The sequence below is a fragment of the Chinchilla lanigera genome, unplaced genomic scaffold, assembly GCF_000276665.1.
Source record: "Chinchilla lanigera isolate Chin_1 unplaced genomic scaffold, ChiLan1.0 scaffold00037, whole genome shotgun sequence".
Taxonomy (NCBI): Eukaryota; Metazoa; Chordata; class Mammalia; order Rodentia; family Chinchillidae; genus Chinchilla; species Chinchilla lanigera.
This window is the reverse complement of record NW_004955438.1, coordinates 13,988,663-14,060,751: the sequence shown is the minus strand read 5'-3', so window position 1 is coordinate 14,060,751 and position 72,089 is coordinate 13,988,663. Positions and strand designations below refer to the sequence as shown.

Below are 72,089 nucleotides of genomic sequence, written 5' to 3'. Positions count from 1 at the left end.
TACTGAGAATTTGAGAGTAGGGGGTGGGATAGAGAGAAATCTACATTTCAGTTCTTCATTCCATAGTTCTACTGGCTGCCTCTTTCACCACTTACCATTACTATTCTCTGTTTACCTTCTCTTCCTTCCTTCTTCCTTTAACTTCCCAAAGTCCAAGTGCATCTGACTCCACTATATACAATTACTCCTCCCAAACTCAGCTCCCAACCCACATTGATGCGAGACCTCCTCCAGAAGCTCAGAGGTCCTTTGCAAGGAGGAGCAACCCCTTCTTGGAAGGGAGATGAGGACTTACAAATCTGTCCCTGTCTCCCTTTGGGGAGGACAAATTCCTTCTCTACTTCCTGTCCTTCTAGAGACAATGAGGTAGTTGTGCCCTCCCCTTAGGATCCTCTCCTTCTGGATGATAGAAGTTGAGGGGAACTTGTCTGTCTGTCCATCGGTCTAGAATGATTGGACTGTTTCTTGTGTCTGGATGCTGCCTTGGGCACAGAGGGGAAATACCAAAGGCATGCAAAGGGTTGTCCTTTGGGGACCACTCTAGAAGACCACTCTTAGCTTTTCTCCTTTAAAAGCTGTGTTGAGTTGGTTTGGTCTTTTCCATCTTTGAATAACAATGTTTCCCCCCACTCCTCTGTGTCTATACACTTAGAACTTTCAAAGTTCTATCATATTTATTCGTCCCCTTTCTAATGCATATATGTTTCTCAGACTGGTGGGACAGTATTTTTCTCTCTAATTTTTGAAAGAAATAAAAAAAATCAAACCTAGAGATAAATAAACCCCAGAACAGTTCCCTTCCTGCAGGCTCCATGGCTTTCTTAAAGTGAAACTGTAGCCTGTAGCCTGGAAAATCCATTTAATGTAAGCTGGCCATCTCTTTGTTTGAGGAAGGGCTCTGGATACGTAAGTTTGACTCCAGTCCGAAACCATGCTGTGCTTTAAGAATAGATTTCTAGCCTTCTTTTAATTAAGGTTATTCGTCAGTTTGAAGAACTCTGTATTTTGACTCTGGCTTCAGAGAAATAGTCTTACTAGGTTACACGAATATTTTGAAACTCAGTCCTTATTTTTTTTTAATTCAATAAAAGTTTGCACAAACAATGCATCCCACAGGAGAAACTTATGCCAGATCCCAGATGTTTAACACGTTTGCTTGAGATATTAGAGTTCATGGCCTCTTGTGCTTATTAAACCAAAAAATATAAGCCCATAGAAATGATTTTTAATAAGTAGGAGTGCCGCAAGGTCAAGCTGAATTCTGGGCAACTACAGTACTTCAATAACCTTTTTGATAACAGATTGTGTGTGTGCATGTGTGTGTGTAATATTTTTAAACAATTCAGTCTGAGAGTTCAACATGAACTCTCCATTTCAATTCAGTTTATCTCCACAGAAAGATAAAAAATTTCATTTTCTAATCCTGACCATTATCTCTCTAGTTTGTAATCATTCACTTGGGTCTACCATTCAATGAGCCAGCTATGTACTAATGAGTCTTCTGACTCAGAATGCCATAATAATAGTAACCATCTACAGGGGCTGATGGTGCTAATCATATGCTGATCTCCTTGTATACATTTTATCATTTAATCCTTATATTTGATTACTACCACCTTCATCTCAGGCCACTTCCTCTCTCATCTTGATTCTAATCTAACCAGCTGATGTCGCCCTCTGCTTCCACCTTACCCTCTGCCCCTTGCAGTCTAGTCTTAGCCCAAAAACTACAGTGATCTACACAAAGGTCATATCTGTTTATGTCATTCTTCCACTTCAATTTTGCAATGGCTTCTCAGCCTATTCAGAGTTTTTACTTTAGTTTTGTTGACAGTGCCAGAACTGAGGGGCTCACATATGTTAGGCAAGGGCACTACCACTGAACTATTCTTCCAGCCTGAAACTGTTTTTGCAATGGCCCAGGCTATCTCCTATACCTCAAACTCTATCCCATGATCCTCTGCCCTCCGTTTCTATCCTTTTCTCTCTTCTCCTGCTTCTGTTACTCTGGCCCACTCTCTCACTCTTCCTCAAACATGCCTAGCCAGTTACTTTTCTATGGTTCACTGGTCGAGCAAAAGTTGAAGCATACATATTATGTCTATGAAGGTGGGAAAGTAAGAGAGAATTTATTTTACATGATTAACAAGTTAGTGATCTTTTGGTGGAAAAGGGAGAAGCCAAAGTCAATAAAAGCCATTTTTCTCCCAACAATCTTTGCTGTAGGAAATTCAGCCAAAGACAAATTTCCCTTGTAAGCTAAAAAGGTTAGGTTATAGTGAAGCAAAATGTTTTTATCCCAGTAGAATACACCTATTGTTAGTAGATTGTTCATTTTCACCTACTGTTATGGTCTTTACATCATGGGCATAATGCCTATAATTGACATGAGCAATGATATCTGAAAACTAGGCTATCTTGAATAATCAGAAAAACATGTTTCAGATAATTCAAAACATACTTTTTGAAGCACCAAACTTTTAAAATAACTTCAACCATTCTGATGGACATTAAAAACAAAAAGCATTGACAACATTTTGTCTTAACTAGACTCTACCATGCATAAAATTTTACTTGATGATGATTCAGGATTATCATCATGAATGTCAGTAGGTACACACTCTACCATGTTATAATACCTGTGTAGGACTGTTCGCCCCTACACTGAATGGCTACTGTGCCTCTCAAGGTCTCTTGTCTCTTTTGTATAATTTTTACATATTCATTTGGAAAGGGAAAGAGGAACCAAAAATGGGCAATTTGCATTCTTAGAGTTTTATAGAAGACTTAGTATGGTGATACTACAAAGGGAAAGGTAAGATTATGTGCTAATTACAAGTGAGTTGTTTTTAAAACCTCCTCCATTCTGATGCTGCTACAACAGCATCCACCAACTCTGGAGTGTTGATCACTTAGAGTACTTGGAACCAGAGAAGATTTGACACATTGTTTTGACCAAACAGGGAAAGAACAACCAAAGAGAAAGTGGAAAGATACTGGAGGGGAAAATTCTATTTATTTTATAGCTTGTTTATAAGAAGTTCTGCTCATCACACTGAAATTGCCATCCAGACCAAGACAAACTTGACTTGCCAATGTAAATCTTTCTACCAGTATAAAGTGGATTTCATCATACTATTCACATTTGGATGGTGATTTAAAGTGTACAAAATGTTTCTCTGTGTTTTCTTTTCTTACATTCATCATATATTTGTTCAGTATCTACACACTTAGCTCAGGCCTTATGATAGACATTAGGAATGCAAAGATGAATATGCCCCCCATTTTCTTGATTCAAAATGCCCCTAAGCAGTTGCTAAAGCAAAGATTATTTCCTCAGTTTTAGAGAAAAGACATTAAAGTTTGGAAAACTCTTAACACAAAAAAAAATTAAAGACAGAAGTTACCTCAGTTTCTCTGCTGCTAAATCACATTTTCTCATTCCTCAGAGTTCCATGCCATAAAAAAAATACAAGAGGCAAGAATTTAAAGCAAATTAAAAAGTATAGAAATCATAATCAAATGAAAATATCAAAATCTCCAATCCAGAGAATCATATAAACTACACAAGTAGATGAACAGAATAAAACAGAGGATACAGAAACAACCCAGGCACGTTTAGCTACCTCATCTTTGACAAAGTGACCAAAAGCACACACTGGAAGAAAGATATCTTCTTTAACAAATGATACCAGGAAAACTGGCTAACAATATGCAGAAGATTGAATCCAGGCTCTTATCTCTTACCATGTACTAAACTAAAAAATAAAAAAATTAAAGATCTAAATGTTAAAGCAGAAACAATCTGTTGGAAGATAAAATACATAAAACTATTGAAGACATAGGCATAGGACCTTCTGAACAGAGCCCCAGTTACACAAGAAATAACATGGAGAATCAACAAATGGGATCATATTAAATTAAAAGGGTTTTGCAAAGCAGAGGAAACAGCCAGCCAAGTGAACAGATAACCTACAAAATAAGAAAAAAAATTTGACAACTATTCCTCAGATCCAACTAATATCTAGAATATATAAAGAACTCAAAAAAATTAGACCTCCTAAAATAAAAGACCCAATCAAAATACAGGCAACTGAAATGAGTAAACACTTCTCAGAAGAAGAAGCACAAATGGCCAATAAATGCATGAAAAAAATGTTAAACATCTCTGGCCATTAGAGAAATGCAAATTAAAACAACCCTGAAATTCCATCTTACTCCAGAAAGAATGGCTATCATTAATAAATCAAATAATGACAAATGCTAACAAGGATGTGGGAGAAAAGGAACACTTCTACATTGTAAACTAGTACAACCATTAAGGAAATCAGTATTTTTTGACATTCCTAAAAAAACTAAAATTAGAGTTCCACTTGACCCAGCTATTCCCTTTCTAGATCTCTTTCCAAAAGAGTTAAAGACCTCCTATTACAGTGATACATGTATACCCATGATTATAACAGCACAATTCATAATAGATAAACTTTGGAAGTAGCCTATATGTCTGTGAACAGATGAATGGATAAAGAAAATGTGGTATTTATACACAATGGCATACTACTCTGTTATAAATAAGAATAAATTTGAGTCACCTGTAGGGAGACAGGTAAACCTTGAGACTACAATGTTAAGTAAAATAAATCAGACACACAAGGTTAAATATCACACAGTTTCTCTTATATGAGAAATTCAAAATATAAATAAAGGACAAAATAAAAGATAGATAATAAGAAAATAGCTCTTTTGCAAGTGGACAAGGCATAAGAAATTGAGGGAAGTAGGTGGGAGGGTATTGGAAAGTGATGAAAACAGCATTAACAAGGAATATAATCATTTACTATAATAATAATCATTACTATAACTATAATCATAAGTATAAATAATCATTACTATAAATATAATCATTACTATATTTAATATAATCATTTACTATAAACGTACTAATTAAAATTTTTTTTAAAATAAAGATTGACAAAACAACAGCGACACAAAATTATCTTATAGGGACACAATACTTTCAGTACTCATGCTGGGACTCTTGTGGCTAAACATAAAAAACTAAGTATGGATTAACTTGAGCAAAATATGTCATTTATGGACATAACTAGCATGGTTTATGTATTAGTACTGTGGAAAACATAGGGGTGCAGGTTATCTCAAGACTGAATGCAACCAAGAAATTTAATTGCTTTGAAATCTATTTTATCTTATTTTATTTTATTTTGCTGTGCTGTGGAAGCAAACCCCAGGCCTAATGTGTGTGTTCCAGGCAAGGACTCTACCACTGAACTACACCTCTAGCTTCTTGAACTAGTTCTTAACTTTTTTCCCTCAGCACAACAACTTCCTTCTCATTTGTTGTGGATTTACTTCTACCTAGAAGATATGACCACCAAAATATCTTCTATCACTGGATGATAGGTCCTAGTTACAGTTGAAAAAAATTCTAGGGAAAGATTCTGATTGACCCATCTTGGGCCAGATGACTTCGCATGAGCTAATCAACTAGACTAGGTGAGTGAACAATGGGAAAATACAGTAGTCACATATATTTGGTGCAGAGGAAGCGTAGTTCTCAGAATCAGACTGAAACTACATGTCTACTCTGAGCACCTTAAACTTAATTCATGAAATTATTTTATCCCAACAAAATTATTTTCCAAGAAAATATCTTTTTCCAAATGAATTCACCTTTTGGAAATGAAATATTTGCTGAATCCCATTACAGTGTTATCCATGTTTAAAAGAAACAACCCAACTCCAAAAGGGATAAACAGGAAGGAGCCATGTAGAAGAGTTAAAGGATACTCATTACTTTTGTAGTCACCAGCCCAGGAAGTGAGAGGAAGGCAGAATTTGAACATGGCTGGCAAACTGGTGAAGGGTACAGATATGGTGATTATGTAGAAGAGCTAAGCACACAATGTGACTGCAACAAAACTGCACATATTTTCAGTGTTGGCTGTAGGCACCTTGGAGACACTCAAAGGAAGAGTACAGAAAGTCCTGGAGCAGGAAAGTTACTAATCTGCTCTACTCCTTTCATTTTTCTTATTTCATTTCATTTCATTTCATTTCATTTCATTTCTACACGTTTGTAGTACACAATGTTTACATTCCTTGTGGGGATTGGTACATGTACATAATATCTCATAATTTCTTGTAGTCATCCCTCTTCCCTTCCCTCTCTCTCTACTCCTTTCATTTTTCATGAGTGGACAGATCCAGAGAGGAATAATCTTCCTGACAGTATCGTGAAGCCTTAGCTTTTTCTTTGGCAAAAGTGACAAAAATAATGACACCAACCTTTGTATGTCAGGAAGTTGTGTTTTTGGTTTTGGGGGGGTTTGTTTGTTTTTGTTTGTTTGTTTGAGACAGGGTTTCACTATGTCATTTACACTGACCTTGAACTCACTATGTAGCCCAGACTGGCCTTGAACTTGTGGTGATCCTCCTGCCTCAGCCTCCAGAGTGTGGGAATTACAAGTGTGTACCACCACAGCAGGAAGCTTAAAGAAGATCAGAATAAAGTTACTAAAAGTTAAATAATGCATTTCCCCCCACTAGGCTGACCATTGTGAGACAGCAGGTATAAACATGCAGATGGCTGATAAGGTGAGACAGATGATAAATATAAGACACATCAGAAAAGGGGATAAAGAAAAGGTCAGTGGATTTTGAAAGCAAACTTTTGAACCCTTTGAAAGTAGACAATCTATATAAAGCTAGAGCCCTTCTACTAGTTTAATCAGGACAATCAGAATTCTGTGGATTTTCTCCAGATTATCACATACCTGGGCTGGTAAAAACCTGAGGGTTTCCCATCTACCCAAGCCTTTTTTCAAAGTTCTTTGATCGGTGAAATGACTTTCCCAGCATCCATTCTATCCCATATGTAGCAGCAAGGTGGTTTGGGGAATTTTATCTCAACACAAGTAGTAGGCCTGACTAACCAATGTTTTATCTCATCCTCTTTACCAGACTGGCACAAAAATGAGCATGTAACCCAGTTCTCTGACCCAGAGCTTGACTTCAAATTGAGAGCTATTTGCCTAGTGTAGTCCTCTTTTGGTAAGAGAATTGGAAGGAATTTTAGACTTTTGCTCAGGCTCAAATTCTTTTCCTTCTCTACATGTGCTCCAGTTAAGCTAGTGAGGCTGAAGACCTGTCATCAGACATTTGATATTCTCTTTCTAGTTCTAATGATCCTTCTAGCTATGTACATAAGGGAGGGAATAAAGTTAATACTTGAACTTCTGTAGTGTTCTGCTCCATGATAAACTCTATCTAATTAAACAAATAAGTGACTATTGTGCTCCTAGGATTTTACTAGGCATTGCAGATGCAACAGCAAAGTATATGATTTTCCAAGAACCTAACATATAAGCAGGAGGCAATGAAAAAGCAACAGAAAGCTACTTAAAATTAAATTCTAAACAAAGTAATATAGCTTGATAAAGGAAAGGAGAACAAAGAAAAGCTGAGCATCTCCTGAATTTCAGGGTGCTTTCTTATCTAGAAGTTATAGTCATAGATCCCTTTATGACTATACCAGGGCAAGCATCTGACCCAGGGATGCCCAGCCATAGACCAGACAGCAACCTGTGCTTGAATGCAGTCTGGTTGGAAAGTAGGAAAGACACAATCAGATTCCTCCTCCAGTAATCTGGACCAGGAGTAGCAGTTAGTTCTTAAGTGGCAAGTCTTGACCTCAAGGTCTAGTGGGCTTATCATCATGGAACTCATTCGGGAAACAGTTGTGAACAGCACCTTTGAGGTGCAGAGATTCAGAGAAGCTGGTTTGCGTGAGCAAGTGTTCGAAAAGAAACAGTCCTCATGGGATGAGAAGCAGGGGGTGTCTGGGATACTTCGAGTTTTGCCCTTTCTGATTCCTGAATGTGCTCCTGTTGCTTCCTTCCCCAGTTAGGAATAGGCCTTTTACTTCAGCTAATTTGAATGGGTTCCTTGTAACCCTCAGAACCCTGTCTAAAGCAAGTCAAGAATCCATAGAGAGATGGTGACTCCAACAGGCTTTGAGTAATGAATTGGGTTTATGTAAAGAAAACCCCTATGGCCTTAACAGTTTACCAACCAAATCTGAGGGTTAGTAACAGGAGCTTGAGTGATAGCGGTACATACAGTTGTGGGTTAAAATTTTGTTTCCTTGACCACTTCTTGATGATCTCAGACAAGTTATCCATAAAGCCTAAATAATAATGCTGATTCTTGCAAGGTAGCTACAAAAATTAAAATAAATAAAATATGAATGATTAGCACACTCTTTGGCCTGAAGTATGTCAATGGAGAATGCCAACTATGAGCATTATAAAGTATATTCATATACAAATTTGTTTTTTGTTTTTTGTTTTTTGTGTTTTTTTTTGTTTTTTTCTCCGGTACCGGCAACCGAACTCACGACCTTGCCAGGCAGGCGCTTTTGCCGCTGAGCTAAATCCCCATCCCCTTCATATACAAATTTGGACGGGTGAAGGGAAGTACTTTTCAACGCTGTTTTCAGTTACGTAAGGTGGCTTTGACTGAAGTATTTTGTATTTCCCAATATTTTAAGACTTATGTGTGGGCGTGTGCACATGCGTATTAGCTTGGCAGGGGTGTTGTTTGGCTTCTCTTACCCCCTTTGCTATCAAACTTGTATTCACTATGCTCTCAGGAGAGTTATTGTTATTAATCAGGCATGCAGTATGAGAGAAACAGGGGTGATGAGTTGGTCAAGCTGCCAAGCAAGTTCATGTTTTGCAGGAAATGCCAAATTATTTCCTGAGGGGATGTTTTTCAGGAATGGAAGGGTATACTTCACTGGTCCTCAAAGACCCTGTCTTGTCCCAGGAGTGCTGTCACCTCTCAGGGTAATGTGCTTGCTCTGTAACAGCCACTTTATGGGGTTGCTGCCTAGCTGTTTTAAAAATGTATTTACATTGTTTATTTCTTCTGGTATATGTAACTGACATCAAGTAGGAAATGAATTACAGACCTCCTACATTTCCTCAAAACTGTCCCAAAAGTGCCTTCATAAGCTGGAAGGGTGGAGGAGGCTAGTGAAAGGCTGAGAGTGGTAGAGAAAGAAGGAATGTCTAAAAAAAATAGGATTATAAAGCATTTGGAGGTCCCTCCTCCACAAAACTTCTAATTCAAATAGAGACCAATGTATACTTTAATCTAACAAACTGAAAATGCAAGTGTCTTTAAAAAATTTGTCTTTGGATCTTTTGTTCATCTGTTAACCACATTTATTCATGAATTCTCCTTATGGACTTGGAACAGATTTAAAGTACAAGGAAGAAAGCCTTGGCATCCTTAGCTGCCTGGAGATCTTACTGGGTGTGTGAATTTTCCTAAAACTGCTGAAAGCAAAAATTACAAATGGTAAGCTTCACATTTTATTTCAAATAGTGATTTTTAAAGATACAATCAATATTCAGAAGCAGCCTTTTGAACTGTTTTTAAATCTTTCCTCTACTATGACAAATATTTATATTTTTATATTTAACCTAAAGGACAGAAAATATTAGTTTTACTGAGGGTAAGAAGCAGAATTCTCTAACTTACCATTGGCTTAGTTGATACATCCTAGTGTCTTGGGAGACCAGGACACACTGGAAATGCTGAATGAACAGTGGAGTAGGAGTACCTCTTCTATGACATCCCAGAAAATCATGGTTAGAGGATATATCAGGGAGCATTGCTGTGTAACAAATAATCCTCAAATTCCACATGTTGTGGTTTATATCTAGATGTCCCTCCAAAGCCTCATGCAGTCATAGGTGGAAGTTTTAAAGGTAGATGGATTAGAGTGTGTGAATGTGGATTAAGGGTGTGATACTGGGATTGAGGATATAGATAATGGAAACTCCACCTTGAGAGTGACAGGCATCAATCAATAAGCTTGTAGCCTGCATGGAATATAAAGGGACAGAAAGAAGGCAGGCTTGCTACTGTTGCTCTTTATTGCTGCTCCTTACTGCCTTCAGCCTGCCATGCTATGAACTGTCTCTCCTGAGTGATGCCTGTCTGCCATGCCACCCTGCTTTGGAATTAGCCAACTATAGATGAAACCTCTACAAATTGCGCTGAACTAAACATTTCCTCCTTTGACTCTGAGTTTTGAATAATGAGAAACGTAATTAAGATACCCTAGCATGAAATAACAATCATTCATTATTTCTCAAGTATCTTCTGGTCAGCTGGAGATTACCTGATCTAGGCTGGGTTATCTGGCATGGTGCTGCTTCATGGGTCTCTTGCTCTCCTTGGACTCAGGCAAATCTAGCATTGGTAGAAGAGAAGATGGCAAGCTGAGAAACATGAAGTCTCTTGGGCCCAAGCTCAGAACTTGAGCATTGTTACTTCTACCTCATTATATTGACCAAAGAAAGATATATGGCTAACCCAAAATCAAAGGGTAGGGAAACACCCTCTATTCTTTAAGTATAATGAGCTACAGAGTCATAGCAAAGCACATAAATATTGTGTGGTACAAAATCATTAGGTCAATACTGTCATCTACTACAGAGAAGAAGGGTTATGATTAGGATTATGTCTCCAGTGAGTAGAACCACTTAGCTTGTCCATATCTGTGATAGGTCAGCATCTTCTTTGGTATTGATCAGCTCTTATAAATTTGATGCTGAATGTTTCTCTTAGTTCTCCTTGAATGGATTCTATATCTCTCCCTAGGCAACTTTTTAATTACCATTTAGCTTCTTGTTCCTAGAGGCATAGTGTTTTGGCCATAAGATGCAAATGTCTAGGCATCATCACAGTTCTATTTCTCATTCTGCAGCAATACACAGGCATCTTATTGTCTACCTTTAGTGAGCCTGACAGAGCCTTCTTCACAAGAGATATTTACATAGTATGCAGTAGTGAGAAGAAGCAAGTTTCTCAGCTTGCAAAGCTGAAAATGAGTTCTCCCATTATGATAAGTTCTATCCTGGTAAGGCAATAGCCAATCATCTACCTTTCTTGGAGAAATCTCCACCATGATGTAATTTTTTACCCAAACTTCTGTAGTTCCTACATAGAACTCCAGCGTTTTCCTTTTAACAGTGGAAGAGAAGATGGGACAAGCCACATAATCTTCCAGTTGGGCAGCTAAGCCCATGGATAGTGTTGCAGTTAGGGAAGTAAGACCACCAGAATAGTATTAATATAGGAATGATATCTTATATAATTGTGGTGTAGAAATCTGAAAGTGGTATTCAAGGACTAGAAGTCATCCTGGTGCTTTGGAACAGATTGACTTATGAGGTCTGAACTTGCGGTGAATCTAGAAAGCCAAGCACGTCTAACTGCTGGAGCAGTACCCAAAGGGAAGCTGTGGAAATATCTGTGGATAGCCATCGCTTCTAAGAAAGGCTCCCAGCAAACTCTGGATGTCTTTGACCAAGCTCTGGAGCAGGCCTAGGGTCCCTGGTGATCAGCAGGGCCAGCAGCTGGATAGAAGAGCAAGATGGGGATGGTGTCAAGGACTTTAAACACCACTGGATCTTCTGAAGCCTATTCAGGGAAATACCTTACTATTCAGGATAATTTAAGAAGGGCTAATAAAAATGATATGATGGTGAGTCTATGTTTTATTTTAGGTGAAGATATCAGCAGTCAGATCAGGTAGGCATCTGAGAGAGAACAAAGACCTGTGTACATATAAAGATTTTTTTTATCCACTTGTGACAACAAAATTTTTATGATCTTACTATTTTCTTTGATAAATTTTTGTATTCCGTGTTTCCCATACAAAGCCTAGAGCAAGAGACAACATTTTCTGTATGTTTTATGTAATCTATATGTCATCCTTTATGATAAAGCTAATCAGAGTAAATGAAGGTAGTTTGCTACTAGAAAAAAAATTCCCCACATACTAGTGATTTATTACAGTAAGGTTTGTTTTCTTTACTTCACCACCCAGTTGAAGTTGGTGGACAGTGGAAAAAACTATTTCATGAAGTCACTCCAGAAGAAAGACTTCTCCCATATTGTCACACTGATAGGTGAAGCAATGGCCAGCATGGTCCAGGAATGTTCCAAGATTTTCAAGAAATGAGAAGAGCAAGAGAGTGAACTCCCCATGTTCTAGATCCACAAGTGAAAATCTACTTCTGCTCAAATTCTGCTAGTCATATGGCCTTACCTGGATGCAAAGTAAATGGGCAAAGGAATTCAGTGTAGTGCCCAGAAAGAGAACTTAATGTTTGGCATGCAACTGTGACACTGTTGGAACGCTACTTTCTCTTCAAAGCAAGTATCTGAAATAGCACTTGTTATACTACAGCTCTCAAAATTGTTTGCCGAGCAAGTGAGTGAATAAATGAATGGGTGTGCATAGGGTTCTACTATTATGATTTTCTAAGGCATAAAATGGAAAGAAAATAACTGGGATTGGGGAGCACACTTCTATCTGCCACTCCCATTGTATTCATATGCACGTTTATATTTTGAAATCATTCCACAAACACTCTAGGAATTCATGTTCTATTGAACACTGTTTTTATTCATTCAATAAATGTTTGAGTGCACACACATACACACACCACATAGCATAGTACCCGACACACAGAAGGCTCTCAGAAGGCTTGAGGTCCAAAGTCCAGATTCACATCTTGCTTCTACACTTGGGGACTACTTGGTGTTTGATCCTTTTCTTTTTTAACTATAAAATGAGGATGATGGTAACAGGCATTTCTCAAAAAGAGAGTTCTGTGGTCAAATATGGGAAATGGAGGATTAGGCAAAGTGAAACGTGGTTCTTGGGCCTGAAAGATGCTAATGTGCATCATAAACCTTAAGGAAAGCAAGTAAGTACACTGTGTCGTTTTTCCTGAATTAATGAGGTTGTGAGTCCTACCCCTTCTCCTACCCCAGCATCTCTGGGGCCTTGAGATGATCAGAACTCCCTTATCAACCCCCTCAAAAACAGAGTCATTCTTCATGAGATAATGTAGAAATTCATTCTACAATTGTCCGAGAACAGAGTTGAGATATCTGCCGTAGGAGGTATGAAAAAATAGAGCCAGCCAACCTGCCGCCAGAGTTAGAGAAGATTCCAGCACAGACAGAAGGTGCTGGGTGTTGTTGTGGACACGCTTAATTTTCCTGCCCACTGGTGGCAAGGCAGTAGCAGACATAAAGCAACAGAAGTGAAGAAAAACGGGCTGACTCTCAAAAACTGTATTAGACCTTTAATAAAACCTCTAAAAGTGACAACACAAGACAACTTCTCTGCTTCTAAGAAAAAAATTGCGGGACCCTCTCTTACAGGAAAGGCTTATTGATCATCTTAAAGTTCAGACAAGTTCATCAAGCCGGTCACTTTCCCTCTGTACTTTTTACCATAGGGCCCAGCTCAAAACGAGCAAGTAACCCAGGAGTCGGGGGCGGGGCAAACCTGGTGAAGACGCGGCTGACCTTGGAAGGGGCGTGGCATTTGGAGGCGGGACAGACCTAGGAAGGGGCGTGGCGGACCGTCTGTGGGCGGGGCGGGCTGGGAAGGGGCGGGGCGCTCGGGGCGGGCCGGACCTTGTGAGGGCGGGAAAACCTGAGGGCCGCGGGAGGAGGGTACCTGAGGGGAGCGGGGCGTTGCTGAGGGGCGGGGCCTCCGGGCTCGGCCGCCGTAGGTGCGGGCTGGCCCGGGTTTCCTCCCGCAGAGAAGGCGCAGCGCCCAGAGCCTGGGGCAGGTGAGCGGTCTCTGGGCCACCTCAGCGCAGCGTAGGAGGCGGCGGCGCTCGGCGGGGAGAGCAGGCGGCGCGGCTCAGGTGCGCTTCTCCCGGCGAGCGCCCGGCCCCGCCCGCGGCCGCCCCCGGCCTCCGGGACGGGCTCGCGGGGTGGGCGCGTGAGAGCCGGCGCTGTGAGAGCGGCGGTCTCCTTTAACTCTGCCGTGTGCTTGTCGCGGTGGCTGGGCTCCGGGGCCTGACTCGGGGTCTCCTCTCGACGCCGGCCTCGCCGAGGCCAGAGGGGGTTTGGGGGCCCAGCCTCGCCCGCTGAGCGGGAGCGGGCCGTGCGCGTCGGCGATCGGCTCGGTGGGACTCCGGCCCCACAGGGGGCACCCCCGCCCCGAGAAGGGTCCCCAGCCGGCGGGGACGCCCGCCCCTGCTCGCTGCCCCGGCGCGCGCCTCGGACGACGCCGGCAGATGGGCGCTGCTGGTTCTGGGGAGAGCAGCTTAGCTGGGGATTCATCTGCGATGTTTCAGAGACTTCAGCGACCTAGGGGGATTAAATATCACTTCCTTCGGCTTTTGCAAACTGCAGTCTACCTAAATTTTTTTTTTTTAACTAAATCACCTTTATTTTTTAATTAGTACAGTACATATTTGCAGCACAGAATGGTGACATTTATCATAAGGACCAACTGGGTTTTAGATTTGACTTCTACCTCTTCCATTTTCTTCTTTTCTCTGCAATGGTTTCTTAAAGTATAAAGTATATTACGCTCTGTAACATCTGGATATAGTAGACGTAAGATGCCAGGCCATTGACTCTTTTAGAATGTTTTCAGTAAGCCATGGATTGTTTTTGTAATTAAAATACTCTGATTCTCACTGCAGGTAGGCAACGAAGAGTTGTGTTCTCTCAATAATGTTAAAAAAAAAAAAGCCTAGAAAATATTGATAATTAACAAAATGCTATTTACTGGTTTAATATTTTATAAGTTCTTGGTTCTTTTTCTAGAAGGAAATGTTAACAGCGCTTGCCTTTGAGAGCTGAGATCAGAGAGGATTTGCTGTATATCATCTCTTGTATTTTTGTAGTTTTTGCCAATGACAAAGAGTTACCTTCATAACGGGGGAGAAAGCTGTAATAATATTTCATTTCTTTTTTAACCTTCCAAGAAAAATGTTTTTAAAATGTCTTAAAATGTACTTGCTTCACTTGAATTATAATTGTGTACTTCTGAACAAAACTAGTAAATTGAAAGATTAATTCAGGTTGAGAGAAATCAGTTTGAGACTTGTAGGATATCTGGCAGAGCTATCTAGTTCACAGATTATTGGTATCAGGTTTTTTCTGAGGTCAACTTCAGAGTTACTGAGGTTGGAGACAGCAGTGAATTTGTGACAGTTAATGCTGCAACGGTGTAAAAAGTCTTTAAAACAAACGTAGAATAAGAAAAAAGGAAGACCAAAGATGGAAAACTAATGTTTAAGTGATGGGTAGGGACTGTCAAGGAGACTGAGGAGGAACATTCAGGAAAGAGGGAAGGCCGAGAAGTCAGGAGAGGACAGAAGTCTGTCTGGGAGTCACATGAGTCGGAAGGGTTAGGAAGTTAGGAACAGATCAAGGGTCTGTTGGCTTTGATAATTAGGAGGCCGGCATTGACCTCAGCAAACATAATTTAAGTGGAATGATAAAGGTGGAAGCCAGTGATTTTAAGGTATTAGTAGAGGATAAAGAAGTAAAGTAGTGAGTAGAAAATCCGTATTTCAAGAAGTAAAGGATAGAAGGAGAGACAACAGCATGGTTATTAGAGTGGAGTTTATAGTCCGATTGGAAAGAATATAGACTGTAGACTAGCCATACGTTAAAGTATATCATTTCACAGCATTATTCCTCTCTTATAATTAAGTAGAAAGCACTGAGAAACAAGTAGGTGAGCATATTGAATAGCACTATATTATAATAAAGTATTTCATCTCCCCCCCATCCAAATTATGAATACTATTTTCATAGTATTTTGATATATTGGGTTTAGGTGTTCTTATCAGTGTTTAAATCATAAGTAAAAACTGTGTTGGACTGTATTTTACCCTACTTCCAGTTTTTTGATACTCCTAACTTGCTTTTAAATCATTTGATGCATCTAATTCAATGATTCTTTTAAAACTGTTATGTAGAAATCAGATATTTTGACCAAAGCAGAATTGAGGCTTATATCAATTTAGGTCTTTGTATCAATTATTATCCATTCAAAGGAAAATGCTCTTAGATTAAAATTTCTGTATGAGTTGTATTTCAGTCTTTATTAAAGGCTTGATTTTGTTGTTGTTCTGGAGCTCAGACAAGTAGTTAATGAATACATTTCTTAAGAATATAAAAAGGATGGTTAAAATGGAAAAGTTTTACTACCAAGTGTTGATGAGCCTATGGAGCAACTAGAACTCATACTTCGCCTTTGGAAGTATAAATAGCCATGTTGAAATGACTGCCTCTGGCAGTCATTTTGAAAACGTTTTGGCAGTATCTAAAGTGAACCATGTACTTAAACTGTATCCAAACATATACTCAACAAAAATCTACAAAATGCAAATTAATCTAATCTAATATAAAGCACATTAGTAATTAGTTGGAGATAAAAGCAAGGAAAGATAAGAAAAGATTGATTAAAAGAGAAAATGAAACAACTTTGGGGGATGATGGATATATTCATTTGCTTGATTGCAGTGCTGCTTTCTCTAATATATACATATATGACTCATTTAATTTTATATTTTAAATACATGTATAAGTTGGAGGTCATTTATATCACAATGACGGTGAAAAATTTAAATACAAATAGAGTGGAAGAAATCACATAATTTAAGTATACTTACCTTTAAATGCTATAGTTATTTCAGGATGATGAGATTAAGAATAATCTTTATTTTTTTCATACTTTAACAACTGTGTTTACTTTTCAATTGAAAAGTTATTTCATATGTAGAAAACAGTCCTTTCAACATGGCTATAGATTAAAGAATATAAATAATTGTCCTGTATTCACATCATGCTTAAATAATATACTGTATATCAATATTTTGAAGTTGCCTTGTGTATTCTCCCTGCTAATATCTTTGTTTCCACTTTCCTTGATTTTCTATAGTTTTACCACATATATATATATACACACACACACATATATACACATATTCCTAAACAATCTATTGTTTAGTTTTGTCTATTTTGAAGTGCTTTATAAATAAAAGTATACCATATGATTTCTACGACTTTTTTATACACTATCATCATTCTATCATTTGACTTTTACTACAGTTTATCTATCATTCTGTTAATGGATGTTTAAGGTATTTTCAAGCTTCTTTTTTCTTGTTTTAAGAATTTTTACTTTTTGCCATTAAAAGCTATCTTGTTATGACCACGCCAATCCATGTTTCTTTGTATCTATGTGCAAGAATTTCCTAGGCTCTTTAAATCTAGGAGCGGAATTATGGATCTTCAGTTTTGCTAGGTAACGCTGAATTGTTTTATAAAGTGGTTGTACCAGTTTATACCTTTACAAGCAATGACTGTTCATTCTGTCCTTGTCAACATTTGTACATCTGTGGTTACCTGATTTTTGATTTTTGATAAATGGACTAGTAGCCTGATGAAGATTTAATTTGGATTTCTTTAATTACTGATGATGTCAAACCTTTCATAGTTGCTGTTCTGATGGATGCCTGTTTTTATGTTTTTTTCTGTTTTTTAATTTGTTTTTCGTCTTTAAAAATTGATTTCTGGAAGTTTTTTACATACTGTAGAATCAAATCCCTTATAAGTTATGCACACGGCAAATATCTTCTCAGTAGTCAGCTTGTCTTTTTTACTTTCTTTATATTGTCTTAATGAATACATTCTATCCTATAAATATAGCTATGTCAACTTCTTTATGACTTGTACTTTGCTTTTTTCTTTTTTTAATATTTAGTTTTATTAGTACCTGTTTGCAGTACATAATGATTACATCTATCAGGCATGACTTGTACTTTTGGCATCTTGTTTAACAAATCTTTCCTTTCCCTGAGATCACAGAAATACAGGCTGATATTTTCTGCTAAAAGCTTTAAAATGGAAAAAAAAATGCTTTACAATGTTGTTTTCCCTAGAGATATATAGTAAATCCCTGTAGCTTTTCAACTTTGCTGTGAGCCTAAAACTGCTCTAAAAAGAGCCTATTAAAATATCTTTCATATTTATGTCCTTAATCCATACGGAATTGGTTTTTATGTGTTGTGAAGTAGGAATTTGGTTTCTTTTCTCTATGTGAGTAATCAATTTTTCCCAGTATCATTTATTGAGTATTCTGTTTTTCTATCTTTATCTATATGTATCATATGTCAAGTTTCTATATAACTGTGGATGTTTCAGAGTTGTTCTTTCTCTAACCCCTTTATGTATGCTTAATCCCTTGACTTATTTACTTTAGTTATATAATGAATCTGATACCCATTCATGCATTCTCAACTGAATGTGGTGGTGTACACATGTACTCCCAGCACTCAGGAAGCTGAGGCAGGAGATTCATTGCAAATTCGAGGCCAGTTTGGACTACATAGTGAGTTCCAGGCCAGCCTGAACTACTTAGTGAGACCCTGTCTCAAAAAAAAAAAAAAAAAAAAAAAAAAAAAAAAAAAAAAGCCACACAAACAAAAAACTAGACTTCTCAGGTTGTTTAATTTTTTATTTGCTTTTATTTTTAAAAGTTTATTAGTATATGTTTGCAGTACATAATGATTACATTCATTGTGGGAATTGGTACATGTACATAACACATCTCAATTTGCTTTTATTCCCTTCCTCTCCACCTCCCCATCTTTTTAGCACTTTTCCAGCATCAGATATATTTATTTATTTTATAAGTCATTATAAATTTAACTATCATTCATACAAATTAACAGCCAGACTAACAGGCCAAAAAACATACAAAGCACATAAGATAATTATACTAAATCAAGGTATGTTTTTAGATACATTTGTCCATGCTGGATTATAATAACTTTTCTCTCTATTTTTCATATTGTTTGTCTTTTATTTTGTACTTTATTTATATATTGGGTTTCTCATATAAAAGAAACAATGCAATATTTAAGCTTGTATGTGATTTATTTCACTTAATGGTCTCAAGATACATCCATTTTCCTATAACTAAAGTTAATCCTTCCTTATGGCAGAGTAGCACCCACTGTGTATAAATATCACATTTTCTTTATCAGTTCATATGTTGGTGGACATGTAGGTTGCTTCCAAGGTTTAGCTGTTATGAATTGCGATGCTGTAAATATTGGTATGCATACATTACTGTGGTATGATGCCTTTAACTCTTTGGAGAAGATTCCTAGAAGGGGAATAGCGGATCAAAAGGAATTTCTGGTTTTAGTTTTTTGAGGAATCTCCATATTGATTATTGTTGGGTAGCGCTTTTAAAAATGACTTGCCAATTTAAAGTTTTCCAGATCCTTCTTGCCTTGAACAAAGAATTGTATGAAACAAGCCAAAAATTGTGCCAAAAGTTCATTTGAAAAAATAAGGGGTGAAGTGGTAAGAGAAGAACTTGATCTATAGAATGAACTTGGAGCAAACAAAAATAGAAAAGGATAAAGTACAAACCTAAAGGTGCCTTCTGCCTCTAGAGTGGGCTACTGTGAAGAGTCATGACAGCAGGATTCTCCTGGTGTCTGGTCTCCTGTAGGCTGTCCACATTTTGTGGGAGCCCATGAGAAGTTCTACATATGGGTTCCTGAGAATCGTCTAGCGTGCCCTGGGATCTTGCACTTGGCAGACTGTGCCCATTTCTCCAGCCAGCTTTACCATACCCTACATCTTATCTCAGTTGTGCCAACTTACAACCACCATCATGAAGAAATTAATCAATAACAAATGCTGGAGAGGCTGTGTGGGGGTAAGGAGGACAGCCCTTCTTCATTGTTGGTGGAGTGTAAACGTAATTTTTCTTTTTTAAAAAGTAGAACTTTTTAGAAGTTACTAAAACTTTGCTAGAAGTTACTTTTAAAAGTAACTTTTGCTAAAAGTAAACTTTTTACATGGTATTACGCACTTGTAACCCAAGCTGGAGGCCGGCTGAGGCAAGAGGCTGGGGGCAAGTCTGAGGTCAGCTTGGGCTACGTAGCAAGACACAGTCTCAAAAAACAAAAACAAAAATAAACGAATGAATGAATGAACAAATGAATGAAAACTTTTACGGGGATTATAATATAATCAGCTGAAGTAACAAATAATATTGCAGCTACTGTGATATAAACTTTATCCACCTGTCTTTAGTTTTTACAAATCTAGTCCTAACTCATGAGAGATAATTTTAATTTGAAAAGTAAATATCAGGTTTTCATGTTTGGCATAAATAAGTAGAAAAAACTAAGAAGACTGTATTTTAAAAAAAAATTTCAATTATATATATTTTGAACAATTCCATGCCAAAATTTAAGAGAAAGCTGAGAATATGACTAAGTAAAGAAGCTCTTTGCTTTGAGGATATTTGCCAAACTGAGGGAACTTAGTAGAGTTGAATAGGAGTTGTTCTTGTTTGCAGTGCTCCGGGGATAGTTGGAAGTCAGCCCAGAGCTCATTCAAGGGAAGCTAATGAGAGACTTTCTGCCCCTAATCCTGGAATCTCAAAAGGCTATTTAGTCATGAAAAGGGTGAAAACTCACTCTACCTTTAAACAATTTCAAGGAAAGTAAAATGAGGGGAGGCTGTCTTTGGAAGGTTGTGACCACTAAATAGATCATAGGAGAAAGTTCACATCACCTTGTTGGTCTAAAAACAATTTCAAGATGTGATTTTTTTAAAAGGAGGAATTTTTTGTGGCTTAAAGTTTATCTTTTAAAGATGGTTACCTTTGCAGTGTCACAGTTATAGGACTGTGTGAAGAGGCAACATATCTCCTGTGATCATGCCTTATATAAAAGGATTTTTTGAAAGTATGATTCAATCTGAAATTCACCACTTTAAATTGTAAAACTCAGTGGTTTTTCATATATTCATGGCATTGTACACTCATCATTACTAATTTAAGAACAATCTTGTCTCCCCCATCAAAAGAAACCTTGTACCCATTTGCAATAACTTCCCATTTTTTCCTTCCAGTTTTAGCCTGCAGCAACCAGTAATATTTTGTTTGGATTTGCCTTTTCTCAGAATTTCTTTGTATGGAATCATATAACATGGTCTTTTGTGTCCAGTTTCTTTCACTTACCATAATATTTTTGAGGTTTATCCTTGTTGTAGCAAGAATCATCACATCATTCATTTTTTAATAATAACTCATTGTGTGGACATAGTATATGCACTACATTTTGTTTTATCCATGCATCAGTTGATGGATAGTTGTTTCCATTTTTTTCACTTTTTTTTAAATAGCTTGTAGAACTGGTCCCAGAGCTAAGTTTTTTCACTTTTATAAATAGGGCTGCTATGAACATTCCTGTTCAAGTTTTTGCATGAAAATGTGTTTTCCATTCTCATATGTGCATATAAACCAGGAATAGGATTCCCAGTACCTTTGTATGAAGTTTTTGAAGAATTGCCAAAGTGTTTGCAAAGCCGTTACACCATTTTACATTTCCACCAGGGCTTCATTTCCTCTGCATCCTCAACAACATTAATTTTTGTGTAACTTTTTGATTAGTGTATGAAGTGGTATTTCATTGTGGTTTTGATTTGCATTTCCCTAATAGTGATTGATGTTGAAGTTCTTTGTATGTGTTTATTATCCATTTGTCTGTCTTTGGAGAAATGCTTTGCTCATTTTAATTGGGTTATTTATCAAAGTATGAATTTAAAATGATATGGTAAAAAATATTCTCTGGAAGAGTATACTTTAATTTTTGGCTTAAAAAAGTAAGTATGATCAGTGAATAATTTAAGATAACCAAGCGCACGTGGAAATGAGATTTGTGAGGAGTAGTCTGTAGAAACAATAAATAATTAGAAATAACCTACAAAAGCCTGAATTAACATCATCAGTTATTAAAATAGCTATGTTATGCTACGTTTAAGTAAAGCATGTGTTATTTTAAGACACTGAATGTATGGTAGTTTGCTACAGCAATAGTAGAAAACTAATTCAGTAGTCAGTTTATTAGAAAAAAAAATGGAAATGATAAGCAATCCAAAAGAAGGCGTGACAGTTAAGAAACAGGACAAGTAGAACAAATAGAAAGTTCAAAGCAAAGTGGTAGTTTTAAACAACTATATCAATTATATTAAATATTTATAAATATTTAAGGCACTGGAATTGAAACCTGCAATTAAAGGAAAAAAATTGTTAATCTGGACTAAAACATTTCAACTTAATGCTATTTATAAGAGACATTTCAAGTATATAAAGTTTAGTAAAATGAAAACAGTAAACAGAAAAAGATACTCTCTATAAACACTGTATAAAAGAAAGCTGTGTAGTTATAGGTTAACAGCATTTTTTAGAGATAAAATGCCATAATGTTAAGAGGTGTAAGTGACCAGTAACTTGTAACCATTTTAAATTTATACAAGTAGACTAAATATAAGAATACATAAATACAAGGTACATATGTGATACTGGGATAACCAATTAGGAGAGGTAAGTTTGTATTCATTTCTCATTCTGGATACCAGGGTGACTATATAGAAATAACAGCATATTAAACACTAGAAGATGATAAATAAATAAACACTAGAAGAAAACATAGGTAAATGATTTATGACTGGTATATGATAAAACCTTTACTATAACTCAATCCAGAAACAAAAAGTAAAAGCATAAAAGAATATTATTACATATGTATGTGTATATTTTCATGTGTTTATATATTCATAATACTCCAAAATTTTGTACCAACATGATGCCCCAAGTGGAAAATACCATACCATAAAACTTACCTCCAGGTATGTAAGGTATATATGAAACACAAGTTAATTTCATGTTAGACTTCGTTTCTGTCCCCAAATATCTCACTACATATGTGCAAATATTCCAAAATTGAAAAAAAATTTTAAAATTCTGAACACATATGGTCAGCATTTTGGATAATGGACCCAAGCTGCATGTATGTGTACTGTATGTATATTGCATGTTTGTGTACCTACAAGAATATATACTTCTGCATAGCAGAAAACATAATAAAGTAAAAAGACATGACAAAGTAGAATAATGTTTGCCACCTATCTGATGAACATGAGCTAATCTTCAAAGTGTATAAAGAGCTTCTAAAACTGGAAAAGAAAAAGACCAACAGCTTTATGAAAAGATGAGCCAGAGATATAAAGTAAAAAATTCACAGGACTAAATATAGAATAAACATAGGATATTTTCATAACCTGATATGAAAAAGTGCCCAATCTCACTTATAATAAGAGAGACACAAAACAACAGAAGATAATCATTTCTTTCCTATCACATTGTCAAAAAAACCCAACTATTAAATATTGAAGTCATAGGAGAAACATGAACATTCAGTAGTTGCTGATGTTAAATTTTTTATACGATAATGCTATTATGATTGTTTTTTGATAAAAAGTACCTTTCAGAAATATTTAGCACGTTATAATGTGTTACAGATACTGTTCGTTTTAATGCTTGAAGTGATCCATTTATCTTTCAACACCACTGAAACCCTCTTGAAGTTACTTCCTGAGTCCTTATGCTGCATGTTTTAAAGATTGTTACTTAAGTGCTTATGGTTAAAATGACAAGATTGGAACTTATTTTTTTAAAAAATTAAAAGACAGAGTAAGTTAGAAGGTAAAGATGAAATAAGATTTGCCATGAGTTGAAAATTGTTTAACCTGGATAATGTGGGTTTTGTTGCTCTACATTCTTTTGCATATATTTAAAATTCCCACAAAAAATGTGGAATTTAAATAGGCATAAATGAAGAGAGTGCATTTGACATAAAGACATTAAGATGAAGGTAGAAAATTGGACATGAAGTTCTTACAACAATTTTATGGTGATTGTAAATATAAAACACATTCCCTTTATTTGCATAATGGTTGTGTGCATGTGTGTGTGTGTGTGTGTGTGTGTGTGTGTGTGTGTTGGAGATACAGAGTTCAAGATATACTTTTTTGTTAGTGTAATTGTAAGGAACAGAAAGACTCAAAGCATACAGTTATTTGTTTATTGACCTCAATTATAGGGGCGTTGGATTATTAAAATAATTGATATGGAAGAAGTGAAAATTTTCTCACAGTTTATATGAGTGCTGTATATTCTTTCAAATTTTGCTTGGGCATAGATTTAGGTATTTCAGGTATGAAAGAATTGATAGTGGAATGGGATTTTCCTTTCAGAGTTTAGCATTGAAATCATTCATTCACTGACTTTTGAGCATGCCATTTAAATAACATAAAGACCCTAAGTTGTACAAAATTATATAAGTGAACAAAAGTTTATCTTTTTGTCTTAAATATTTTTGCTTCAGATCCATCATTATATCTTAGAAAGGTAGATAATATGATTTAAAGTGATACCTAATGGCATTAAGTGTAATAATTTTAACTTGCTTTCTATTCTACCAACAGGTTGATAATAAAAATTGGAAGTGTGTGTCTTATATTGGAAATTGAATGTAATGGCAGCAGAATTTATAAAGAGTTGCTGTAGAGGATGTTTCTATGGTGAAACAGAAAAACACGAGTGTGAGTTTTGTTTTAATTTCTTTTTTTTTTTTTTGGTTTTTCTCCGGTACTGGGAACCGAACTCACGACCTTGCGCTTGCCAGGCAGGCGCTTTTTGCCGCTCAGCTAAATCCCCAGCCCCCTGTTTTAATTTCAATACATCTATTTAGTGCCTTCTTTTTGGCATTTTGTAATACAGACATAAATTAGAAATGTTTTCTAATTTGGTGAGGGAGACAGAAACAGAAGGCACACTGGTAAGTATTCCAGAACTCCAGTTACCCTGGAGCATAGTGGAAAGAGGGATGAATTCAACTTGGGAGACATCCTGGGTATCCAAGAAGATGCCATTTGCTATGGAAGCCCAGACAGGATTTAGCAAGCTGAGTGGAAAATAAGAGAATGTGCAATTGGATATGGCAGGTGGATGGAATAATATAGGAAGAAGCAAGAAAAAAAGTGTGTTGCGGGGACAACATAGTCTAATAAATGTTTTGACATAAAATTTTTTCCAGTTTATGAGCAGTACAATGGAGAAGAAACTCAAAACTCTTTTAAGACCCACATTTACCAAGGACCCTTGAAGATTTCCCTTTCTATTTCGTGGCTTGATATCTCTTCCGAGTTATGACTGCAACTTTATTTTTCTCTGGCTCTTGCTTGTATTTCTTAGTCTAGGACAGAGCTTCCTACTGTATTTAAGTATGAAGATATTTTAATCCATTTTTCTGGTGCCAGTAACAATGCCACTAGGTATTACAAATTGGTAGGTTTAACAAAAATAGATTTATTTTAGCTCATGGTTCTGGAGATCAAAGGCCAAGGGGATGTATCTAATGATGGCCTCCATATTGGCAGACTCCCCAGCCATAACAGAGGACATCACAGGGCAAGAGGAAGTGAATGTGTGTATCCTGGTCATTCTCCCTCTTATAAAGCCACCAGCATTTAATTATGGGGGTTCCAACCTGATGACTTTAACTAATCCTAATGACCTCTCAAAGGCATCACTTCTAAACACTCATTAAATTTCCACCCTCTGAGGCCTCACAATGGGGATTAAACATTAACATATGAACTCTTTGGGGCAGACTCAAACCATAACCAATCCATAGCAGGAAGTTCTTTTTTACATAAAACATTTCATAAATTCTAGAGAATGGACAAAGTGAGTTATCAAAGCTTAGATAGGGAGAGTTGCTATTATAATATATTTCTAAAGTAAGCATGTACTTTATTTTATGTTTCAGTGGAGATTTTTGTAGTCTTGGAGAGTTTTGGCCTCTCAGAATTGGTTTATGTATTTAAGACTCATGTTAGTGAGTAGCACTAACAAGAATTTTACTTGAAAGTATTGTGAAATTAACTACAAAATAAACTTGCTTCCATGAATGAACTCTTTAAAAACTGGTTTTACCATTATGATATGGTAATATACTTTGACAATAATGTATTAGTTGCTCAAACATTGGCTAGCCAACATTAATGTAGATCCTAGAAGTGCTTATTAGGACCCAAAAGTAATTTATCTAGGATTTCTTCTAAAATAATTAAATAAGTACCAAAGTATTGGAAGTTCAGATTATATGTAATTAGTGTGCATATTTGTGACTTTTTTCTTCTTTTCTTTTATATGCAGTATCTGTGGAAAGAGACTTTAAAGCCACAGTATCAAATACCCAAAATACTACTGTCTCTATGCCTCCACTGACTTCTGTTTCTGTAAAGTCTCAGATTGGCTGTAGTGAGGATTATTTGCTTTCCAAATTACCATCTGATGGGAAAGAAGTACCATTTGTGGTGCCCAAGTTTAGGTTATCTTATGTTCAGCCCAAGACACAAGGAACACCTTCACATCTGGAAGAACTTGAAGGTAAACAATAAAATGGCAAGGTTTAGAAACCAGCATGAAACATTTAAATGGTGCTATTACTATTATTTTGCTCTTTTATATTTTTACTACAAAAATTATGTAAAAATTTTAAATTTTGCTTTTTGTATGTTTTGCTCTTTCTATAGAAGAACTTAGTGTATAGTATTTTTGAAAGATCACATTATGAGATCTGATCACAGTAGAACACATTTGTGGAGTTCAGTAATCGGTTCGGAGTTTTCTTTTAGTCATAAATCTTATACATAGTGAGCTGCCTGAGTGGATATTTTTTGAATTTTGTGTATATTTGTTGAATTTCAAGAATGTATTTATTTAATGTTGACAAATATATATAATAATATATTCCATACTCTTAATAAGACCTAGAATGTTTGTCCCAACTTCTTTTTTTTGCTCTATCCTGTCCATCTTTTTTTTTGAGACAGGGTCTCACTATGTAGCTCAGGCTGGCCTTGAGCTCACTTTGTAGCCCAGGCTGACCTCAAACTCACAATGATCCTCCTGCCTCAGCCTCCCAAGTGCTGGGATTACAGGCATGTGCCTGTAATTTGTTTTGTTTTCCTCTAATCATTTCTTTTCTTTTTATTCTTTAGATTGGATAGTATTAATCTATTTTCACTTCTGTTATTTCTATAGTTCTGTTAAGCCTATCCAGTGAATGTAGAATTTATATTTGGTTCTTTTAATAGTTTTTACATCTCTTCTGCAATTTCCTAACTTTATATTATTGTAAGCCTTTTTTATGCTTTGCGTTTAAAATCTTTGCTAATTTCAACATTTGGGTCATCTAAGTTTGAATTCTATGGATTACCTTTTTCTTGAGAATAAGTGCATTTTTAGTTTCTTTGTATATTGGGATAGTTCTGGATTATATTCTGAACACTGAATGTAACATGTTGTGGAGACTTTAGATTTGGGTATATTAATCTGAAAAATTTGTTCTCTTTTCTCTTTCTCATTCCTTCTAGCCCTCTTTCCCTTCCACCAGACTTGTAACTTGGTCAATTGAGACTACAAATTTTGTCTTGGCCAATGGTTCAGGGATCAGCTAGATATTTGAGCAGACTTTATAGAAGTTGGGACTCTCTCCAGTATTCCACCTTTCTTTCCAGAAGCTTTGGTTGCCTGGAGTCCTGCCCTCTGGTTTTCTGTGAATTCCCTGTTGGAAGAATTGGGGATTGAATCCAGGGCCTTTGCACTGAGCTATACCTCCAGGCCTACCTTTTCTTTTCTTTTCTTTTCTTTTCTTTTCTTTTCTTTTCTTTTCTTTTCTTTTCTTTTCTTTCTCTTCTCTTCTCTTCTCTTCTCTTCTCTTCTCTTCTCTTCTCTTCTTTTCTTTTCTTTTTTCCTCTCTTCACCTCTTCTCTCCTGTTCTCTCCTCTCCCTGCTTCTCCTCTCCTCTTCTCTTCCTTCCTTTCATTTTGAGACATATTCTTACCAGGTTGCCAAGGCTGGGTTTAAACTTGCTATCCTCCTGACTCAGCCTCCCAGAGTGCTGGGATTACAGATGTGTATCACCATACCTCACTACAGGTATTTTATACATCTTGCATGGTGTCATCTTTGGCCTACACTCAAACTAAAAGTCATCACAAACAGATAGCTCACTTTGTGTCATTACCTTTTTTCAGTGAGTCAGTTCCTATCTAGAATCTCCACTACTTTTCTTTATTTTTCAGGCCTTTGTTTTATCTTGGTTTTGTTCTAGAGTTTATTATTATCTGTGAGAGTTGGGTCTGATAGGAGTGACTGTTTCATTTTGTTTTGATTTTTAAGCAAAACAGTAAGGTGGATCCAATTCCTGCTTATTGTATTGTTTTGCACATATCAAGATCTCCCAAAAGTGGTTTTAAAAGTGGTTTTGTGCATATCAAGCATCTCTCAACAGTGATTTCTCTTAAAAGGGTACCCTAATCAATTGATCTTTTTCTTTCATACTTGTTAGGATTAGGCTATACGAGGGTCTTATAATCTCTCCTAGTCACATAATGTAATAGGAACATATTTTCATATTCATTACTTCTTAATGATCCCATAATATTCCATCATATGAGTGTTGTACCATTATTTAATAAATTTTCTATTATAAAGCATATGAAGTAATTTTTGTATTATTTGAATAATCAGAAAAAATACAATATATCTACCTAGCAACATGTGATAGTTTTAATTTGCAGTCACTAGAAAACAAATTGCATTTAAGTTGAATGAGTGAAAGATTGTTTTACAGGTTCATTGAGGATGGAGTAGAACTGCTTAATTTTTATTTCTTGGAAAGAAAATTATTTAATTAATTTCAAGAAAGTGCTCATGGAACCTAATCATGGAAATCCCATATATGTTTGCTTATGTGCAGGTGTGAGTGATGGGCTGAGATAAAGAAGAAAATTTTGAGAAGATAGACCACTATCAATAGTGTCTAAGATTATGTTTCAAGTATAATATTTGAAATTTGTTTTGTTGCATTGTTTTACTTATTGATAGGTCTGATTGCAGCTGTACCTTATTGCTTTGATAACAAATCTTACCATTTATATTTCCTGTTATTGTTTTATCTTTTATTTTCTCTATCTATTTATCTGTTGTCAGGCACTTGTGCTGATTCCCAATCTTGGCTATTGTCAATAGTGCCATAATAAACATGGGTATACAAGTATCTACTGTATGCTGACCTCATTTCCTTTAGATGTCTGCCTAGGAGTGATCTGGTTAGATCATAGGGTAGTTCTGTTTTTAGGTTTTATTTATTTATTTATTTATTTTCTTAATTTTTTTTTTTTGTTTGTTTTTTCTCCGGTACCGGGAACCAAACTCACGACCTTGCACTTGCCAGGCAGGCGCTTTTGCCGCTGAGCTAAATCCCCAGCCCCTTTAGGTTTTTCATAGTTGTTAAAATTGTCCTTTTTTTGCTTCTCAAGACCTGAGCACACATTGCTAAATATTATGGTTTAATTTTTTGGTTTTGACCTTTATTTAAAAGAACTGGTATGTTTAGCATATGTTCTTTTGTTCACATTTTTAAAAATTCAGCATTATGTTTATGAGATTCATTTAAGTTGTTTTGCTTTCATATCTGTACATAATAAGTACAGATTACAATTCTAAATGGCTGCTTTACAGTAGTGTTTCTGTATAGAATACTGAAAGGTGTTGTTATGTAGCAAGTGTATACTATTTATTTATTTTACTGTTGATAGACATGTAAATATTACCCAATTTTTGGCTATTATTGTTAATGATACTTACAAATTTTCTTGTGCGTGACTCTTGGTGCAAATATATAGTGGTTTCAGTTGTGTATATGTCTGGAAAGGCATTGTTAGGTCTTAGGGTATAAACATAGGTCTTAGGGTATAAACATATTTAACTTTGGTAGAAATTGACAGACTTTTTCGTGGTGATTTTATCAATTTACATTCCTAACTGTAGAGTGCAGTACAATAGTTTACATTGTTCCATTTTCTTGTTAACACTTACTATTGTCAGTCTTTTTAGTTTTAACACTTACTATTGTCAGTCTTTTTAGTTTTAACCTTACAGGTGTGTAGTAGTATCTCACTGGAGTTTTAACTGCCCTTTCTCACATAACTAATAAGATTGATAGTCTCTCTTCTGAAATGTGTAAGTCATAAACCAATTTATATATAGGCTTGACTGTCCTTTTAACTGATTCGTGGGCTCCTAATGTGTTCTGAATATGAGCTCTTTGCCAGTATGTTTACTGCATGTATCTTCTACTTTATGGGTTACCTTTATACTCTCAAATGGTCTTTTTTTTTTTTTTTTTTTTTTTTTTTTTTTTTTTTGGTGCCAGGAATAAAATTCAGCACCTTGCTCTTGCCAGGCAGGCACTGTATGACTGAGCTATATCCCGAGCCTTAAATAGTTTTAATAAATGGGGAAAAAAATTTTTTTTATTTTTCTGAGACAGAGTCTTGCTTTGCAGTTCAGGCTCGCCCTGAACCCTGTATTGTAGTCCAGGCTGGCCTCAAACTCATGGTGATTCTCCTGCCTCAGCCTTCTGAGTGCTGGGATTACAGGCATGTGCCACCATGCCTGGCTGGACAAATGGAAATTTTAAATTTTAATATTTAAATTATTTTCTTAGTTAATGTATTCTTGTTCCATTTAAGAAGTACTTCTTTTTTTTTTTAGGCTGGTCTCGAACTTGCAATGATCCTCCTGCCTCAGCCTCCCAAGTGCTGGGATTACAGGCATGCGCCACCACTCCCAGCCTAAGAAGTACTTTCTAACATTGTATATGTGCTGCCAAAGCGAGCACAGTACTTCCTAGTGCTGTAAACCTTTCTTGCAAGTTAATTTAAACATAGTAGCTTAATTGGTTTTCCTTTAGCATTTAATTTAGATCTACAACCCCCTGGAATGAGTTTTTCTGAGTAGATTTGCTTGAATGAAGGATTTTGTCCTATATCAATATACAGTTGTCTTAACATATTAGTGGAAAGATCATCCTTCCCCCTCTTCTGTGCAGGGCTACCTTGATTATAAATCAGATGTCCATAAAATGGGTATCTCTTTCAGGGCCTACTATTCTTTTCTGCACATCTATTTTTCTATCATTCTGCCAATATTCTGCTCTTAATGCCCATTAGAGCAAACCTTTTAATTTTGTTTTTTTGCTAAAGATTATCTTTTTGTTTATTCTTGGTCCTTACTGTTTCCATATAAATGTTTTCTGTTCCTCTTTTTGTCACTTGATTTCCAACTTAATCACATCGTGGTAAAAAATTCTTTGTATGAGTTCAGTCCCTTCATTTTTAAGAGCTGCTCAGTATTTCTGAGCACATGGTCAATTTCTATGTTTATAAATGTTTTGTGTCTTCTTGGAAGGGGTATATCTCAAAAAATTCTTTTTCACTTAAAAGATGTCCTATAGTAAATAGAAAAACAAAAGGAAACTCATACCATAAAATATAGAATTGTCTTAGGGCAAAGAATAGTGCCAGCAATTTATCAGACAGGTTTTTTGTTTTTTTTTTTGCCTTTTTGAGACAGAGTCTTCCTATGCATCCTAGGCTGGCCTCAAGCTTGCAACGATCCTTCTTCCTCAGCCTCCCAAGTGCTGGGATTACAGGCAGACAGTTTTAAGAGCAGAATTAATTGCTTATGATGTCTTGCATAATACATCACACAGTTAGACCTCCATAAATTCATGCTGATTTTATTTAGATATCAAAGGCGCGCAATTTAGTGTGACTTGAAGCAGACTTTTTTCCTTTGCCTTGCATATACCGCCTGTTTGCTAATGACTTCAAGAAAAGAATGTTGTAAAGTGTTAACAACACTTGCTTTTCAGGATCTGCCCGGGCATCTTTTGGAGATCGAAAAGCAGAACTTTCCAGCCTATCCCAGCACGGACCCAGCTATGATGTATATAACCCATTCTACATGTATCAGCACTTTTCACCTGATTTGAGTAGGAAACGTTTTCCTCATTCAGAAGCAACAAGACTATATGGATCGGGTATAAAATTAATTTTTTGTACTTTTTCTCTGTGTTTCTATTTTAAAAATTTAGGAATCAAATTAAGACACTGGTAAAAGTGAAACAGAAAATTCTTAAGTAGTTATAGAACTTACTAGCTTCATCTTTGAAACTATCAGTGATAGACTACTGTGTATATCCCTGATTCACTAAATTTTCACTGTTTTCAGAGTGAGGTACTGAAAAGAAAGAAGAAATATTTACTTAAGGGTCTACCTTGTGCTTAAGATGGACACTAGAAATACCAGGAGTATATGGGATTCCGAATTGATTTTTTTAATGTGAGAAGTGGTTATGAAATAATAGTCGAATTACATTTAGTGCAGAGTACTCACAATCCCTTAGTTTATTCTTAGAAAGATTGGAAAATGTAAGCAAAAAACTTTTTGATATTTTATTTGTTTTTTTGTTTTTTTGGTTTTTTTTTGTTTTTCTCCGGTACCGGGAACCGAACTCACAACTTTGCGCTTGCCAGGCAGGCGCTTTGCCGCTGAGCTAAATCCCCAGCCCCTCTTTTTGATATTTTATATGCATGTGAAAATGTGTTTGATTTCTATTGACTTCAGTTTTAAATAAAAGTAAAATAATTGAAAAAGAAATGCTTTAGATTTCACCAGAAGACTATTTCTTATGTAGATTTGCACATAATGTTTATGATGTATTACTGTAGAGATTTAGATTATGGTAAATGAGTAGGATTTCAGTGTTTTCTTTACTACAATAAGTACTTTTTTCTTGTCTCTTTGTAGTTTGTGACTTAAGGACCAGCAAACTACCTGGTTCCCCTGGGTTAAGCAAATCTATGTTTGATCTTACAAGTTCATCTCATCGATTCATACAGGTAGTTTTATAAAGTTATTAGATGAAACAGTGTTTTGTTTTGTTTTGTTTTTTTTTTTTCAAATTAAAACTTCAGGCATGTGTGAATTGTGTTAGAAATACTATGGTGTATATTTTTGTAGATGTATAGATGTGTATTCTAATAACTGAACAATAAATACTTATCATTTCCTATATGCATTGTTTTAGGAAGGCCTTAGTTGATTAATAAAAGACAGTATTTTCTTTTTGCTTTTCATGATTTTTATTTGACAGTTGATATGCACTTAAGGAATCTTGAGGCAGTTGGAATTTAAAATAGTACATATAGTAGTTGGAAGTTTATTAATTTAATCTATCTTATTGAACATAACCAACCAGTTATTAAAAAGTAGTATTTCTATTGAGATGCAAAATTTTAATTATTTACTGATACTAGCTTAGTATGCTGCTGTTGAGAATTTTTTGATACTTTAAAATCTTTCATCTTTAGCAGAAATAAATTGTTACTTTAAAGTTGGGAAATTGAGTTGGGAGGCTGAGGCGGGAGGATTGTTGCGAGTTTGAGACCAACCTGGGCAACAAAGTGAGCTCAAGGACAGTCTGAACAACATAGCAAGACCCTGTCTCAAAAAGACCAAAAATAAATAAATAAATACATACATAAAATTGGGAAGTTGAGATAAGCAACATAAAAAGACAAATCATCTGTATTCCTACATGTGAAAGTAAAAATACTGTGAAAATGTTTTTAAATATACTTGTAGACTTCTTTCCATGTGAATGTATATACATAGTTCTCAGTCAAATTAATTTTTTGCAGACTTGATTCTTTATATCAAGTTACTTAACATATGTCAGAAATGTTTAGAGAGCTTGTTAAAATACGATTGCCAGGTCTTGCCCCCAAAGTTTTTGTGGGGCCTGAATTTTTTATTTCTATCAACTTCCCAAGTGTTGCTGACATTGTTGTCTGAGAGACCATGTTTTGATAATGCTGTTGTATAGGTCTTTAGGTAACTGGACACTTCCAAATATATTTTTTTATTAATGTTTTTAACTACAAAATTTAAGAAATAATCCCTTTATTATAAAACCAAACCTTAAAAGAGCAGTGACTTTCCAGTATATTATCTAGTAAGATAGTTAAGATTTTCTGGTGACATACACAGAAAGCTATTTTTCCCCCATTTGTTATCTAAAAGTGGGGCGTTCTAACTAGTAATACTGCCAAAATGGCTCATATGCAGTTTGATACTAGAATGAGTATTGACACATAAACATCAGAATGCTTTAGAGTTTATTTGCAATTTTTGGCTGAAGAGAAATGTTTTTAAATTTTTATTTATAGAGATATGATTCATGGTCCAGTGTACCCAGTAGCTCTTCTTCAAGAAAAAATTCTCAGGGGAGTAACAGAAGCCTAGGTAAGGAATAAAGTACACTATTTTATACTCTTAAGGGAATTATTTCTTGGTAGTTTGAAAGTGTATATGAATAGATTTTTTAAATTGTGCCTTATTATGTCTATTTTGACAGTATTATTAGCATATGGATACTCAGATAAAAAGGTCCATTTCTCAGTGTTTGTGCATGAATAAATTTCAAAAATTGAATTCAATATCTTTTGCTTGTTTTAAAGTAGATGAATGAGGGAACTTTCAGAAGTATTCAAAACTTAATACTTTCAGAAGTATTACCAAATACTTTCAGAAGTATTACCAAAACCTTAGTAATACTATTTGGGAAATTTTTTCAGAGTTCAGTCCCTCACACTACAATTTGGTTTTTAGCTGTGCACTTTCTATAGTATACTTTCATCTCAATACTTCAATAAAAACATAAAAGTGTTAATTTTGTCTTATTAAATTGGGAACTTCAAGAATTAATTACAGGCTAGACGTGGTGGCTCATGCCTGTAATCTCAGCACTTAGAATGCTGAGGCAGTAGGATTGCCAAGACTCCAAGGCTAGCCTGGACTACATAGTGAGTTCAAGTCCAGCCTAAACTACAGAGTCAGACCTCATCTCAAAAAAAAAAAAAAAAAAAACAAGAAAGAAAGAAAAGAAAATAATTATAGTATTTTGGAATTATGCTTTTAAAATTGGATTATGTCAAAGCTTAATTGGGTTAGAAACATTACATAGAATTTTAAACATTTTTATCCTTTTATACTTCAGATACAATTACTCTATCAGGAGATGAAAGAGATTTTGGGAGATTGAATGTGAAATTGTTTTATAACTCTTCAGTAGAGCAGATCTGGATCACAGTTCTACAGGTAAATTAGTATAGTTAAAATTTATTACCAAACTGAATATTTAGATATTTTAGGTACAAACTATTACCCTCTCCTGGGTAATGGGCCAATATTGTCTTTGAAATTTAGTATTCTATAGTATTTTGCAGAAGGTAGTTTTAATAAAGTATTTAAGAAGACAAATCTGGGCATGGTGATGTACTCCTATAATCCCAGCTACTTGGGAGACTGAGGTGGAAGATCACAAGTTGGAGGCCAGCCTGAACAATTTAGTGAAACCCTATCTCAATAAATAAAAAAAAAAAGGTTTGGACTATAGCTGTGTGGTACAACACTTGCCTTGCCTGTGTAAAGTGCTCTGGGTTCAATCCCCACTACTAAAAAGAAAAAGAGAATCTGTAGTATGATGGAAATATGTATGTTTTCAACTTCAAGAAAGTAATTAGCCGGTAATCACATAGCTGTAATCCCAGCACTCAGGGGATTGAGGTAGGAGGAACACCAAGGGTGCAAGCCCAGCCTGAGCTAAATAGTGAGTTCAAGGCCATGTAGTTCAAACATAGTGAAACTCTGTCTCAAAAAGCCAAAAAAGTAAATAAATGAAAGACAGAAAAAAAAGAAAGAAAGAAGCTGTCGCTGGGGATATAGCTCAGTAGGCACAAGTGCCTGCCTGGCAAGTGCAAGGTCCTGAGTTCAATTACTGGTACCCCAACAAAAAAAGTAAAGGAACTGATAGGACATCTAGAATATTTAGTGTGGATGAAACATGGTCTCATATACTAAAGTTTTTTAAAAAATTTTTATCTAAAGTCATTATCTCAATAAATATATAAAATATTTGTACAGAGTCCTTTGTAAAGTTCAAACTATGCTTTTAATCTTTTTTAGTGCAGAGATTTAAGTTGGCCCTCTAGTTATGGAGACTCTCCCACTATTTCTGTAAAAGGAATACTAACATTACCCAAACCAGTGCATTTCAAATCTTCAGCCAAGGAAGGTTCCAATGTAAGTGGCTATTTGTGTTTGAATTTCTTCTCTGATTTTTTTTCGTATTTGTCATTTTTAGCCATGTGAAGAATGAGAATATGAAAGTGTTTTATTTTGGGCACACTAAAAAATTATGTATTTTGCTTTTAAAGATAATTTTGAATTTCCAAAATTTGGTATTTCATTGTTCAATATAAAGAGGCATTTACAAAGAAAATCCCAATTGCTAAAATATACAGAAGATTAATATTATCTAAGAAACTTACTTGCTTTTCTTGTATGGAAGAAAAATAAATGTGCATATTTTCATCTTCTTTTGCCCTAATCCACTTTGGTGGTGAAAAATAATTGCATGATTATAGTGAATCTCTTGTAAATACTTGGAGGACTTCTGATCCTGAGTTTGGTTTTATAGACTCTTACTTTCGCGTTAACTTAAATATATGTTCACGTTGTCTTTTGATATGGTTAAAAAGTTAGTTCCTTTTCTATGTAAGTGAAAAGTTGTCTTCTAAAAGAATATGTCATTTAAACATAAGATAATTCAAATTAATAAACATGGAATAATTTATTCTCAGAACTCATAGAAATACAAATTTCAGTTATATACAGTATTGCTTTATTAGAATTAGGAAATATTTTACTAGTACTGTAGAACATATAACTTCCTGACAATTTTGGCAATACACATCAAAACCTTAAAATATTTATATTATTTAATATATTAATTCTACTAGGAATCTGTTCTATGGAAATAATCCAAAATGCAAACAAAAACATACAAAATATTCTGGTTAAGTTTGTTCATATTGGAAAAGTTGAAGGCAATCTAAGTGCTTTGTTTAGAGAAATGATTGAGAAACCTCATGGTGTACCTTTGTATGTTAACTTTGTAGGCTACTTTAACAAAGCACAACAAACCAGATGGGACAGATAAAACAGCAGAAATTTTGGACTGGGGATATTGTAGAGTACTTGCCTACCCATGTGTAAGACCATGAATTCCATCTCCAGCATAGCAAACAAACAAAAGAAAACCAAACAAAACACCAGAAATTTTTCTCATAGTTTTAGAGGCAATCAAAATCAAGATTTCAGCAATGCTGACTCACTTGCCAAGGAAGAAACTGTTCCATACCTCTCTCCCAGATTCTGTGAGAATTAGTCATCCTTGGCATCTCTTACTCTTTGGCTTATATATACTAACTCCAATCTCTGCTTCCATCTTCCTGTATTTTTGTGTCCTCACATGACCATCTTCCTACAAACATACCAGTCATACAGGAGTAGGGGGTCTACCATACTCCAGCATTCCCTTTTTTTAACTTAACTAGTCATATCTGCAATGACCTTGTTTGCATGTGAGGTAAGAGTCTACAATACTAGGGTTAGAGCATCAACATATCTTTTTTGAGAATACAATTCAACCCATAATACTATGTGACAGAGTACTAGGCAACTATAAGAAATAATGCTTAGGAGAAATATTAAGGATGTGGAAAAGTGTTCTTAATAAATGAAGTAAAGAGTAATCAAAAGTTGTGATGTAAATATGTGTGTATATGTCAGGATCTCACTTTGTGAAAATTTGTAGCATAGAAAGTCTACATGGCTTTTGCAGATAGGAAAAGGAGTAAGAGTTGCAGAGAGGGGAGGAAGGAGTAAGGGGTTAAAAAAGAAGAAGAATTAAGATGTATGTGTACATGTACCAACTCCCCACAATAGATGTAATCATCATGTACTGTAGACATGCACTAATAAATAAAAAAAGATAGCCTATATGGAAATAAATCTTAACTCTGGTTATAATCCTCTCACTTAAGGACAAATACTTTCCTAATTAAACAGTTTTAAACTAAGTTAACTTAGGAAAGGTTAGGGAAAATGTTCTTATATTAAAATGTGTATGGAATCTTTTGTTTTTAAAATTTATTTTTGTATATCAGGTTGTTTGGGAGATCCCTATTGTGGAAAATGTGAAGTAAACCAACACACTTGCCTAATTTGTAAACTTGTTAAACATTTTATGTATAATATATTATTGGTGCAATCTGATTGCTTGAGTGTCTAAAAGAGAAAGCTCAGTGGTTAAGAGACTCTTAGAAACACAATTCTGACTGTATAGACATAAGTGATTATATATAATAAGAATAAAATTTGGGGCACAGTATTCAAAATATTTATGTTAGTTGCTCAGATATCTTACCTTTTCGAAGAATGTGCTAAACATGGTAAGAAGAAAGTATACAGCAAAGAACAGTCTGTGATCACTGTTAAATAGATAATTCTGATCTCTGTGAAAAGTTAAAATCTGAGTATCAAGTGTGCTCTCGTCTGAGATTCTTAAACCACCCTCAACTATTGAAGAATGTTGTGAATGGCAGGAGGATGCTCTAGAACCAAAGGTGTAGAACTTCTAATTTTTGAAAAGGAAAAGCTACATATTCTGATGGGCTTAATGTTGATATTTACCTGAAAATTCATAAGTAATTAAAAAGATTATTTATGAGGTTAAGGAAAGTAGTATTCAAGATAAACTGGAAAAACAAGTTGTAGCCCTTTCTCGTTTTCATTTACATTAAAAATATTTTTGTTGTTATAAAAAAATCTTTCGTAGATGTAACTAAAATATTATTTTGAATGACATGCTATGCTTTCATTTCAGTTCTCTTATTTACATTTATATGTTCTTACATTTTTTAAGGCTATTGAATTTATGGAAACTTTTGTATTTGCTATTAAACTGCAACATCTACAAACTGTGAGGCTTGTATTTAAGATTCAAACCCAGACTCCCAAGAAGAAAACTATTGGAGAATGCTCTTTATCACTCAGAACACTTAGCACACAGGAAATGGATTACTCTTTGGATATAATACCACCTTCAAAAATTTCTGTAAGTGATAGTAGTATGATATGTTACAAGTATTTCATACTTTTACAGTGGTTTCATGGATTAGGTTTTTGTTTGTTGGAGAATAACTTTAACACTAGAGTATAAAAGGATCAAGACGACTCTAAAAAAAGCAATAATATCACTTAATGTTATTTTTAAAATAATTTTTTTTGTTCTGTTCTGTTTTGTTTTGTTTTGTTTTGTTTTGTTTTGTTTTGTTTTGTTTTGTTTTGTTTTGTGACAAGGCCTGGCTATGTAGTTCAGGCTGACATTGAACTCACTATGTCAGTGGTGGCGAACCTATTTCATGTGTGCTACAGTAGGCTGTTTGTTATCATAGAAAGCTCTAAAAGGTTTGCCATCACTGTACTATGTAGTCCAGGCTACCTCAAATTCATAGTGATCCTCCTTGCCTCAACCTCCATCTGGAGTGCTGGGATTACAGGTATGCACCACTACAGGTATGCTGGGATTACAAGGCCTGGCTGAAATAATTAACAAAGGTTATCATAAACATTTTTCTTTCTCACTTGGAAAATGACCTTGGGTTACCTGCTATAATTTTTACTAATGTTTTTTATTTCAGGGGCAATAACTGAACTATGAATAACTTTAAGTAATTAATTTTTTAATGGCTAATGACTTAAGAAAGACAAGAAGAATCATAAACTCCAAATTCAGCCTGAGATTTCCATGAAATATGTGAAGAAAGTTATCTTGAAGTCGGGTGTGGTGTCACACACCTGTAATGCCAGCCTGAGACAGGGCTGAGGCTGAGACAGGGGGATCACAAGCTTGAACTCAGCTGTGAAATTTAGCAGCTTAGTGAGATACTACTTCAGAATTAAAGAGGAGAAATGAGCTGGGGGAGTAGCCATGTGAAGGCCCTGAGTTCAATCCCCAGTACCACAAAAAAGAAAGTTGTTTTGAACATCAGTAAGATCTATTCACAAATTGGTTAAAACAGAAGGGAGTTTTGGTTTTTGTTTTGTTTTGTTTTGTTGTATTGGGGTGTGGTGGGGGTGCTGGGAATTGAACCCAGGGCCCCAGACTTGTTGAGCTCGTCTACTGCTTAGCTATATCCCCAGCCCAGAATGGAAGTTTTTTTGTAAAAGGCCACCCACAATCATGTTTAACATATTTCTACTTGAGCCACCAGTAGTAAATCATGACTCTTCTGTTGGGTGATTGTCCCATCAGGCATGGTGCTCCAGGGGACAGTCATATATAGACCACCAGTGGTTCAGAGCAACCAACAGAAAGACATATGAATTAGGGCCCCATTGTGAACGTGTTACTTTGCAGTCTGCAGGCTGCTTGACTCCCCACCTTTTTTATTTAAAATGTTACAGTAAAATATATTTTTAAAAAGGAAGTTTTGTTACTTATAGGAATGAACTATGATATATACATTCTATGTAGCTCAAGACAATTCCTCTTTATTCAAAGTGCACTCCAGAAAAGTTAAAAGGTTGAATATCTGTAATGTTTGATTGGTTTTTAAGACCTGGTATTTGCTTCTCTCAACCAACCAGCTGGACACTGACTTTAAAGTGGTTAGGTATTCCTCATAATTTAATTAGACAGTTTTTGTGTCAGAATAACATTTATAGAATTGTCATGAGTTTCATAATGTCAAACCCATGTATGATATTAAATTTATATGTTACCTACTTCCAAAAATATCTAAGATGATTTGAAGTCTACTTAACCTTAGCTACAGGGTAGAATCACCTGGGAACTTTCTTTTTTCAAATGTCCATGTCTAAACCAGTGAAATCAAAATTTCCTGGGGGCTGGGGCAGACACATTTGTAATTTTCAAAAGTTTCCCAAATGATTCTAAGTGTATCCTGTCTTGAACTTTCTTACTATTTCTTGCCTATTTTCTCAGTCTCAATCCCCAATGTGCTTTCTTTGTAGCATTTAGTATAACATATAATTATTTAAGTTACTTTTTTTAAAGAAAACAAAACAAGCTCCCATCTGTTTTCTTCATATTTTACTATGTTGTTACTAAAGACTTGACATACCTTTGGTAACTGAAGATTTGTCCTAGAGATATATGAAAGCATGCCAAATTAGATTTGTGTTACTTTTCTGTAGTGTAACAATTTTGAGAGGCGTTTGTCACTGGCACTGACACTAGCTTAGTAGACAGTATTCTGCAACCGTATTTTTTGGAAGACACAAGAACATTAATCAAATGGACAATTCATTTGTTAAAACTCTTCAGTCCTTCAGAAGACAACTCAGTGCAGGTATTTTTCTGGTGAATTGAGACATTATTATCATATCTGCCTTAGAGAATTTGAATTAACGATTATGGCTAGATTTCTACTAAATTATATTTCACATGTCTGAAGTCTCATGAGCACCTGTATATCTGCTACATAACCAGTGCTAGGGATGCAACAATTTTTTGCCTTGAAGAAAAGCATGTGTACTATTCTGGACCAGTGTGTTTAGGTTACTATTTTTGTCTAATGTTATGCTTACTGTTTCATATTATTGGCTAATATTGTGCTTTCTTTCACGTGTTTTAATCGTGACATTGAAAGAGACAGGCTCCTGTAAACATCCACCATGACAACTATTTTACCATGAATAGCACAGCTTTCATGTAGAGCTAATATTTTTCTCAATAGAGTTCTTGATCTTGACCAATAGTAACATTAAGTATATTTTTAAGATCTCAGAGGCAGTTTGTCTGAAGAAATAGCTGACCTTTATAGAGATTTACCTTATGCTTGATTTATTGCTAACTGATCTAATGTTTACACCACACTTATGGGACTGTGTTCACATTATCCCTAATGTGGATATCAGACCGTGAAGTACTTGCCTGATTTCGTACAGACAGTAGTTGAGGAGCCTGGATTTAATTCCAGAGCCAACTGTCTGAACCCTTCCATGTATTGCTCTCCTAAGAAGATACTCTTATCAGATCATGGTTTGCTCTAATTAGCTTAGCATTTTATTGTCAACAATTCCAGGAAGGCTAATAAAGTTTTTTATTCAATAATATGTCACTCAAGAGCAGGTATCATACCTTATTTCTTCCATAGTTTTGTGCTCATTAGATATAGTCAATACATCGCTCTCGGAGGTTGAGATAGGAGGCTCAAAGGTTTGCAATTTAGTGGCTTAGCAAGACCCTGTCTCAAAATAAAAGATTTTATTAAAGGCTGGCGATATAGCTCAATGTGAAGGCCCTGAGATCAAACTCCAGTGCCACTAAATAAGTAAATGTGCTGCATATTATATGTGTGTGTGTGTAGAGTCAATACATACTTGCTAGTTGATTGATATTTTTATGATCTGTGTTAATTGAACTAATATCATGGACCATAAATTTAGTTTGTGAAATAACCTTGGAAGTAGGACATGGCAAAACTATTGCTGAATGCTGCTTTTTTATGAGACTGAACTCTACAATTATATAACAATCAAAAAGTTTCCCACCTTTACATGTTTTCATAAGTGTTATTTAAGCTTGGGTACAAAACCATAATGAAAAAAAAATTAATGAAATATTTTAATCATGTTTCCTTTTTGTAAAACAGTAAGCAACTGCATTTTTTAAAAAATGTATCAATTTAAATGTGAAGTATACAAACTTTTTAAATCAGCAGTCTTTATATATGGCTATATAATTAGTTCATGTGAAAAGAATAATCCATTTTCATTTAAATTAGACATGAGAAACATTAAATTTACTTATTTATTAGAAGTTGGCATTTGTTGCCAAAATAAACAACTTTCATCATCATTTTAGACTTTTTCAAAAGGGAATTAACCTCAACAGGTAGGTGTATACTTTTTACACAATTCACTTTTCATTATCTTTACTTTCTTGTGGCACAACAGTTTTAAAACACAGAATCATGTTTTAAGAAAATACCTATACTTGGGAGGCTGAGCCAGTAGGATTGCTGTGAGTTTGAGACCAACCTGGGCTACATAGTGAGTTCAGTCTGAACTGAGGCCAGTCTGAACTACATAGCAAGACCCTGTCCTCAAACCCCTCAGAAAGAAAATGCCTGAACTTCAGTCAGTGCCATGTACATAGAAAGTTTTTTCCTCTTGAGCCAATTATTAAGGAATATTGGATAATTATCAAACATATGAACCTCTTCATAAAGTGTTCTCTTATTTAGCTATTCTGTAACATTACTGGAATCGGTTCTAGCAAAGGCTTTTGTGTCTATGCTTAGTCTTGGTATCATCTGTTAATATTATGTTCTTGCCTTATTCTCATTCTTACTGTTTTCAGTGCATGAACAATAATAGTTCTTGTGTTTAGACAGCTTTATGTTTCTTTCATATTTCACTCTGAGAGTCTTGGAATCCACATAAGTAGACTGTCTTTTGTTGTGTCTCACAAACAAATTTACCTACTGTCTTTGGCTGATGACCAGCAATACCAAAGACCACATTTTAATTTTTCCCCTACTCTAAATCTCCTTCATTTTACAGTTTGCCTCAGATTTTCTTTGACCTTTTCCTTATTATTTACTGCCTCGTCACTTTGACTAGCTTCCTCCCTGCCAGCTTTCTTTGGCCTGCTTCCATTCAGAGTAGTAACTCAACTCTTAATCCACAAATCTGCTTATTTTACAAATCTTTTGTCTTCTGATTTTGGTACTCTGATATCTAAAATTAGAAAAAATAATCTCATATACCACTTGTAAATCACATTTCATATATTCTTAAAAATAATTTGACTACATGTAATTCTTTTAAAAGTACAGTATATTCCTTTTCATTAATTTCACTGGCAAATTTGTCCAGTAATACTACTTCAGAATTTAATTTGTTTTTGAGTTGAATTATCTTTTTTGTGTCACTCATTTTAAAGTTCAGTAAGAGGTTATAACTTGTGTTTTCAGAATCCATGCAAGTTAATACCTTCAATTACAGAATACATGAAATTTATCTTCATAACCTTCTCTTATAACTTGTAGCTTTGAATACTAATAGAAAGCAACGCTTTCAAATTTTCTAGCTATAGCTCCTTATATTTGAATTTTTGAAATATCCCTAAAGTTTATTATTCATTACTTAGTGGCATTTTTTGATACTCAGGTTTGCCATGCAGAACTTGAACTGGGGACTTGTTTTCAAGCGGTAAATAGCAGGATTCAGCTGCAAATTCTTGAGGCACAGTGTCTCCCAAGCTCAACACCTCTGACTTTGAGTAAGTATATCAGTAGTTCAAAGTGCATCAAATGCAGAGAGAGGTTACAATTAAGCATCAACAGATCAGTGCATTAAAATCTTTGCTGGATACACAACCAGGAGTTATAATGCTTTTATTGGCTACATCTGGTTCACTTGACTACCCCTACATTTCAAGTGTAAGGTCAGCTGTACTTCAAGAGCTAAGAGAAGGGTAAGAGTGCTTTTTTTTCTACCAAAGGAAAGGAACTGTCTGGAGCAAGCGAAGCAATGGGGATGTCTACTATAACTAGAAAGACTAAAAATAAATGGTACTGAGCATTCAATTCAAGAAGCTAGAAAAACAATAAACAGGGATGTAGACATAAGGAATTAAAGCTAAAGTTGAGAAATGTGATGACAACAAAAAAAAACCAGTAAAACCAAAAGCTTTTTCTTTGAAAGAAAATTTAACTGGTTACATGAAACAAAAAGTGAGGATAACAATAAGTGATATTCTGAACAAAGAAGAGGATATAATTTGAAATTCAGAAGACATTTGATAATAGATGACAATCTCATATATGACATAATTATATGAATTCAATATCTATACAAAATAAATGATTTTCTAAGAAATTAACTCAAGATGAAGAAATCTGAAAAGAGGAATACCATGAAAAGGTTAACAAACTGCCTCTAATGGAAATCACTGAGCCAAGATAATTTTACTGGTACACTCTACCAACTCGCAAGAACATATAATTCCTATTCTGTATAAGATTCTTAAAAATATGCTAAAAACATAATTTTGTGAGGTTAGTATATTTTTTATATCAAAATAGGATGAATGTCACACTAAAAAATAATTATTGACTGGCATTACTTATGCAGGGTAGATGAAAACAATCCTAAAATAAAAATATTAGCACTTTCTGTTTGAGCTGTAGACATCATATGTCAGGAAGACTAGGAAGGCTATAAAATCTCCCCCTTTGTGCAGGACTGGATATTGAACTGCGGCTTGTTTTACTGTCTTGTGTGTGCTAAGCAAGCACTCTACTCCTGAACTGCACCCCAGCCCAGACAAAAAGATATATCAACATGAATTTTCCCCAGTGTAGTTTCTATCTTTTAGGAGTTACTCCCCTCTACTTTTTTTTCCTGACTTTGGTCAGTCTTTGGTATATTTTCCCAGTGTTTATAATTGTTATTTACGGGGCTGGGGATTTAGCTCAGTGGCAAAGTGCCTGCCTGGCAAGCGCAAGGTCGTGAGTTCGGTTCCCGGTACCGGAAAAAAACAAAAACAAACAAACAAACAAAAAAAACAAATTGTTATTTACAGGAAGGATAGTTCATACAAACTCTTATACCATTGTTCGAAGCTCTACATGTCAAACTTAAAGAACAGATTTTTTTTTCTAATGGGCATATACTTAATCGAAGTCTCAAGCAAATAATTTTTCAAATATAAAATTTTGAAATAAATACGCTCAATTTCCAGTGAGTTGACTCTTTTGTATAATCCTTTTCAACATGTATTCCTTTGCTGCCAAATGTTATTTATGCCTACAATTCCATGTTGTTCAAACCAGAGGAAAATTAAATTCTTTTGAGGTTATAGTAGTTATCTGTAAAGTGTAGCAAACATAAAGTTCGTTAGAAACGTTTTCAGGTATCAAACAATAGCTCTTCAAACCTTTAACAAGACTTCTTTATATTTTTTACGCAAAACATAGCAGGTAGATATATACCTTTAAGTGAAATTTTAAATAAAATTTTAAAAATCAGAATTTCTTGTTTCACAGGTTTTTTTGTGAAGGTGGGAATGTTTAGCTCAGGAGAATTGATTTATAAGAAGAAGACACGCTTACTGAAGGCCTCCAATGGAAGAGTAAAGTGGGGAGAGACTATGATTTTTCCACTTATACAGAACGAAAAAGACATTGTTTTTCTCTTTAAACTTTACAGTCGAAGCTCTGTCAGAAGAAAACACTTTGTGGGCCAGGTTAGTTGGCAGGGGGTTGTCTTGAATTTCTTCCTTGTATTTTTCTATGCATTTAAGCAGTTGGTTAACAAAGGCAATACAGGATAAAATTGAAGTTGAGTAGCATAAGATTCTTCAGCATAGATTAAATGTGTTGCCACAAAAATCAAATTTTGTTCATTTTTTTCCTTTAATACAAGGAGATGGAATTTCTGAGTGATCAGACTTATCATTAAGCAATTTTCTAAGCTTATCAACTTTAAAAACTAAGATTATTTTTTCAATACTGTTGATTCCTTTGAGGAAAGGAAGTACATTAAGCATTCAAGTCAAAATTTTTAAGGATTTGGCCATCAAATTTAGTTTGTTTCACCTTCGGTTTAATGTTTAGCATGAACACTTTTTATATACCATTAACTAAGTTATGTTAGATTTGAATTCCTAGAAAACACATTTTTACAGTGATTGAGATATTATAGTCAATTCTGGTGTTTTAGTTAATCTATTTAAAAATTATTATTAATTTGTATGAGATAATATAACATAGGCTTACTTGTCATCCTGTAGAAACTTGTTTCCTTTTTTATTTTTCCCCTTATCCTTGGTAGACTAGTGGCAGCTGTCCATTATATTTTGGTTACAATTGTTTGATTATTTTCTTGGTTACAGTTGTTTATTTTCTGAAATATACATTATTGTCTTAAAAACTTCCTCTTGAAAAGTATGATGTTATTAACAATCTATATAAAATCTTCAAATTATATATATGAATTTTCAAAATTGATATCAGCACTTAGATTCACTTATTTATGTAATTTACCTAAATTATTAATTTAAAATGTTATAGTTTTGTTTCTGCATTTATTCTTATTTAGAGAAGAATTTCATGTAATTAGCATTCTTTTCATAGCCAAGAACCTAGGAATTCAATTCAGTTAAAGTTTTTTAGCTGAAGTATATCATCAAACCTCAGCTATCACATATGAGTGGAACAGAAAATTTACTTGAAAGATGATCAGTTCTGGAAAGGTTCTTGTTGGTTATCTGTGCCCCATAGCTTCTCTGATAGCCTTAGGAGTTACCTTGGTGGCATAACCATATGAGAACTCAAGTTCTACCACTTCTTTGTCAACCAAAGCACTCTAATGTTATCTGTTTCATATATTAGGGTTTTTGTAAGACATGGTTTGAAAGAGGGTTTTTTCATACCAGGAATGAAAAGAAAAAAAGTTTGAAAACCAATGACCTACTCCAATTTCTTTACTTAAAACAATTAGAAACTGAGTCTCTAGGGAATTTAATGCCAACATAGTAACATATGTTAGTGCTACACCTAAGGTGACAATTCAGATATTTTGATTCCTTGTCAATCTCGTCTTTCTGACATGTGGCCATTATGATATGTAACCATGCATAATACTATATAGTTTTCCCAAGTTCATTACATATATTATCTACAGTTATATATGAAATAGGTAGTATAAGATTACTATGAATAAAGAATGACCTTGTTAAATTTTAGTTAAGATTACAGCTTTATTTAATGTAAAATGTGTTTAAAATGCATCTTCTTTACTAATTTAAATCATTAACCTCAGCTTAATCTCTACAGAAATGTTTTTGAGTAGTCAGGATCAATTTTAAATTCAGCTCCTATGTTGAATAAAAAAACCTCATGACTGTTTCAGGGGAAATGATTTTGTATCACCCCAAACTTGAATTTTCTTAATTGAATGGAATTATATAAAAGACCCTTTGGAATAACTAAACAGATTAACTGTTTTAATGTTTAAACGTGAAATAGAGAAATTAACCTAACTTTTGGAAAAGTAGGAAGACATTTACTTAAAACTATATATACCAGACTTCAAATATCTTTTATTAGTAAGGGTAACTAAGTATTTAAATTGACCTCTCATTATTGTGTCAAGTTAAATGATTGTATTGTTCCCTTACAGGTTTGGATAAGTGAAGACAGTAATAGCATTGAAGCAGTAAACCAATGGAAAGAGACAATTACAAATCCGGAAAAGGTTGTTACCAAGTGGCACAAATTAAATCCATCTTGACTTTACACATCATTTTGCTGATGAAACAACTTGATATTCTATTAGAAGACATACAATTTCAATTTTCTAGAAATAGTAATGAATTTTATCAGATATCCAAAGTGAAGGGACTCCTTTAAAGTAGTGCCCAATTAAAATAAAAATAGTATTAAAAAGTCTATGAGAATATCAACTGTAGATAAGTATTTCTATATTATATTTTGGGGTGTTTTTTTAAAGCTTTACTTCTATATCCAAAACCTAGTATATCAAGTTCCTAGTAAGACTCTTAGACATTTAGAAGACTTTCGCACTATTCTAGTACTAGAAATTATTGATTAGACCTTGGTTCCACTGTTCATCTCTTCCTACATATTTTGTCTTGGCAGAAATGAATTGAATCATTTCAACTTCAGTATTTTCTATATTTAGGGAAAGTTTTTACTCTGTATTTACAATTTCTTACCTGTATGGCATTATATTGCCACTTTTTAAGTGACTTATCTCCAAGAAGCTTAAGAAGTAGAAAACTATACTTAGGCAAGAATAAATGAAAACACCAGAAGGTTGAAGGTTAAGAGCCCCAGAATGTAGGTATTTAGCTATTTTCCTCCCTCGGATATTTTGCTCTTTGTTTCATTTGGAGTTAAATAAAAGATCATCTGTATGGTCCATCTTAATTAGCAGAATTAAAGGAGTTTAAGTAGCAAATTTAGCATTTATGATAATTCCTTATTTTGGTTTTTAAATATATTTATTCTATAATCTATAATATTAGAGTATTTTTAATGCTTTTTTTAACAACCATACCTGACGATGCTGTATAGCAAATAAGTATTTACTACAGGTTTCTCTCAGGTTTGTATTAGAACTCAGGATATGGATATAACTTCAGCTTAGTTGACCTTAAGAACTGTGGCCAAAAAGAATTTTTTTCTTGAGAAACAATAACACTATCCCTAATCTTGGAAACTTGGCTTTCTCTTTGCTAATAAGTAGACCACACACTCTGTGTTCTTGGTCTTCCATTTTTTTCTTTCTTACTTGTTCCCTCAAATGCCAAGAGATGGATCATATTATTTTAGGCCAAAAGTGTACCTTGCTATAAAGGAAGCATTCCCTGTTTATTCTAGATCCTTTGTTCTATGTATCTCATTAAAATCTTTCCAAATAAGTAATTCTTTATAATAGTCAAGATTTGAGAAATTCAACATAAGGACAGAATGTTAAAAGCTGTTAGAGGGCTAAGGATGTAGCTCAGCAGCATAGTGCAGGTGTGCTAGCAAGTGGCAAGCGTGAGGCCAAGGGCTTGATTCCTGGTACCAAAAAAACAAAAACAAAACAAAACAAAAAAAAACTCTGTTAGAAAAAAGAAGCAAATCACCTCCAGAGACAAGCCCATCAGAATTACAGCAGACTTCACAACACAAAACTTTTAAGTGGAGGACAGCTTGGAGTGAAATATTTCAAGCCCTGAAAGACAACAACCTTCAACCCAGATTGATGTACCCCACAAAACTATCTTTCAAAATTGATGGAGAAATAAGATACTTCCATGACAAAGAACACCTGGAGAAATTCACTACCACCAAAACAGTACTCCAAAATGTTCTGAACAGCATTCTAAAAAGATAATGAATACTACAACTCCATGAATTCCAACTGAATGAATCCACCAGACAAGGCAAGCACTTAAACAGAGGGGAAAGAAAGGGAACCAAAGTGTTAGAAAATAACACAACAAGGATAAGTCAATGCATACCAGTTATAACTGTCAATGTAAATAGTCTCAATTCATGAATCAAAAGAAATAGACAAGAAAAATGGATCAAGAAACAAGATCCAACAATATACTGCGTACAAGAAAAACATTTAACTCAAAAAGAAATGCATAGACAGAGTCAAAAGATGAAAAATAGTACTCCATGCAACAGGAAGCCAGAAAAAAAATAGGAGTAGCTATTCTATTTGCAGACAGTATATTTCAAGCCAAGACTGATCAAGAGCGACAAAGAAGATCATTATATCTTTGTTAAGGAAGCAATCATAAATATAAATGTACCAAATATCAGCACACCCAACTATATAAAACATATTAACAAACATAAAAAATCAAATTAGCATTAATACAATTATAATGGGGCGCCTCAATATCCCACTGTCACAAACAGATCAAGCAGACAAAGAAAACAAAGACATATTAGAACTGAACGAAGTTTTTGAACAAATAGACTTAGTAGATGTCTACAGATTGTTCAACTCCATCACATAAGAATACACATTCTTTTTAGCTGCACACAGGACATTTTCTAAAATAGACCACATACTAGCTCATAAAACATGCTTATGCAAAGGAATGAAATTATCTGATCCATATTATCAACCCATATTGCAATGAAATTGGAAGTCAATAGCAAAAGAAATCACAAAAACTTCATAAACACTTGGAAATTAAATGACACCCTTATGAACAACCAATGGGTCACAGATAAAATTAAAGAAGTTAGTTTCCACAATTAATAATACCAATACAACATACCAGAATGTAAGAGACACAACAAAAGCAGTCCTATGAGAGAAGTTTTATAGTGGTAAAATCCAACATCAGAAAAACAAAATGAGCTCAAATAATGACCTATTATTTGAACCTCAAGCTTCTAGAAGAAGAACAATAAATCAAGCCCAAATTTCATATGAGGGAGGAAATTATAGATTAAAGCAGATATTAATGCAATTGAGACTAACAAAACAGTACAAAGACTCAGTGAGTCAAAAGGTTGGTTCTTTGAAAGACTAAGTAAAACTGACAAGCCTTTAGCCAACCTTACCAAAAAAAGGGAAATCAAAGTCTCAAATCCTTGTGGTTAGGAAGGAAAAGGGTGAATCAGAACAGATCCTGCAGAAATTCAGAAGAACATTAATACTTCAAAACCCTGTATCCTAGTAAGGTGGAAAACACAGAAGACCTGGACAGATTTCTAGATATATATGAATTGCCAAAGCTGAATCAAGATGTAAAACTTCTAAATAATGCAATATCAGTCAATAAAATAGAAGCTATAGTTAAAAACCTACCAACAAAGAAAACCTAAGTCCTTAGAGATTCACTGCTGAATTCTACAAGAAATGTAGAGATGTAATACCACTGCTCTCTAAACTCTTTAATGAAACTGAAAGGGAAGGCAGTATTCCCAAAATCATTTCTGGAAGCAAGTATTACCCTGATACCAAAACCAGAGAAGGATTCAACCAAAAAGTAGAGCTATAGAGTAGTCTTCCCTAATGAAGATAGATACAAATATCCTCAATAAGTTATAGAATGCAGTAAATCGTCATGAAGATTATATACCATGACCAAGTAGGATTCATCCAGGCATGCTGGGATGGTTCAATATACACAAATCAATAAATGTAATATACCATATTAATAGAGCCAATGAGAAAAACCACATGATCAGCTCAATAGATGCAGAAAAAGCATGCAGAAAAGTCCAATACCTATTCATGACAAAAATCTTACAGAAAATTGGAATAGATGATCTTTATCTCAATCTGATAAAAGCCATCTATGACAAACCAACAGCCAACATTGTACTAAATGGTCAAAAATGAAAAGCTTTCACTCTAAAATCAGGAACAAGACAAGGATGTCCACTATCACCACTCTTATTCAATATAGTTCTGTAAACACTAGCCAGAGCAATTAGACAAAAGAAAAAAAAGGAATAAGGATAAAAAGGAAGAAGTTATCATTATTTGCAAATGACATGATACTCTATACATAAGATCCCAAAATTCTACCAAAAGACTTCTAGATTTAATAACCAAATTCAGTACCATAGCCAGATAGAAAGTCAACATGCAAACTTCAACAGCATTCCTACACACAAACTCACTGAGAGAAGTTAGGGAAACCATGCCTTTCACAATAGCATTCAAAAAAATGAAATACTTAGGAATCAATCTAACAAAGCAAAAGACCTTTACATTATAAATTAAAGTAATACTCTCAAGAACATTGGGAATATCAGAAAATGGAAATATATCCCTTGATCTTGAGTAGGAAGAACCAATATTGTGAAAATGCCCATACTCCCAAATTTATACATATTTAATGCAGCTGCAGTCAAAATATCTCATAGAATTAGATTAAAAGATCCTAAAATTCACTTGGGACTAGAAGAGTCCTACAGTAGCAAAAGCAATTCTCACCAACAAAGGCAAGTCAGGGGACATCATAATCCTTCACTTGAAATTATACTACAGAGTGACAGTGGTAAAACAAGCATGGTACAGGAAAAAAGACCAGACCCAAAGATCAATGAAACAGAATACAAGATGCATAAACAGCTCCAAACACACTCAGACACCTTATCTTTGATAAAGAGGCCAAACGACTTCACTGGAAGAAAGATAGCCTCTTTAATAAATGCTGCTGGAAAATCTAGACCCATATCTCTCCCCCATCCACTAAACAAATCAAAATAGATCAAAGATCTAAATATTAAAATATACACTAAATCTGCTGGAAGATAGAATAGGCAGAAATATTAAAAACATAGATGTAGGAAAAGACTGTATGAACAAAATCCTGATTGCACAGGAAATATCACAAAGAACAACTGGGACCTCATTAAAAAGCTTTTGCACAGCAAAAGAAACCACCCACAGAGTGAAAAGACAACCCACGGATTGGGGGAAAAAAATTTCCAGCTGTTTCCTCGGACAGAAGACTAATATTTAGAACATATAAAGAACTTTTTAAAAATCAGACCTCCCCAAATTTAAAGACACAATCCAAAAAATAGGGATATCAAATGAATAGACACTTCTCAGATGAAGAAATAAAAACAGAAAACAAATATATAAAAACATGGTCAACATCGCTGATTATTTGAGAGATCAAATTACAACAACACAGATTCCACCTCACTCCAGAAAGAATGACTATTATCAAGAAATTCACTGATAACAAAATGCTGGTGGGGTGGTGGGGAAAAACGAACCCTGTTCCACTGTTGGTGGGAGCATAAACTGATGCAACTACTGTGAAAATCGGTGTGGCGATTTCTCAAAAACCTAAAACTAGAGTTTTCATTTGAGTCAGCTATTCCCCTTCTTGGTATCTTCCCCAAAGAATTAAAAGCATCATACGACAGCAGTATATGCACAACCATGTAATAGCCAAATCTTGGAAACAGTCCAAATGCCTATCGACCAATGAATGGATACAGAAGATTTGGTTCTTTTATACAATGGAGTACTACTCAGCTATAAAGAAGGATAGATGAGACATTTCTAGGTAAATGTATGCACCTTGAGACCATACTCAAGTGAAATAAATTGGCCACACATATTCAAATATCACATGGTAGACCAAAATATATAATAGACATTGTGAAATAGGAAGAAAATGGTCAAGAGAATTAGGAGAAAGGAGAAGGAAAGGAAGAAAGCAAAAAGCACAAAAATATAAGGGAAAATGGCAACAAAGCTTTTGTGAATAAAGAGGGGAAGAGGGCTTAAAGGGGGAGGGATTGGGGGAAAAGAATCAAGATATAGCATGTACAAGTACAAATTCTATTTGATAAATGTTATCAGTATGTATATCTAAAATGTATCAATAAAATTAATTTAATAAGTATTAATAAATAACTCATTCACTTTCTTAGATACCATTTCTTCAAACTATAAAGTATACATATTTTACATCCCCTATGCTTCTGCCTAGACTTCATGATACCACAGCACTGACAAGTATTCTTTGTCACTGTGGGTTTTAAAATATTTTTAAATTTGTGAAAAATGATGTACTAATAATCAGATGGGCTTTTAGGAGAAATCACTTTGTGCAGTAGATTTTTAATTTCTGAGAGAAATAAAAATTTGTGTTTTTTAAAAATAGACTTTATTTTTTACAGTGCTTGTAGGCTTACAGAAAAACAGATAGTAAGTTACAGAGATTGCCCATGTACTCTCTTATCAACTCTCCAGCCCTCTATACTATCAACATCCTGCATGAGAATATTGTATTTATTGCAACTGATGAACCTATACTGATACCCAAAGTCTATAGTTTACATTAGGGCTCTTTCTTGGTGTTATACATTCTGTTATTTTTCACAATTGTACGATGACCTATATCTACCATTCCTGTTCGTGTTATTTAGAATAATTACATTGCCCTAAAAATCTTTTACAAATGCAACCATTTTAGTAACTACCAAAGAATTAAGTTTATTTATTGGCTTAGATAATAAATAACAGGCTTTATAGTTTTTTAAAAACTAGAATTGTACTTCAGCTGTTTTCTGTGTTTTGTTAATGCTTTCAATTCCTAAATTTAATATGTGAGGGTACTGTATTATTTAATTCCATTTTAATTATTTAATTCACAGTAGTTTTTCAATATTTGTATAATGTGTAATTTCAGGGAAAGCTATGTGTTCTTGGTATCTTAGAATCCTAGATAAACCAGTAAAATGAAAACTTTTCATGTGAAAGACCTTTCAGGTAGAAAAGTATCGATAGATTTAAGATCCCAGATGTTTTAGTTAGTGTTTACTTAAACCTTTTTCAGGTGAAGTGATACCAATTACAGCTGATATTCTCATTGTTTCTTTGAAGCTTCGTGTAGAGATATAAAGAGAAACACTCTCCTGTTAGGCACTCATATTGTGAAAAATACTGTAGGAGTTTACAATGAAAAATGAGATACTATGCAAAAATCATTTCTTTTTTATCAAAGTATTGAGAAGAAAGCAGTGGAATTTTAAACATATGTAACTAGTGGTCTGAAATAACCTAAACTGAAGTGCTGTTTGAATACAGTTACATTAATTTCTCTGATAATAATGTGCCCAAATGAAGTACTATGTTCACTTTGAAGTAGATTTAGGACTGTAAGAGATATTCAGTGAATGTAGCCCCCAAATTGGATTTTGAGTGACAAGTTTTCTGAAGATGAATATTGTGTTCATTTTTAGTAATTTCCTAGAAATTAGAAATTTAGAAAGAAATTAGAAATTTTAGAAAGTTAGAAAGTTAGAGATTTTATTTAACTTCTTTTTCTTGATATTTTAAGTTTTTAATCTAGGGTTCCATCCTGTACTGGTGAGCAGTCTGAACTCAATTTTTCATCTATACAAAAATCTGATGTTTAAAAATATCTATTATAACCAATAACTGCATTAAGCCATGGGACTCTGATAATGGCAGTAGGTATTTTGAAAGAAACTTTTGTATATTTTCTTAGATGGTAAAAAGGTAATTAATTCCATGCTGAGCTAAACCACTGAATGAGCTATGTCTTTTAAATGATGATGTATATTTCATATTGTTTCTCATATTCTCATGCTGTAGAATTTGCTTCTGGGTCATCATCCCATAGTTTCTGAGAGAGAAGGATGATAATACTATCTACCCTTCATGATAAAAATGGGTTTATTTTAGCAGAATGAAATTTGGTTGTCTGTGCCTCTAAATTGGCTTTTCTGAGCCTTTCATCTTTCTTGATTAATGTATGGAGTTTTGATCAGGAAGCAGCTCATTTTTAATGACCCATTTTATACAATGTATTTAATAAACACTACAAGCAATCATTGTTTATAGTAAGAGTTTATATTTTAGTTGGGAAATGAAACCATGCAAAGCAGGATTATAGTTAAAAGCAGGATTTGAAGTATGGACAAAATTTTTTTTGAGGCTCGAAAGAATTAAATGCAGATAAAGGAATTAGGGAAGTTTTGTCAGATATCTAACCTAAAATACACAAAACCAAGTCAATTGCTACACTATTATGCATGGTCACTCATTTTGCCTATCTAGCAGTCTTCTTATCTTTTGTCAGCTGTCCCACTAAAAAATAATTCCTTCTTCCCTCCACTAATCTTTAATCCACCTGCCCCTTTCTGTACACTTAGTAGGAATTATTTCCTGATCAATTTAACATTTCAGGAATGAAATGTTACATTCCTTCAATTACCTACCACCATGTCTACAAGCTTATTTTTTCCTTGCCTCCTTATGTAGGAAAACCAGTCCTTCTTTGCAAATTTTGAATACTGTTGGCCTTTTCTGGGTTCTCATTCTACTTGTTAGGCCCATTCTCTTCAAAACTGATTGGTAATGTGTTCAATGGAAAGAACCCTGAAGACATAATTTTAAGGGTTAAGTTTCTGTATGATGAAGGAACACATGGAATTTAAATGGACTGAAATGTATGCCCCCTCCATTCATATGTTGAAATCCTGACCTCCAAGATGATAGGAAATGGGTCTTTAGGAAATGCTTAGGTTATTAGGTTATAGCCTTCATAAATAGGATTGATGCCCTTATAAAAGAGCTAAGAGTGATCACTTCTCCCATCTGCCATGTAATGTTACAGTGAAAAGATGGCTGTCTGTGAGGAAGCATATCATCACCAGATACTAATCTGCCATTGCACTGATGTTGAATTTCTTGGCCTGTAAAACTGAGGAATAAATGTTTTCTGTACTAAGATACCCAGTTAACATATTTTTAAAATATCAGCTCAAAGGATTAAGACAGAAACATCACATAAAGCAGCAGATAATGCAGCATGCTACCCCTGGAAGTATCTTCCCAGGTTCACAAAGTTCCCTGGGGCATACTCTTTAGATGAGTCTACATGTAGCCAGTGAAAATTTCTGGTACCAGAAGCTCTTTCTTTAATTTTCATAGAAGTTTATTTCTCAGCATAGCATCTGTTAAATTACTTATATTCAGACTTCTCTAGTCTTTTAAATATTCCTAGATCACTTTGTTCTAGATTATGCCTTATCTGGTCTCTCCTTCATAGATAATTTTTAATTATTCTCATGAAATCTTAGCAAATCCTTTTTAGTTATATTTTTCTTTGTTATTCATCAACTTTCTGAAAAATATATCTCTCCTGCCCTGAAAACACCTCTTCTTTCAGTTTTCCTATCATTATTCTCTGCTATTGTCATCTTCCTAGCCCATCCTCTGTTGGCTCACCATAATGCACCTGAACTTTAAAATTGAGAGTTCTTTAGGACTCAGGCTTAGTCCTAAAGAGTGATACCATAAGCTAAGTCTGGTGATGTATGCCTGTAATCTCAGTAGTCTGGTAGGTTGAGGCAGGAGGATCACAAGTTCAAGCTCCGACTGGGCAATTTAACAAGACACTGTCTCAAAAAACAAAATGAGTGGGGAATGTAGTTCAGTGCAAAGGACTTCTGGGTTCAAAACCCAGCTATAAAAAAAAAAGTTCCCTACACCATCTATCTGGGCAACCTCATCCATTTTTGTGTCTACCGGCTAACAGCTGTTAAATTTATATCTCTACCCAAATCTTGCTGTAACATCTTTGCTTGACCATGTTCTCAAACAAACTTCCTTCCCATATCTACCACCAATCTGGTCCTCACTTTTCCCCACCTGACTAAGGGTCTATAAGGTATCATGTACCTGGTTGGTTATCCCAGAAACCTGGGCATCAACTTTTCACACTTCTGGTACAAAATGTGTGGATTTTCTAAGCAATTCTCCAATTCTATGTTGAGACCAATGGGGTGTTTTATAATTTAGCTTAGTTACCTGAGATTAGCACAGACCCCACTGGTTAAGAGCTCAAGTGTCACAATATTGCCCCCCCCCATTTCATATGCTGATCACAAGTTGTGGGTCCCAAGGTCACCCAAATTGTCTCATTTGACTGCAAACTGCAGCTTCCCTCCTCAATTTTGTTAATTTGCCAGAATGGTTTACAGAATCAGGAAACAACTTACATAATAGTTTATTATAAATGATATGACTCAGGAAGAGCCAAATGGAAAAGATGCACAAAGTGTAGAGGAAGAGTGTGGAACTTGTACATCCCTTCAGGGTGCACCATCCTCCCAGAACCTGTGTGCACCAACCCAAAACCTCTTTGAACCCCTTTAGTCAGGACTTTTATGAAGGCCTTGTTGCATAGGCATGACTGACTAAATCACTGCCCATTGGTGATTGAACTCAAACTCTAGTCCCTCACCTTTTCCCAGGAGTTGGAAGATGGGACTTTAAGTTCCAACTCTCGAAAACATAAAGTTGGTTACCCCATCATTAAATACTTTCTAAAAGTTATCTCATTAATATATACTCAGTTGTGGTTGAAAGGAGCTTGTTATGGCTAACTCAAGATTCCCCTTTCATCTTAATTGCTCTGAGGCTATTTTAGGAGCTGGAGCCGAAAGCCAAATATAACAAAAGAGATCATTTAAATGTCAGAGATTTTAGGAACTCTGTACCACTAACCAAGGAAACACACCCTGAACTCCTCTCTTCTTCAGTACTCAGTCAATCACCCTATTCAGACCCTATTTAGAGATATGCATCCTTACTAGATCTTGAATCCACCCATTTCTGCATATGCTGTCACTTCCCTATTCAAAACCAGCCTTATCTCCCACCTGGATACTATGCTTTCCCTATAGATGGTCTTTTGCCTCCTTTTTATTCCATTCAGTCCATTCTTTACTCAGCAGCCAGAGTAAGTTTGTTTGTTTGTTTGGCAGTACTGAGAATCAGACCCAGAGCCTTGTGCTTACTAGGCAAGAGCTCTACCCCTGAACTATATCTCCATTCCTTGTCTAGATTTTGAGACAGTATCTTACTAAGTTGTGCAGTCTGGCCTCCAACTTCCATCCACCTGCTTCAGCCTCCCAAGTAGTTGGGATTACAGGCCTGTACCACTATCATGGCTGGTGATATTTTTAAAATGCAAATTTGATTGTCATGTCTTAGTGACCATGGCTCTTGATCGGAAGTTCAAAGTCCTTAACGTAGTCAACAAAGCCCTTGTTGAACAGGAAAATTTTCTTTTCATTTTGTTAGGTTTATTGCTAGAAGACCTGTGAATTTAACAAGTAGTAGATTAACAACAGAAAAGACACACAACTTTTATTAATATTTACATGCATGTGAGTTTATAAAAAAAAAAAGACTTCAAGAGGCAACTATATTTTGGGATTTAATATACCTTTTTAGTAAGAGAAAAAGGAAGTTGAGATTAAGGGATGACAAATTGTGGAGAAGTGACCAGGTGATATAGGGGAACTAATGGAAGATAAATGCTATTTCAATTAGGTCTGTTTATGCAAACTCATCTTGATATCAATGCTGTCTCTCTTCTCTCAGGTGGTAAGAGCCACTTTCTTCCTGGTGTGGACAGAGGGTATACCTTTATAAAGGGTGATTTATACTTTGCTTTTTTAAGGCAGATGAAGGAAGATAGAGAATTCTTCCTACATATATTGCCACTTACCTTTAGCTCAAAATCCTTATGCCAAAGTAGCGTATTGTGAAGTATCATATCCTGATCCCCTTCAATCTATTGTGTTGTAAGGAATGAATGAATTATTTTAAAAACCTTTTTGGTTAATGATCAGAGGCAGACATGGAATAACTCTACAAAGAAACATACAAACATGAGAGACATTATATTCACAGGTCCTAAGAGAGGGAGGAATGTTATACCACTCAGAAGGAACCCTCAGGAAAGAGGCTCAACCAACCAGGAAAGATATATGAGAAAGGAGGTTGGGGAAGACTGAGAGAAAATGTTGGGAGGTCTGAGTACACAAGCAATAGGCATAGGGGAATTGGTGTGCTTAAATGTCACTAGGTCACAGGCTGGCAGAAAGCGGGATTTGTGGCGGGAGCTAGCCTTATCACACTGGTGACATCTGGTTGCCTGGGTAGGGTGTTAGGAAACTAGGACATTAAAAAAATTTACAATACTCTTGCATCCCTGAGTTCTGCCTTTGTTCCAGCCTCATCCTGAACTACTCTTTTTAGGTCCACTAATTTTTTTTTAATCTCATGGAAAACAATACAGACCTAGCTTCTCTGAGATCTTCATGCATGTTCTTTCACCTTTGTGGAACACTTTCCCTCCTTGTTCTTCCCTTTATTAAATTCCATTTTCTAAGGTACCAACATAAGAGTATTCCTCAGAAAAGTTTTTTTTTTTTGACTTTTCAGTAATGTTTGATCCTGCTTTAGAAACATCCTTTTATTTTAAATAAGGAATGAGTTAAGTTTGATTTCTGAATAAAATAGGGCAAGATTGTGTCCGGCTTTACAAACTTCCTTTAAGATGTAAATAGCCTATTAAAATTGAAGGACCCCTAAATACGGAGTTATTACTTACTCACATAAGTAAGGTTCACAAGATTTCTGTAAGAAAGAACATAATAGATCAATGAGATGATTGTTCTATTCCTAGAAGACAGATGAGAATTTTGGAGACTTTTCCTTGATAATAATTTTTTGAAGGGATTCAGGGAAGAGACTGTAAGAGAAACAAGTCTAAGCACATCTCAGTACTAAACGAGTTTTCTCTTTCCTTCCTTTCTAGGAGAAGGTAAGAAGTCTGGAGATAAGGAGGGTGGGAAAGATTACTGAGTAATGTTATCTTACGCATAATGAAAAAGAAACCCTTTTCAAAACAGAATAACAGCCACAAAGACTATAGAAGGAAGGAAAATTTCTGAAAATAGTTAAGGATGGAAAAGTAGAAAGGTAAGGTGCATTTGACTTTTAAAACAATATTTGATCCCATATTCAATATTGTTTATAATTTTCCTTTGTGGCTTTTATCACAATTATGCTTGAATTGTTAGTTGCAAAATTAATGTCTCTCCTTCTACATTGCATTTTCATGAAAGGAGCACTCTTTTGAATTTCTCCATCACTTTTTCCTTATACATGAACTTGCATTCTTCCTGATACTATATACTTTTACATAAGACACCCCTTTACATTATGAAAACTTGTTATAATTCACATTTCCTTCAGAGAAATACATACAAAATTTTATATTGTTTTGTCTCTCTTCCTTACCTCCATCCTTCCTTCTTCTTTCTCTCCCAATTCTTGCTCAGTTTTTACTTTCTTCATTGAAAATCTGAAAGGCAGTTTGATCTGTGATAATAAAACCATTTACTCGCATGCCCAGTAGGGGGGACCTTTAGAATCCTATGGTATAAATAGCCAGATAACTAGAATGTAAATATATTTATTCAGCAAATATTAATTGAGTAGCTGTATCGCTGACTAATGTGAGTCCTTGTTCCAATGATGTCAGCAGTTCAAACTAAGGCAATAACATGAATTTACAGCTTTAATTAAAAAGGAAGAGAACATGGGGAAAGACTTCAGCTTGAGGAGAAAAAGAGCTCAAGGGAACACAAGTCTGATGGAGAAGATCTGATGGCCTGTGAATAAAGCAATGAGGCCACTTTCCATGGTGTTGCTGAAGTGGGTTAGAGTCTGGTTGATCATTATCTCACTTCTGATTTTGCATCTCAGAAATCTTTATGGCTTGAAGGGGAGATCCAGTTTCCATGAGATGTCTGGGGGGTAATCTCAGTTTTGCAGAGGCTCTGCTAGAATCTAAGATAGATTCATGGCAAGGATGAGATGTCTAGGTGCCCATGAAACAGGGAGCTGGTAGTTGAATGTCTCTGCATATCTCAAATCTTGGTGTTCCCAGTCGTGAAGGAGAAAGCTATGGGTTAGGTAAAATTCAGGCTAATAATCCTCACATTACCAGTTTTTAGAAAGAAATTCCCTTAATGATTAATCTGCCTCCATGTAGAGCTGAGCAAGGATCTGACCCAAGCTTTTAAAGTAATAAAGGAGACAAACATAAAATGAAGGCAGAGATGCCAAACTTTGTCCTGTTTTTAGTTACCCAGTGGCCATCCATAGACTTAAGTGAAAAGTCATTGTTTTTTAGCAACAGCAGCTTTCTAAGATCTTGACTGCTTTTGAAAAAAATCATGCTTTGAATGACTAATAAGTTAAAGATGCAAGAGTCTGTTTGTCTTCTGTCCCTCTGTGGCGATACTCTGCTGGTTTATTCTTGGAGACTCTATGGCAAAATTACCTGGGCTTTATTGATACACCTGGCTTTTGAGGACAATAAGATTGGGAGAGTGAGCAGGTAGAGAAGAGCACATACAATGCTTTGAATGTGTAACAGGTCCTAAATTAATGTCCAGGAGTATACCTATCCTCTGTCTCCATAGTGATGTCTGATTGTCTCCGTTGCTTTATGCCATTCATTTCCAGGGCAGAAGATACAGCACTAAAAATAATAGAACAAAAAAAACCCTGCCCTTATATATTTTAGTGAATATATCCACACACATAACATTTCCAAATAAAATCTGATGGGGTTTATGCAATGGATAAACATGTAGGTCAGAAAATATATACTTGGTCTTTCTGTGTGACTGTTTTGTATGTTAATTTTCATTGCTTAATCTTCTTTGATGTAACTTCAAATGCTCCTGTTAATAACATGCAAATGGGTTATTATCTAGCAATCTTTTTTTTTTCACAAGGGGAGATACATTCAAAATGTTATTTTCCCTGCGTTATTCCTTGAGTTAAAATAAGAGTTACACATATATCAAGGAATTGTTTGAAAAGAATCAGTTTGGAATTCTTAACATAAGGGTATATTGTGTTTATTTTAAGAACAGGCCACTTGTAAGTCAGTTTTTATCTTGGCTTTTGTTAGCTATAAAAGACAGGAGAGACAATTTTTTTTTTTTAGACAAGGTGTCCCTCTGTAGTAAAGGCTGGCCTTGAACTTGCTTATGTAGCCAAAGCTGGCCTCAGACTCATAGCAATCCTCCTCCCTCAGCCTCCCAAGTACTGGGATTATAGGCATGCACCACCACACCTGGAAACATATGATATACTTATTTTTTTCTTTTTGGTTTCTTTGAGATAAGGTCTCACTATATAGTTCAAGCTGGCCTTGAGCTCACCATGTAGCCTAGGCTGGCCTCAAATTCATGGTAATCTTCAGCTTCCCAAGTAAGGATGATGTTGATTTTTAAATGTTATTTTTTTAAAAAGACAATGAACATCTTTGGGTTGTAGGATATTTTTAGTTATGTGAGGACACCAAAGAAAAAATATGTGCAGTTTTCTGCATTTAGTTGTGTATGTACACTCACCTGAGCAGACGACACCCATGCCCTTTAATGTTTTCTTAATAGTAACAGGAATAAATTATGAACGGGACTGGACAAGTATGGAAATATTATGACAGATTTGACCATGGGCAAATTTGTTTCTTTTCCTGTTCCAGACAAAAATTAAGTTTGAGAAATAACAAAAGGGGAAAGTTTTCCCTTCCCAAATCCAGAAGAAAGTAAACTGCAGAAACAACAAAATGGTAAAATATTTGGAATAACTTTGGTTTTTGGATTAGATTATATGGAATTCAAAAGTACAAGATCTTTTAATTGTATCTAGCATTTTCTCTAAACTATGTAGGTAATAAATAATTAATACTTCAGAAGTTTCTATTCTTAGTTCTTTCTAGAAAGTTGAGAGAGATTTTTTAAATTTCCTGATAGTTTTACCTGGCATATAAATAAAACAATAGTTCTTGACCTTTCTCCTTTCCCAGCATACCTGAGTGGTTTGAACACTTCCATCACTAATACTGAGTCACAGTGGCAATACTTTGTATCTGAGGTATAAATCCTGAAAAAATACTACCCTAGGTTTGACCTTTGTGAGTTATTGAAATAGCTAGAATTCATCAACATATCTAAGCTACGTAGTTTTTAAGTAATTCACAATTAAAATGTAGTTCATTCTTTTGAATTTCTCCATCACTTTTTCCTTATTAATATTATTGTTCCAATATTTTCTGTGCCCCATGACTGAGGTAAATAAACTGGGTATAGTTGTTCTATTTTTTAAATCAGTATGTTGAAAGATATTAATCTTTTAGTATTTGGACCATATTTGGAAAAATGGTTTAATAACAGAAGCTATTCCTTTGCACAGTAGAAATAATAATTCTTTTCAGGATCCTGTATGATTGCTGTTGCTTACCATGATGGGGCAGTAGGTAAGTTTGACTATTGTTTGAGAAGGGAAGTAGGAATAATTTGGGACACCATGACTCCTTAAGATGCTTCACTCAAGTGAAATCTGAGTGTAGTCTAAGCCCAGTTTTTCACGGCATGAATTTTAATTTTGTCAGGCAACTAACAAACTGGACAAATTGGCTCAGCTAACAAAACTTTCCAAAGTCTAACGTACAAACTATAAAGCCAGTTGACTAATTTACAGTCCCTTCCAATGACATAAAAATTTATGTCTACCTTCACAACACCTCTGTTTTGTGTCAGAGAAAGCATGAAATTGAATTTTAGAATGCCAGGTAATTTTTTGGAGAGCATGAAATCAAAGTAAAGGGAAAGGGATCAGAGACAGAGACAGAGACAGAGGAATTATCCAAGCTGTAATGCAGCCAATGTAATATCCTGCCCTGAGCAGTAGCCTGCTGTAGAGCCTTCTCTTGGATGCCCATATTTAGAGTCTTTCTCTTGGAGAGTACAAACCCCACACAGTGTGTTCTGTCTGTTTGACCTTCCCTTTTGCTATATTTCACTCTAACCATCTCTACCTGTTTACACAGTTTTGGCCAGGCAAGTTATTTAATTGGTGAGATTTCAGTGTGCTAAATTATAATCACATTTTATGATGTCTCCCAGACATTATACAGGTCATTTTAAGAATTCTCTCCACTCTTTGGTAATAAATATATGTCTGAAGTCCCTATGTTTGTAAATTTTTTGTTAATAGTATTTGAGATATTTGATGCAATTGGTCACTCCTTCCTTAACACATTTTTTTCTCTTCTGAGGAAGTTATTTTGCAGCATTAGGGGTTCTTTGTTACTGTAACTGGACTGGAAAACATATTGTCATTCAACGTATAAGGAAGTTAGGATTTTGTTGTTTGGTAAGTGTATTAATCAGCTTTCATTGCTGGTACACAATATCTGACATACACAATTTAAGGAAAAGTTTATTTTGGCTCACAGTGTCAGAGATCTCAGTCCATGGTCAGCTGACTAAGGCAAAAACATCATCATAGAAGGGAATGATAGAAGAAAGATGCTCGTCTCATGGTAGCTAGGAAGCGGAGAGACTTGGAAAGAGCAAGAGAGAGGGAAAAGAAACCCAGGACAAGAATATACCTTTCCAGGTTAATCCCATAGGGTCCTACTTCCTCCAGTCAGGACCCACTTCCTAACAGTGCATTCAGTATGAACTCACCAATGGACTAATCCATTGATAAGGTTAGTGCCCCCATGATCTAATAACCTTCCAAAACCTCTTCCTCTGGACACATTAACCTTTTGGGAGACACTTTTGATGCAAATTACAACAGCAGGCTTCATACTACAAGAAAGGTAAGAGAAAATTATCACTATAGAATGCCTTCCTGGCTTGTCATGACTGTTTCAGGTCATTATCATAGTCATGTGAATCTGCATCCCAAGAATATGACAGTTTGGAATTTGGGTGACAGAGCTGAGAGTTTCTAAATAGTGACATGTTTTCCAAAGACACAGAAATTATTGTTATAAAATACCTGTCTCTCTCCTTATGTGCTCTTCACACAGTTTAATAAGATTTCCATTTTTATTGCAGGGTCATTTGAAAGTGTGTTTTATCATTTTTCTGTGTTAGGAAGAAACTAAGGTGAAGTAGTTTTCAGTTCAAGAATGATGGACAGCTGTTTGGGAAGAAATACAGTCTTACACTGGTACTGTGTTCTGAAGATTTTCCTAGTATTCTCTGTGCTATCACAATATTTTCTGCAAGTTTCAGAGTTTCTTCATTGTGACATTCGCATTACCTAAACTTTAAGCAAAGAGATAGTGCCATCTTTCCTCCTTTTGTGGGAAGAGTGGTACTAAAAATGTTACCTAAATTCAACTTATCATCTGCAGTTTTAGTCAAAGTGGCAAAATGATGATCATCAACTCTGCATGTTGCAGCAGTGTTTGCTAGAGAAACTTACAAGTTCCTAGAGGTAGAGTTACTGAGGAATTCACTCTGAGACTAGCCTCTTTGCTTACTGTCTCTAGAATGTCATCACAATGACAAAATCTATTAAGTGTTGCTTTGTTTTATTTGTGTGGAAAAGTTTCAATAATGTACACCGAAAAACCTCTGGAAGTTTACATTTATGGAAAAAGCTCTGTTAAGGTTCTGAATAATTTTGCCACAGGAATAGAAGTAATGATGAGGAAATAAATACAAAGTTTAAGTTTCCAGCAATAGAGGAAAAAAGAAAAGATAAAAGCCAAAATAGTGACTTTCTTGTACATGAAAGAATTCACAATGGGGAGAAACCCTATGTATATGTATGCAAGCAATGCGGGAAATCTTTCAGTCAAAATATTACATTACAAAAACATCAAACAATTCACACTGGGAAGAAACTTTATGTATGTGGTAAATATAAAGGATTTGCTGATAAGTCCAAATTGGGTATATATAGAAGTTCCCACACTGAGGAGAAAGAAACCCTGTGTATGAAAGCAGTATGGGAATCTTTCAGGCAAAATGGTACTTTGCAAAGACATCAAAAAATTCATAGTGGGGAGAAAACGTATTTATGTAAACAATGGGGGCAGTCTTTCTGTCACAAGAGTGATCGTCAAAAACATGAAAGAATTCACAATGAGAAGTAACACTATGCATTTGTACCATCGAGGAAAACATTCAGTGCACCAAAGTGCCACCAGGAGAGAAACAATATGTATGTAGACAATATGGAAAAGATTTATTGCAACGTTTTCATTTTATAAATACAAAATTCCCCTCATATTAGGAAGTATATATGCATATAAGAAATGGGATGAAAAATTCAGCTGATAGAAATGCTAACTTTCACAATGAAGTTTCCTTGTCACCAAAGCCTATGTATGAATTATGGGAAAGCATTCAGTATGCATGGGTATTGTTACATATGTGGAGGGATTCACAATGAAGTAAAATGCTACATATGTAGTACTATGTTGAAAATTACTCATGTAGAGAAGATGTGTAGAAATAGTATAAAATATTGATGTCAATATAATTTCCAGAACTTAAAAAAAAATCATTTACCATCAATATGCCAATTGGCTATAAGTAAAATCACATACATTTAAAGAAATTAATTTAATGTCTATACCCAAAGATTGCTTGGAACCAACTTGACATGGTGCAGAGCAGGTAGTGATTGATATTAATATATTGGCATAAAGTAAATTGAGAGTTGGTCCTAGTCTTACATGACTGTGGCAAGGCCCGTGGCCAGTGGCTGTCCCCAGGCCAGTGGCTGTGGCCAAGACCAGCAGGTGGTCTGTGGAGTCCTGGGGCTTCAAGGTGGGCTGGCATCAGAGCTGGGGACTTTGTGACTCTTACCCAGGCTCCTTTCCAAGCTCACTAGCCACAGGGAGCAGATAAACAGGTTACTTGTTAACCAGGACTCATTTCTGTATGCTCTTCACAAGATGGTTTGTTCCTCAAGCTCACAGGCCTTGCCTACACCAACAGTTCACTCCCATCACTTCCTGCAGCCCATCCCCTAATTAATCTGTGCATCTAATAAATACTGGAGACACCGGGACCTCATGGTCTTAGTCCCTTTTGGATCTGGCCATCCCGATTCCTCTTGTAACTAAAATATATTTTGCCTGTGTTTTATTTGTTGCACTCTGAACAAGAGATCAGTGGTCTTAGGCCAGAGCCCCATTAAAAGACAATAACAAGCATATGACAAATGTTTTTCGTATATAGGTAAGTGAGTTTCATCTGGGTTAGATATGGCCTTCAAGTCAAATAAGATATTTGGTGTCTATTATATAGGGAACCCAGAGAAACTACACTTTAAAATTATTTCTATTCTATAATCTTTGATGCAGTTGACATCCATAAATAACCTTAGTACCATACTAAGCTGCGGCAGTCATTAAAAATCTTAAATTTCCCATTTATTTAACATGTATTACATACTGTCTCACATGCAATCTATGAGAAAGTGGTAGGTAAAAGATCCCAGCTGATTTTTGTATAACTGAATGAGCATTAGTGGTTGGAAATCTTTCAAATTGAACCTGACTCTAGTAGTAATAGTTAACATCAATTAAGAGATTAATTTCCTGTTAGAAGCCTCTTGAAATAATCGGTCCTGAGAAAAAGTAACTGAATGAAATGTAAATCCATGTTCTTTTGAGAGTGCTTATTTCTTCTTTTCTCAGGATACAGAATAAGAGACCGACTGATAAAATCTCAATACCTGGAGTTTACATGTGGGTACTTCATGTGCAGTCTTGCCCTTGAAGGTTATGCTCAATTTGTTTTCCTTTACTCTAAATACTTTTGTTAGTGCTTCCTCTTTCTCCTTAGTTATTAACCCATCTAGTTGATCTTAAAGCACAGAACCTTGGAGCTAAAACGGGCATTTTATAACAAAATGAAAGAAAAATTGAGTCTAAAATAAATGACTTGCATATGTTTATTAGGTAATTAATTACAGAGATAAATCAAAAATACATGTTTCCTGATAGCTAGTTTAGTGAGCTTTGATTCAAGAGATATTAAGTCTCTGCTACACCTAGAGGAAATATACAATATTTTGGTTAATATCATTTTAGAATGTGCAATAACTATGTAGCTCAATTCCCATTTCAGTAGAAAAGGATATATTGAAATATCAAATGTTATTGTAAAAGATCTATTCTTTTGTATAATTCAGAATTAATGATCATTTTGTTATGTCTTTGCTCTAATTATTGATAAAATTCTTAATTTTTATTTTTTGAGGTTAGGAGAGTTTTATGGGAAATAAAAAGGAAAATAGCTCCTGGGTTTCCAGCAGGAGTCCCAAGTGTGTGGCCTTGATAAAATCCTTAAAACTGCCAACATGGAAATGTTTGTCTGCTGTTAGGAGCTGTTACTTTAAGGAATTTTTAGATATCATTGTTTAACAACTATTTAGCTAATTAAAAATCTACCTACTTGAATTACATTCATTCCCTTCCCTATCTTCTTTTTGAGTAATTAAATCAGATTGCTCTGAGATGATTAGAAGGGAAATGTAACTTACTACAAGGGTGTGCTTTGCCTTGACTTTTGTTGTATCTAAATCAAATAAAGACTGACATGCCAAAGTGTGAGGGAAAAAATGTATCTTGATTTTAGGTTTATTATTTTTTGAAACTCTACAAGTGACAGTAAAATAACCTTCATTTGAATTGTTACCTTCAGTTGTACCTCCTCAGTTCAAGAATAAATCTATTTTACTTAAAGATGTTTGAAAATTTAGAGTAGAATCTCAGTAAATGCTTCCATTCTCTTTAATAAAAATCAAGAATACATTGCCTATTAGTAGTTTTAAATTTTCACTTAAAACTAAAATTAATTATAAGCAATGCAAATCAGCTTAAAATGTGTGTGTTGGTGGTACAAAGCTGGCAGTTGAATTACTCAAAGCAAGTACTCAGCTTTGAAACCTTGAATATAAAAAATCAAAAGTAGGCATTTCTACTAAACACATATTAGTTTGGCAGTTAACGGGAGATATTGAAAGTGCTTTATGGTGGAAGGTTTGGTAGATAAAATCCCCATCTATCTCCCAATGAGTAAAGCTACCAAAGATTAGCCTTTGTATGCAACTTTGGAAAATGTTCCTCTCCTTGCCTGATTCCTGATGAGCAAGACCTGAATGAAGAGTAGGATAGCACCTCCTCTCAGTTCCTCCATTTAAGACAAGTCTCTCAGCTGAAAACTTTGGGCTCTGTCTCAACTGTTACCTACCTCTCAAGTGGCAGCAGCTTGTCTTTCAAAGTTCTAAGCACCTTAGATTTTCTGATGCACACTTTAAAATATTACCAAAGATGAAAGAGATTTCATTATGTAAGACCTACTTCAAAAATCTTAAGTTGGTTTTAAATCACTTTCAGAGAAATCAACAATCCAGGAATGAATCTTTTCATTTTAGCCTTCCTACTGTGGTTACTGGAACAAGGCACTTTCCTGATAATCAAATAGAAACCCTTTTATTCCTGGAGTTTCCTGTTGGCAGCCTATTTTCTGAGCAATATATTAACATTGGCTAGTTATGTAATATGTTGGATTTTATTGCCAATTCTTTGTTTAAAAAGGGCGTGAGAGGTTTTGGCCAACAAGAATATGAAGTCAAAGTTAACTATGACGTTGTCTTTCCATCTGTCACATGAATAAACCTGGATTCGTAAGCAAATATGTTAGATATTTAAATGTTTCAACTCAGATAAGCTAGCTACAAAATAATTCTTTTCTTTTACCCTGCCTAACATATGATTTGGGGAAATTTTCTTCTTCCTTCCAGGAAAATCACATCCCCAAAGTTGCATACAAAGGCTAATGGACAGATGAGAGAGGTTGCTTTAGTGATCGCAGGACAGAAAGATGGCTCTGGATGCACACTCATAGCATATTTAAATCCTAATATGCACAGAGAGTCTGATGCTTGAGAATTATACCAGCCTGTTAAGATGTTGGCCCATGCTGTCTCCTCTACTTATAGCAACTTGGCACTTAATTCTGCTGTGTAATATCCCAAGGTCTGTTTAGAATAAGACCCTCCAAATCTTATATAGAAAAACACCTATAATCTGTGCTGATTTTAAGTATATATTTAGAGACTATGTTATAAATAACACATTTCCTGATTTTAATCATTCTAATCAGGAATTTCTTAAGTTAATATCTAATCTAATTACCTGTGTAAGACAGAGTTTCTCAACCTTAGCACTATTGACATTTTGGGCTGGAATATTCTTTGTTGGCAAGAAGCAAGAGAGACTTGCCGGTGCATTGTAGGATATTTAGCAGTGCCCTTGGCCTCTACTTACTAGGTATCAGTAGGCCCCAAGCTCTAGTTCTGCTAAAAATGATTCCAAACATTGTCAAATATTTCCTAGGGGGCAAAACTATCCCTGCTTGTGAGCCAATCCTCTAAGACAACATAGACTGTTAGGAGGAAAGGCTTTAGCACTTATCCAATTTTTATTTTCTCATTTTTTTTATACAGCTGTGATTTACTTAAGATTTCATTGTTCCTTATTCAGAGACTGGAATTAAGTTTTCCTAACCTCCAGTTACTTTTTTCCTATAATAACATGCTTGCTTTGAGTTTAAGATGCTCTGACCCTCTGCTCATGGGCTTGCCCAAGGACCTCAGTTCTGTGACAGTACGTAGACAACCATTTGGTAATCTACTCCATATAATGCACACAAAATCTGTATTTCTTCTTAAATATTTACCTTATAAATTGTTTTGGGTTGTTTTTCTCAGAGTGTATCATCCCTGAGACTAAACTAGGACATTTAGTGTCACGTCCCTAAAGCTTCCCTTTTCTGTTCCTAAGATTTTTGCCTAGTCTGAAGTGTCCAGATAAGAATTATCTGAAAGTCACTGGGCATGGGAAAATCCAATGTATCTATAAAAACCACCTTTCTGCCTGTATGCTAAGTCAGTTGTTCCTTGGAGTACTGATCTTATAATGGAACAAAGCAATCTAATGATGTCACTGCTATGTAGTGCAATCTATAAAACCTGCTCCCTATAATAACTGAGTGCAGAACAGAGCAACATAGAGTATAATGTACCTGGCTGCCACCGGACACTCTGAGTACTTTCTGCCAAATTCTTGTCCACCTCATCACCACTGGACCTCCTGAGAGGTACTGTTGTTAAGTACACATCCTACCCTTTGGTAGACTTGCTGAGTGGTGGGGTTATAGAATACACATCCTTATGGATTTTCTTAAGTAGCATTGTTGTTGTGTATACAATCCAGGTGGGATTTTTCCAGGCAGTACTGCTAAGGAATACCATGTTCTCTGTGGTCCTTCCAAGTAATACTGTTTGACTCTGATGCATTTCTTGTGGACCTTTCTCTGATAGTATCAATTAACTGTATCCTTTCCTGTGAGTACCTGCTAGTAAGGCTTAATAAACCTTATTTCTTACATGACACTTCATATATTTTCTTTGGTATCTCAGCAACATACTCCACTGCCTTGGAAAACCTGGGCTGTGGACAAAACAGAACAACCCTGGGATGAGAATACATGTAAAAGTAGTTAACTAAGAAGTATTTTTAGGAAAAATTTTCAGCTAAATGAAGAAGCAGACATGGAGGAGATGGAAATCAAACATGGGTACAATGCCAGGCAAATTTCCAAGCAAGCAACTTTAGCTGAGTCCCACAAGACGGCCCTGGTCAAAACATAGATCATATCTCAGAATTATTCAGTTTATCTGCAAGAGAAAAAAATGGAAATTTTGTAGTTTGATTCCTATCAGTCATTGT

At 35.1% G+C, this 72,089-nt stretch overlaps 1 protein-coding gene across 3 annotated transcripts; it reads left to right on the top strand.

Annotated features, from left to right (window-relative positions):
- The first annotated feature begins 13,577 nt into the window (after positions 1-13,577).
- Tc2n (tandem C2 domains, nuclear) lies at positions 13,578-48,553 on the top strand. Of its 3 annotated transcripts, none has more exons than XM_005390307.2 (12): positions 13,580-13,769; positions 24,229-24,345; positions 25,964-26,197; positions 31,536-31,703; positions 32,474-32,565; positions 33,895-33,970; positions 34,725-34,825; positions 35,693-35,809; positions 38,496-38,687; positions 43,775-43,886; positions 45,655-45,854; positions 47,792-48,553. In XM_005390307.2, exons 2-12 carry the CDS (start codon positions 24,279-24,281, stop codon positions 47,900-47,902), a joined length of 1,470 nt encoding a protein of 489 aa, XP_005390364.1. In that variant the 5' UTR covers positions 13,580-13,769; positions 24,229-24,278; the 3' UTR covers positions 47,903-48,553. The 3 variants fall into 3 exon arrangements, with proteins under 3 accessions (XP_013372701.1, XP_005390364.1, XP_005390363.1); XM_005390306.2 differs by having other exon boundaries at positions 13,581-13,691; XM_013517247.1 differs by lacking the exon at positions 47,792-48,553 and having other exon boundaries at positions 13,578-13,769; positions 43,775-43,888; positions 45,656-45,782.
- The last annotated feature ends 23,536 nt before the right edge of the window (positions 48,554-72,089 follow it).

What these genes read in the sequence shown, in the direction of transcription:
- Tc2n (XM_005390307.2), top strand. Translation starts at nt 24,279, where the DNA reads ATGGCAGCAGAATTTATAAAGAGTTGCTGTAGAGGATGTTTCTATGGT. An exon ending in CATCTCATCGATTCATACAG is followed by an intron (nt 32,566 to 33,894) that starts GTAGTTTTATAA and finishes TTTTATTTATAG; the next exon opens with AGATATGATTCATGGTCCAG. An exon ending in CTCAACACCTCTGACTTTGA is followed by an intron (nt 43,887 to 45,654) that starts GTAAGTATATCA and finishes CTTGTTTCACAG; the next exon opens with GTTTTTTTGTGAAGGTGGGA.